Raw genomic sequence first — 69,253 nt, 5'->3', positions numbered from 1 at the left:
GTTTGGTTTCCTGCCTTAACTATTGTGAACAAGGCTGTAATAAACTTGAGAACGCAGGTCTCTCTTTGACAGACTGATTTTAGTTTTTGGATATATACCAGTAGTGGAATTGCTGGGTCATGTGCTAATTTTATTTTTAATTTCTGTGGATTCTCCACACTGTTTTCCATAATGGCTGTGTGAATTTACATTCTCAACCACAGGCATAAGAATTCCCTTTTCTCTGCACTCTTACCAACAGTTGCTATCTTTCATCTTTTTGCTAACTGCCACTAGAACAGGTGTGTGATGCTATCTCATTGTGGTTTTAATTTGCATTTCTCTGGTGATTAGTGGTGGTGCGAATTTTTTCATACATCGGTTGGCCATTTGGATGTCTTGTTTTGATAAATGCCTATTTAGTTCCTTTGCCCATTTCAAGATTGGATTATTTGTTTTCAGGCTATAGAGTTGATTGAGTTCCTTACGTACTTTGGATAGTAACCCTCTATCAGATGTGTAGTTCGCATGTATCTTCTGCAAGCCTGTGGCTTGTCTCTTCACTCTATTAATTGCTTCCTTTGTAGCACAGATGCCCTTTAGTTTAATGCAATCCCATTTGCTTATTGTTGCTTTTGTTGCCATATCCCAAAAAAACCTTTCCCAAATTATTATGGAGCTTTCTCCTTGTGTTCCAGCTGTAGGTCTTACTTCTGTCTTTAACCCCCTTTGTCTGACTTGTGTACATGAAGCACCACAAGGTTTTTTTTTTTGTTTTTTTTTTGTTTGTTTTGTTTTGTTTTTTTTTTGACAGGCAGAGTGGACAGTGAGAGAGAGAGAGAGACAGAGAGAAAGCTCTTCCTTTACCGTTGGTTCACCCTCCAATGGCCACCGCGGCTGGCGCACCGCACTGACCCGATGGCAGGAGCCAGGTACTTCTCCTGGTCTCCCATGGGGTGGGTGCAGGGCCCAAGCACTTAGGCCATCCTCCACTGCACTCCCGGGCCACAGCAGAGAGCTGGCCTGGAAGAGGGGCAACCGGGACAGAATCCGGCGCCCTGACCAGGACTAGAATCTGGTGTGCCAGCGCCGCAAGGCGGAGGATTAGCCTAGTGAGCTGCGGCGCCGGCCACCACAAGGTTTTCAAACAGCTTACTTCCTAGCAGGGCTCCAGCTTCTCAGTATCAGTTCAAACTTGTCCTAACTGAAGCAGTATGCTAATTTATTTTTTAGTTTGGGTTTTTTTTTTTTTTTGAGGATCTGTGCTTCACAATTCACAATTTTTAATTTTGAAGTTTCTCAGGTAGTAAAATAAAAAATTAACCAAGTCCTGTTATACAGGACTTTTAGCATACATAGCTTTGTCAGTAAAAATGGTGACTTTCTGGAGCAACTTCTCCTGCTTCCAGCAGATGGCACTGGAGATCACGCACAGTAATTTAATCTACGCGGCCGCTTTCCATCTCCTCAATGTCATAGCATAGCCAGAAAATAGGGGCATTTTTAAGGGGCCAAAACATAAGAATGCTTATCTGAGGATGGCGTAAGGACCCCTTCCTTCAGCTGTCCTGAGGCCCAAAGGAGCTTGCCAGTTTGCCACGTCTTCCAGAGAATTATCTACACCGTGCCCTGGGAGGGTGCTGCCCCAATCTCGGGCACTTCTGATTCACTTGGAGCCTATTGTAAATGTACATTTTGAAAATATATTTCACAAACATTGGTCCCAACATCTGTGTCAGTGAAAGAGCATCGAGAACGTTTGTGGCAACAAGAACAGTGATTTGAAGAAGATGAAAAAAGCAGAGATTTCAACACAGAAATTTATACTAAATATGCAGTAAAATGAGATACACCACCCAGGGTGAGGTAGCAACAATTCTGAAGGCATAGAGGGAATCATGCTCTTTGTGAAAATGTTTTGGACTGAACTGCTCCCCCTCCCCCTGAAATTCAAATGGAAAAGTCCTAAGTCCCCAAGTAACTCTATTGGAGGAGATAAGGCCTTTGAGGAGCTGATTAAGGACAAACGGAGACAGAAGAGTGAAGACCTGATCCAACAGCATGGACTCCCTTACACAAACGACACCAGAAACCTTGCTGTCTCTTTTGCCCTGCCATATGAGGACTGTCTGCAAGCTCTCACGAGAACCCCAACCATCCTGAAACTCTAACCTTGGGCTTCCAGCCTCTCGAATTGTGGGAAAATCCATTTCTACGGTTTATGCCACCCAGTCTATAGCAGTCCTAGCAGATGAATTTACCATTTTCCTATAGCACATCATAATAGGCAGAAAAGTAACTGACAAAGTGGAAGCACTGTAAAATATGTGACTAGAAGATCAATGTTAATACCAGGCACCCATTAACCCTTAGGACAAGTTCAAGTATATTAAAGGCATATGAAAATACTGTTGCGTAAAAAGCCAGGGAAATGGTAGGTACATTTTTTTTTCTTTTTGACAGGCAGAGTTGGACAGTGAGAGAGAGACAGAGAGAAAGGACAGGTCTTCCTTCTGTTGGTTCACCACCCCCCCCAAATGGCCTCCAGAGCCAGCATGCTGCGCGGATCCGAAGCCAGGAGCCAGGCACTTCACCCTGGTCTGCCATGCGGGTGCAGGGCTCAAGCACCTGGGCCATCCTCCACTGCCTTCCCAGGCCACAGCAGAGAGCTGGACTGGAAGAGGAGCAACCGGGACAGAATCCGGCGCCCCGACCAGGACTAGAACCCAGGGTGCCGGTGCTGCAGGCGGAGGATTAGCCCAGCGAGCTGCGGCACCGGCTGGGAAGTACATTTTATTTATTTGAGAGGCAGTGTGACAGAGAAAAGGGGGAGGTGACATCTCCCGTCCTCTGGTTCACTCTCCAAATGCCTGTGACAACTGGGGTGGGGCAGGCTGAAATTAGCAGCAAGGAACTCATCTAGGTCTCCTAAAGGTGTCAGGAATCCAAGTACTTACGCTATCACCTGCTGCCTCCCACGGTGCAGATCAACAGGAAATGGAATAAGGAACAGAACCAGGGCTTGAATTTAGGTGTGTGTGTGTGTGTGTTGCTTACTCTCTGTACATAACTGTGCCTTTCAAATAGAAAAATCAATCTTTTTTAAAAAGAGATAATCTAAATTCACTTCTCCCAAATAACCTCAGAAGCCAGAGAAAACACACAAAACCTGAAGAATACAGGAAACATATTTGCTCTTTATGATGTCACTGGTGCTCAGGTGCACAAATATGTATCTGCGTGCTTAAACAACACTGCTGATCACCACTCCTACTCGCCAGTGTATGGAGCTTAGAAGAAGCTCTTATTCATGCTAACAATCCGCTTTTCCGGAATGTGTGGTCCAACACTGTTACCATGATTATATTCATTTTACAAAGTGAAAATATGTTGCTGTGGGTGCTTTATTTTACATTTGGTTTCAAGATGATTTTCCATCTTGATTCCCTCATTTTTTATTATTAAGTATTTTATTATTAAGCATTGAGTATTAAGTATTAAGTATTATATTATTAAGTATTAAGTAGTTTATTATTACGTATTTTACTATTAAGTATTAGGTATTTATTATTAAGTAATCACATACTTGTATTTCACATACAGTATATCAAACAACGTATAATTCACTTTACCAAATGTAAGATTTATTTCTATAAGCAATTCATGCAACATGTTAAAATGAGACACTGTTTAAAAATCAAACCAAATTCACTTTGTTAGATGTATTCATACTGAAGTTTTGACAATAGAAAAATTTCAGCTTATGTCTGTATTTAAATTAAGGAAATTATCTAAGTAAGACATATTTATAATCTGAAATCATGTTTAAAGCACAATGAAAATAAAACAAGAAAAAACAGTCTCACCATGGGAAAAACTGCATGTGACAGCAGCTGCTATCTGTGAGGACACCACCCACCCTGTCAGACGTCTTTCTCACAAAACAGTGTATGTTCTTCATCTCCACAGCAATGGAAAGTGCTCCAATGAATGGGAATGGGGCACAGCCCAGAAACTGTCATGTTTTGTTATTCCTTTTGCTCAGAATTTTGGTGATATAGATTATATTTATTAGGCAAAGTTTCACATCAAAACAATTGCACCTTGAAAGATGAAATAATAAAGACGAATGTGAAAAAGCAGCACAGAGGACCACCTGAGTTTCAAGAAAATCAAACATCGGTTCAGAACTCGAGTTTACTTGTGGCAATCATTTTATCCCTGACATACCTTTAAAAGTTGTCGCTGATTTGAAGAAAATGGACATGTACCACAGACATAAAAGTGCGTCTGTGTGGACTTGAGCAACAAAATGTTATGAGGCCCAGCGAACCTGAGATTCTGATTTGGACTCAGCTAGAAGTCTCTCTGAGCTACAAGTCTCTGAAAGTTTCTGCCTTCTAATGTGGGAACCAAGAAGTTTAGATACTTAAAGATTCTTCCAATGCCAATTTTCTGGACTAGCATATTCAATATTATTGTTTTTCCAATTTGTGTGCAATGTCAAAAGAGCCAGCTCATTTAAAATTCTTAAATCTAGCATTTGCTAACAAGATCCGGAAACCAATTAGTAAAATCACCTGCAGATGGGCTCTGCTTTTAGCTCATCTAAGGTCATAATTTTAGAGATAAGCTTTGATGTATACAAACTGGTAGTGAATTTTAAAAAGATTCAGCACTCATCTGATTAGCATGGTAATCTCTACAGTTGTCTCCACGGCTACAGCTACCATCAAGCAAATCGTGAACAGCTGGAATGTATCTAAAATATGAAGTCCTTACACAATAAAGCTGCGTGGCTCTGCTTTACTGTGTAATATTTTAATGGACTATTGAGAGATGATATAAGCAGTATCACTGACTTACCTGATTTTCATCTACAGAATAGTAGTGCACATTCCCTCATCAATCAAGATTAGCAAACACACTGTAGTTCACAGGTCTACTTGAGTATGCTTGCTCTCTTTATGTATCATAGCAAGTGTTATTTTTCATTTTTTAAACTTTTATTTAATAACTAAATTTTGAAAGTACAACTTCTGGATTACAGCGGACCCTCCCCTCACAACCTCCCTCCCACCCACAACCACCCCATCTCCCACTCCCTCTCCCATCCCATTCTTCATCAAGATTCATTTTCCATTATCTTTATATACAGGAGATCAACTTGGTATATACTAAGTACAGGTAGGTATGGATGTAAAGGGAGACACTTTCCCCACATCCAAAGATTTTACACTTCCTATTCCTCAAAGGAAAATCATCAAATCAGCATTCTTTATGATCTGCCCACCTGCTAATGCCTAAAAGTCAATTCAACATTGATGGGGCCAGCGCTGTGGTGCAGTGGCTAAAGCCTCCACCTGCAGTGCTGGCATCCCATATGGGTGCTGGTTCACTTCTGATCTGGCTCCGCTTTGGCCTAGGAAAGCAGTAGAAGATGGCCCAAGTCCTTGGTCCCCTGCACCAGCATGGGAGACCCAGAAGAAGCTCCTGGCTTCAGATCGGTGAGGCTCTGGCCATTGCGGCCATCTGGGGAGTGAACCAGAGGATAGAAGATCTCTCTATACCTCTGTCAGTCTCTCTCTTTCTCTCTCTCTCTCTCTGCCTCTGCCTCTCTGTAACTCTGCCTTTCAAATAAATAATAAATCTTTTAAAAAACATACATTGATAATATCAGTAATTAGGACTGGCATTGTGACACATGGATAAAGCTGCCACCTGTGATGCTGGCATCCCATATGGGCACCAGCTTGAGTCCCAGCTGTTCCACTTCCAACCCTGCTCCCTGCTGATGGGCCTATGGAAACCTATGGCACAAGGCATAAAGATGCTCAAAATGGTGGGAGTCAGTAGACACTAAATCATTGTTCTTTTTTTTTTTTAAATTTATTTGACAGGTGGTGTTATAGACAGAGAGAGACAGAGAGAAAGGTCTTCCTTCCATTGGTTCACTCCCCAAATGGCCACTACGGCCGGTGCTATGCTGATCCGAAGCCAGGAGCCAGGTGCTTCCTCCTGGTCTCCCATGCGGGTGCAGGAGCCCAAGCACTTGGGCCACCCTCCACTGCATACACTCCATACACTCTTAGTGACCAGAGAAAAACCATATCCTGGAATCCAGAGCCCAGCACCTTGCATAGAAACTGTCACCTGACAACTCCACAATCAAGCAGCTGTGCTAACTGAAATCACAGTACCCATACAGTTTACTCATAACTCTTTGGCAGCCCCATCACACCCCTCAGGGCAAATCCAAGCCCCTCATCTGTCCCTCTCCAAGACACCCCCACGCCCACCCATGACAGGCTGGCCTCCCGGCAGCCCCAACCTGCCGCCACCGCTGACCGGAGGCCCTCACCTTGTCGGCAGTCTCAGCAGCCTTGGTCAACGTTGCAGGGGCATCCCCATGGAGAACACAGTCCAGGCTCCATTAAAAATTGTGGCAGTGTCCTCCCAGTGCCGGGGGCGTGACCACTCTAGGCAAGGTGTTCTCTCTGTTCAGCACAGACATGGGGTGCAGATGCCCATCAAGTTGAACCCTGGGGATGACAGGGCAGACCCTGGGATGCAGCCAAGATGTGTGGCCAGCCGGGGTGGGGGGGAGACATGTAGGTACAGGACAGGAGGGAGCGGCCACCATCATGAGGGAAGGGTCGACCAGGGGTGGCAGAGGCGCCCTCTGTTGCTGCTGCAGGTCAAGAAGACAATATTGATCCTGTGGCTCCAGAGAGGGCTGATGGCAGTGGCAGCAGTGGAGGGGTTACCTGAGGACCAAAGCTGGTCACAGCCGGGAAGAGCACTAAAACCTATTGTCCAGGCTATCGTCCAGGTGCCAGCGCTGCAAGGTTTCAGCCGTGCTCCACAGACCCTTGGGCTCGGGAGAAGGGGGGTGGTGGATTCTGGACTGCAGCCTCAACTGGGGCTCAACTGGCATGCACAGCTCTCCCTGCCTCACTGTGCCTCCGCCCTGCTTGCCCAGGTGGCCAGGTCATTGCAATCCTGTTTGGCCAAGATCCAGGTCGCAGAGTGGACCCAAAAGAGTGTGCTGCCCAGGCCAGAGTGTTGGCCCAACCTGGGGCATGGCACTGCAACTCTGCCCTCTGGTGGTGGGTGCCAGGCATGCAGTGCCCTAATGGGACCTGGGCTCTGTCCCTGCAAGGCTCCTGGCTCCCAACCTCCCCCTGTAAGGCACGGGATTGCCCTGGCTCCGGATGCAAGAGGCAATCCCTATGGTGCCAGTGCAGGGGCCTGGCTTGGCAGCCTCTTGCCCACAGGCAGCACCACTACTGCCCGAGGTCTGGCTACTCCCACGTCTTCACAGGTCCCGCGTCATCCCTCCTGCATCACCAACCCATGCCTTTTTTTCTGTGTTGCACCCTTCAAGACTCATGAAAGGATTACCAATTTCAGTCTCTGCTAATTTCTTCCTACCATCACTCGGGCTGCAGACAAGTAAAACACAAAACAAAAATTAGAAAAGAGGGTCACTATCTACTACAGATCTTCAGAATACTGGCTCATTTGCCTAGCATGGAAGGAGCTGAAGAAAAATATCCAAGACATTGTCCACTGCTCTGTAAAGATGTTGTTTTTTCACTAACATATCATCCATTCCCCAAATTCTAACACGGTGCTTGTGTGGAGCAGGAAGTGAATGAATGTGCTTGTGTAAATACAAGGGTACTTCAAAAAGCTCATGGAAATGAATTCCTTGGGGCAAATAATTTTGAAATCCATGCACAGTTTTTTTTTTTTAAAGATATATGTTCATGAGTAAACCTTGTATACATGGATTCAGAATTTCGGTGCTGGTAGCATGGGTGTGTTTTCTTTCCGGAATAGCATAATTCATCCCAAGGGCCTTTATTTTGCTGATGGAAATGTTTAATCTTATCACATCACTAAGCATAGACTGCTGATTATACTATCTTTCTCACAGCTACCATAAAGATGATAAACTGAAAAACTCATTGCCTTCTAGTCATTATAAGTCAGTACAAGAGTTGTGCTCTTTTACAGTTGTTCAGGCCCTAGGATCTTTCTCCAAAATGAAGATGTAAGTTACTTTCCTCAAGTCTCTACTGTGTGAGTGCTGAGAGAAAACTATTAACTGTTTCCCTATAGCAAGAATCGTGCCCATGAGTTGCAATTGACAAATTCCTTGAATCTCAGATTTTCTTTACCTCCTTTTCTGTCCCTTCTTTTGCAACTGGAAGGATTGACTTTAGGGTATTTCTTTCCTGATTCAAAACCTAGATGCATTGTGAAGGCATATATTTTTGTCCCTTTTATCCTGCAATTGTTGATGTCTCAGATTTTTCACACAACCATGCAGTCATCTCTAATGAGAAGAGATCCCATTAGTATCCTCCACTTTAGCATCATGAATGGAAATGCTTCATGTATTTCAGAACTTCAAAATAATGCTGCAATTAATCTAAAACATCATGCATCAAATGGATGTCTTACTGCTACCCTCTGAAATCCCATATGTGCTCTCTTATCTCTCCAACTTTCAAATGTAAAGATATTACCAACACATATGAAATCCTTTTATTCCAAGGACTATGCACATCTTCATTCCCCCATAGATAGCTGTCCCTCAGCATCTGTGGGGAATTGATTCCATGATCCCAAAAGATAACAAAATCCACAGATGCTCCTACCCCAATATCAAGTAGAACTGTATTTGCATATAATTTATGCCACCCTCACATATCCTTTTAAGTGACCTCTACATCTCCTACACTACCTCCTACAAATTAACTGTTCTGTAAGGAATGGAACTTATACTTCAGAGAATAATGATAATGAGAAACTTTGCATCTTATATTCTCTTTCTGGATTTGGCTGAAACCACAGGATATGAAGAGCTGCCTGTACATTTTAGTGGGCATTAAGCAGAATAGAACTACCACAAAACATGATCATTTACCACAGAATTTAAAATTTTCCAGAGAATACTGAAAGCTCCAGTGTAATTCCTGGTAGTGGAAAAAATATAGGAGCCAAGGTCTAGTGAGTCCAAGTGTCTATCTGTAATAGGGAATAATCAGATGGAGCTGCAATATAGGAAAACTTTATGAAATTTGTGTGAGAAAAGATTTCCAATCTCCCCCCTGGTGTATGGCTATGTAGCAATCAAAGGAAGCTGAGAAATACACAGTTGTCTTCTGGCCCCCGAGTGACCCAGTGAGACCAGAAGAATGACCCAACTGAGCTGGGCCTCCCTCAAAGCCTTAATCATGTACAAATGACTATCGAAGCCAAGAAGTCACAGCGTAATTCTTTAGGTGAACAAAGATAGAAGTGCACAGATCACTGGGTATGTCTTCTATAAACTAAGCAAAGTAATGTGCTCTGCGTGTGAGAACAAGATTTTACATCATTCACTGGATTTACAGATTCACTAATATGGGCCATCAGTAAAATATGTTTAAAACAATAGAGATTTCCAATGAGAGACCTGAGCCTGGATCAAGGTGCAGCTAGTTTAGAGTAGGCCTCCATCTCGTAACTCGGGCCTGAACCCTAAGCCAAAAGCTCCTGAAAAGAGAATAAACTTCCCCTGCGATAAACTCCCCTAGCAACAGCCAATCAGCAGATAGCAGGGAAATGCCTAAAGTTCCAGGTGTCTTTTCAGGCAGTTAAGGTGCTTGATGACATCCTGAAACCCTGCGGTTTGCCACCTACACCCAAGCGGCTCAGACCCTATACTTTAGCCAATCATTTTAAAAAGCATCAACCCCAAAGCCATCTTACCACCTTTACTAGGTCCATTCCCACCCTTGGATGCACTAATCAATCAGAGAATTTATGGTGACTTAAGAATATTTCAGATGATTTTGCTTACAAAATTGTTGATGGAGCTCAGATGTTCTGAAAATTCCCATTGAGTCCTGGAATGTGATTTGGATATTGAAGGTTTATGGGCATCATTGAAGGACTGTATTACTGAATTTTTCCTAAATGACTTCTCATTGATGAAAATAAGATAGGAATTAAAATCGAGAAGACATATATGGAAAGATGCTATGATTCACGTTTTGCTCTGGACACAGTATAATGCCAAATTTTCCTACATAACAAATTAGTGGAGTGTGATCATGGCACTCTACAGTCAGGTAACTGAGCTTACTCTCTTTTAAAAGTGGGTGGGAACTGAGAATCACTTATGTTCTTTATGTCTTCAAGTTATAATATTTCATTATTAATGTATGATTTTCTGAAGATTCTTATAAAAGTAATATATGGTATAATGAACATCATCTTCAGGATATCCAGAATATTGAAAATAGTTATTTGTCCAGGAGACATCAACCATTTCATAAACGGTATAAAAACATAAATGTCAAAATAGGAAAAAAATGAATAATTACAAAACAAAAAATAAAAAGATAAAAAAAGAACAAAAGCCCCTCAAAATGAAAAATGAGAACATAAAACTCAAAAAACATAGGGACTGGCACTGTGATCCAATGGGTTAACGCCCTGGCCTGAAGTGCCAGCATCCCAAATGGGCACCAGTTCAAGACCTGGCTGCTCCACTTTTGATCCAGCTCTCCACCATGGCCTGGGAAAGCAGTAGAAGATGGCCCAAGTGCTTGGGCCCTGCACCTGTGTGGGAGACACAGGAAAAGCTCCTGGCTTCAGATCAGCACAGCTCCGGCCATTGCAGCCAATTGGGGAGCGAACCACCAGATGGAAGACCTCTCTCTGCCTCTCCTCTCTCTGTGTAACTCTGACTTTCAAGTAAATAAATAAATCTTTAAAAAACTCAAAAAAAATAGAATTAAAATGTGATTTGGTATGAACACGATTTTAAATCCATTCAAAGGATTTTATGGTATGCATCTTTATCAAATTTTGATGAGATTTTAGAATATGAGCTTTCATGAACTTTCTGTGACTTCATGATGAAAAAAAAATGTATGAAAATGCTACCATGAAAAAAACTATGTGTGGGTTTAAATTTTTTGTGCCAATATCAGCTCATATTTTCATTCTGTTTTTATATATTTCACTGTATTCTTAAATACTGATTTTATAGTAACTGTTGCATGTCCCCTTGAACAATGGAATTGGAAATTCAAGACTGAAATGGGTTGAGCTGAAATTTTGGAATCAGATCATTCCATATTCCTTTTTGAATAAGTCTGTGAAGTGTGAAGTGTACAACATGATTTCCGCACAGTCAGAAAACATGACTCCTTTGAAGTCAGTTGCAAGCCAATTTGTTTATTTCTGGACAGAAAGAAAAATCTGTCAATTTTTTTTCTAAAAACACTCTTAGCTTCATGGTAGAGTGTAGGGAAATTGGTGATGTCCAGCTGTGAATATGCTACCATTGAATGAAATAAAATGATTCATTTTGGAGAGTTGGGCGGCCCCCTACTAGATGTGAGTTTTGCAGCTTGCTTTATAGGGTCGATTACTGTTGTTCCAAAGCACCAGATATGATGAGATGGTTCCATTTCTGTTGAAATAAAAAGTGAAATAATATTCTCAGATTCGGGAGATATCCCAATTCCTGATTAAAGAACTGCCCTCAAGATTTCCCCTAAGAAATGAGGTAAACATCATTAAACCAAAAGACACACATGAGAAGGAACTGATAATACATGTCTCCAGGTTATGAACCAAACTTCACCCTGTAAAAAAATTGCCTTTTGCCAATAATAACCTAGGTTTGCAGAGTGCTTGCTGGCACTACTGAGGAGAAGTTAAGAGGAAGCCCTGAGATACCATGCCAATGGAGCTCTTGAGTAACAGCGGACAGAGGACACAGCTGTGCCCTGGAATCCTCTTCCAATGCAGGATTCCGGTCAATCGCCCTACTTGACATGGGGTCAGATTCCAGGAGTGGCATTATTTATTTCACTGAAGATAAAACCTAAGTTTTCTTAGGACATATTCATAAAGTAAACTCAGTATGAGAGAGAGAGTGGCAAAAAAAGTACTTTAAAGCCAAGTGTCACACACTCATAAAGGAGTGTTTTCATGAGGTTTCTGAGACTTCATGCAGACAATTTAAGGAAAATATGTGTTATGAAAAAACCATAGATATTATACTTTCTGAACCCAACAAATCCCCACTCTTCATTTTTAGAAGATTTACCTTTATCTTTGAATACTCTTTGTGTACAAAGCATTGCAATTAACCCCTGATGAAGCAAAAGAATAAGGGCAGGTAAACTGAAAGGACCTGGTAGCTTGGAAAGTGTCCATTCAGTGTGCAACTACGAACACACATGGAACCACTTGATGCACAATGGTTGTCTTGGTGTAGGTGCCTCTTGGGCAATTTTCTACTCAGGAATTCCATCCATTCTTGGACAGAAACTGAATGTGTCAAGCAAAAATAGAAAACTTGTGCAAGCAGTCCTTCCTGTGAGGTTAAATGAAGTGCATGGGGAAAAAAATCCTAAGCAGTCATGGTAACTGTGCTCTTCTGTAACTCAGAAGTCAGAGGACAGTGCACTGGGTGGGCCCATACCAAGCGCAGGCTTGGCATCCTCTCCGGCTGGAGAATTCACTTGGTCATTATAGTGGACACTGGTCTGGTCTGCAGTAGCAGGGTAATTTGTTCTGCTGAAGAAACACCAGGGAGCAGGAAAAATAATGTTAGGTGAGAGCATGATACACTCATGGTGTGGATTTCAGGAGGTTTGAGACAGCTTAGAGATAAGCTTATGAGAAGATACAACTGATGAGCAAATTGATACCTAGAGTAATTGCTTTGTTGGACCAAAACAACTTCCTATTGTACCTTGATTCTTATATTTTAGTTTTTGTCTTTGAATACCAAATTGTCTTGCAGCATTAGAACTACTTTTAATGAAGGCAAAGAAAAAAATGAAACAAACTTGTAGCTTGGAAAATGTGAATTCAGTGTTGTACTGCCAACAAGTGTGAAGAAAACATGAAGACTATGTGGTCTTAGTTTATGGGCTTCATGGGCAATTCTCTACCAAGGAACTTCACCCACCAGGGGAAGAAACTGAAGATATTTCAAGCAAAGTTTAAAAACAAACATTTTGAAACAGTAGTCCTTAGTCTTATGTTAAGTAAAATACAGAGAAAAGAAAAGAAAATCTTAAGGAAAAGAGATCCTAACTCAGCTTTCCAGCCACTTGGAATGCAGAGGACAGAAGACATAGGTGGGCCCATCTAGGCTCAGGCGTGGCATCCTGTGCCATTTCGAGATTTTGGCCATTCACCCTACCTGGTATTGTGTCAACAGCAGCGGTAGCATCAAAGCACCTGTAGAATGACAAACAAAAGTTGTCAAGATATTTCAGACAACAGACCCATCTCAACATCTGATGGCAGCAAAAAAATTTGAAATCCAAGCAAATTGGCTCCTATTGTGGACTTGAATGAGTTTTCTGATACATCATTAAAATCAGTTTCTTAAAGTATGGATAATGAAAAAAAGCTCATAGTTTAATAATTTTAGAACAAAATTCTTGTTTAAATTCATTTTTAGTTTTTTTCCCCTTTTATCCTTGACTATTATTTGTATCTTAACAATCGCAACTACTCTTTCAGAAGACAAAAAGATTATGATAAAAATCAAAGGTCTGGTAACTTGGAAAGTGCCCATTTGGTGTTTCTCTAGGAGTCAAGGATAGAATAGGAGGAATACAAAATGGAGTAGATGAGGTTAAGTGCCCCACGGGAAATTCCCTGGCAAGGAACTCCATGCTTCCTGCACAGGATCTGAAGAGTCCAAGCCAAGTTAGAAAACTTCTACAAACATTTCTGCACAATAGTTCTTAGTGTAAAGTTTAAAGATTTGTACAGAAAGATAAAATCCTGGTGCTTTGGCACAGTAGGTTAACCCTCCACCTGCGGCACCAGCATCTCATATAGGTACCGGTCCTAGTCCCAGTTGCTTCTCTTCTGGTCCAGCCCTCCACCATGGCCTGGGAAAGCAGTAGAAGTTGGCCCAAGTGCTCTAGCCCCTGCACCCATGTGGAAGGCCTGGAAGAAGCTCTTGTCTGCTGGCTTTGGACCGGTGCAGCTCTGGCTAGTGTGGTCATTTGGGGAGTGAACCAACAGATGGAAGACCTTTCTCTGTCTGTCACTGTCTGTAATTCTACCTCTCAAATAAATTTAAAAAATCTTTAAAATAAAGAGAGAAAACCCCAAGGAATCAGGCCAGCTGTCCTCATAAGTAAGAAAAAGAGGAGAGAAAACATCAGTAGGCCCACTGCAAGGTTAGGCCTGATATCCTCTCCCAGTGGAAGATTTTTGTCAGTCACCATATTTGACACTGGGTGGGCTTCCCCTGGAGTGTCATTCATTCCGTTGCAGAAAAAAATAAAGCTCTCTTAAAACATTTTCATAAGACAGACTCATCTCAGTACCAGATAGTAATAACAAATTACTTTAAATACCAGCATCCTACACTTACAGTGGGGATTTTCATGAGGTTTCTGAGATTTCATGTAGAAAAGCTAAGGAAAATATATGTTCTGGATTCATTTTTAGGTGTCTAATTTTACCTTTGAACACTATTTGTGTAGAAAGCACTGAAATTACCCTGCATTATGGCAAAGGCATAAGGAGATACTGATACTATCTGGTAACACGAAAAGTGTCCATGCAGCGTGCAACTGTGAGGCAACGATAGAATAACAATGCAAAACACTTTTCTTATTTTAGGTGCCTCTTGGGCAGTTCTCTACCCAGGAATTCCATCCATTCTTCATGCACAGAAACTGAGGATGTCAAACAACATTAGAAAACATGCGCAAACATTCTAAAAATGTAGTTCATACTGTGAGGTGAAATGAAGTTTATCGGGAAAAAATATCCTAAGGGATCATGTCAACTGTGCTCTCCAGTAACTCAGAAGACAGAGTACAGTAGACACAGGTGGTCCCATAGAAGGTCAGACTTCTCACCTTCTACCACTGGAGGATTTTGGTCAGTGAATATACGTGACACTGTTCTGGTTTGGAGTGGTGGGGGAAATTTCTTATGTTGAAGAAAAACCAGGAGTTATCTTAGTATATTTGAAGACAACATATTCATTTCAACATGGAGCAACAGTAAAAGAAAAAATATACTGAAACATAATACACCCATGATGTGGACTTCATGAGGCTTCTAAGAGGTAAGTTTATGTAAATACAATGAATGAAAACTTGATGCACAGGTTTAACAATCTGGGGGAGCAAAACAAGTCCTCATGCTAACTTCCTTCTTACATTGTTTAATTTTTGCCTTTGAATGCATTGTGTACTGACCGTTACACTACCCCTTGGTAAAGCCAAAGGAAAAGGATGGAAAAAAATGAAAGCAACTGGCAAGTTGGAACATTCCCACTCAGTGTACTCCAGCAAACAAATGATAGAAAAACAAGAAGCAAAACACTAGTCTTAGTTTAGATACCTCAATGACAATTCTCTACTAAAGTACTCCTTCCTGTGAGGAAACTAAGGTTTTCAAGCAAAGTGAGAAAACTCAAAGATATTTTTGAAAAGTAGTCCCTAGTGTTAGGTTAAAGGAAGTGCATAGAAATGAAGAAAAATACTAAGGAATGATGCTAACTCAACTCTCAGTAACTCAGAATGCAGAGGACAGAAGGCTTCAGCTGCCATTGAAAATTTTTTTTACTCTGTCATCATACCTTACACTGATTCGTACTCCAGGGTAGCATTAAATCACCTGTGGAAGGTAAATCAAAAGTTTTCTTAGGATATTTTCAGAACACAATCATTTTATCAACTGACAACAGGAAAACATTATTTGAACCCATAGAAATACATGCTCAAAATGTGGATTTTCATGAGTTTTCTGACACAAGATAAACATAGGTTTATTTTTGTTTATTTATTTATATATTTTTGACAGGCAGAGTGGACAGTGAGAGAGAGGCAGAGAAAGGTCTTCCCTTGCCGTTGGTTCACCCTCCAACGGCTGCTGCGGCCGGCGCACCTCAGTGATCCTATGGCAGGAGCCAGGTACTTCTCCTGGTCTCCCAAGGAGTGCAGGGCCCAAGCACTTGGGCCATCCTCCACTGCACTCCCTTCCCTAGCCACAGCAGAGAGCTGGCCTGGAAGAGGGGCAACCGGGACAGAATCCGGCACCCTGACCAGGACTAGAACCCGGTGTGCCGGCGCTGCAAGGGGGAGGATTAGCCTAGGGAGCCGCGGCGCCGGCCAGACATAGGTTTATAAAGATAGGTACAATGAGAAAGCGGCTCATAGATTTAATAATTCAGCGACAAAAATGCCAATTTCAAATATATCCTTAGATTCCTTATTTTTATCCTTAAATATCGTTTGTGACTTACCAATTGCAAACACCCCTCAATAAAGAAAAAGCCAGGTATAGACAAAAGGAAAGGATACGGTAACTTGGAAAGTGCCCATTCCGTGTTCTGCTGGGAGCCACACAGAGAACAACATGAAACAAAAGCTTTGCCTTAGATTAGAGCCCTCAAGGACAATCTCTGCTGAGCAATTCCATCCTTCCTGGAGAACCACCGAAGAGACCGAGTCAAGTTAGTGGTCACATGAACATTTTGAAAATGGATTCTTTGTGTAAACTTAAAGAAACTGTATGGAAGTAAGAAGAAATCCTAAGGAAATACACCAAAGTGCTTTTCAGTAACTAAGAAGATAAAGTGCAAAAGGAAAGTGTGGTCCCACTCTAGATTCGGGCTGAATATTCACACAGTGAAGATCATGGTCAGTCACACACCTTGACACTGATTGGATTTCCATTGTGGTGTTACTTATTCTGTTGATGGAAAGAACTAAGGCTGTCTAATGATGTTTTCAGAAAACAGACCCATATCAATATGCACATGGTGTAACATAAATTATTTTACATCCCACCATGTTTAATTCATAATGATGATTCTCATGAACTTTATGGTACCCCAAAACAGAAGTAAAGGAAAATGCATGAGAACAAAACAGATAGATAGGAGAGTTGTTAAACAATTCCTATTTTAAATTTCTTCAAGATGTTTTATTTGTATTTGAACAGCAGCTGAGAACAAAGCATCAGATGACCTTAGGCTATAGCAAAGGGGTAAAGATAGACAATCGCCAAGTTTCTGGTAACTTGCAAAGTGCCCATAGAATGTGCAGCTGTTGGCCAGTGAGAGATGATGCGCTTCCACATGACGGTCTTGTACAGGTGTCACGTGGGCAAATCTCTATCGAGGAAATACGTCCTTCCGTGGCAGAAACTAAAGGTTTCAGGAACATTAAGAAAACATAGCCAAACGTTCTGGGAAAAGCAGCTCTCAGTATTATCTTGAAAGCATGGCAGACATACTGAAGAGGAGTTCTCAGAACTTATGCCACGTGAAATCTTCAGCATCTCATAGATCAGAGGACATAAAACATATGGACCCCTACTGAGCTGAGGCATGGTATCATTTGCCACTGGAAGGCTCTGCTCAGTCACCATGCCTGATTCTGGGTTTGACTCCAGTGAGACTATCATACTTCCTGTGGAAGAAAAAACAAAAGTTGCCTAAGCAGATTTTCAGATGCAGATCCAACTCCATGTCAGAAAGCAGGAACAGAAGTGATCTCCAACCCAAACAACACATTCTCATAATGTGGATGTGCACAAGTTTTCTGAGACATAATAAGGGTAAGTCTACAAAAATCCAAATTAGGAGAAAATGGGGAGATGTTGTCATGTTTTGAGAGAAAAACAACTGGCAAGTTGAAAATCATTCTTAGAGGTTTATGTCCTTGGCAATCATTTGAGTTTAAAGAATTTCCCTTCCACTTGGAGAAAATGAGACAACAGTCATAGATGAAAAGAAAGGATCCAGTAATTCAGAAAGTGCTCTCTCCATGTCCCAGTGGGAGCCACGAAAGAACAATATGATGCACAACCCACTGTCCTAGTACAGGAGCCACATGGATAACTCCATCAGGAATCCGGTCCCTCCTGGACAGCAACTGAAGACTTAAATTCAACATGACAAAGTCATGCAAATATTTAGGCAAGTTTATCCTTCATGGAGGGCTCCAGAAATGTAGATAGGATGCGACAAGCTACTAAGCAACCATGCCGACTCTTCAGTAAAGCAATAGACAGAATACAAATGACACGGTTGACACATGCCAAGCTCAGGCATGCCCTTCTCTTCGCATGGAGGATTTGGACCAGGTATATGTGTGGCAATGGTTAGGATTTCCAAGTTGGTTAGATTGACTCCGCTGCAGATATACCTAAAAGTGTCTTCGGATAGGTTGAGAAAACACACTCAACCTGCTATTACAAGCAAATCAATGATTTGACATCCCAGCAAATGGCACTCAAAATCAACACTTTCTGGAGGTTTCTGAGACATCATAAACTAAGAATCAACTACATATCAGAAGTACCAAATGCAAAGCTAGAATACTACAAGGAAAAAAGTGTGTGGCACGTGGTGGTATAGAACTTGTGTACCAAGCATTGCAGTGACCATAAACAGCTGCAAAAGCATAAGGAGAGAGAAACTGAACATCTTTGTGATCTTGGGAAGCGCATACTGAGTGTAGAGCCACAGGAAGCAAACTGGCTGTCTCAGTAAATGTGCCCCAGGGGCAATGTTGTACCTAGGAACTCTATCCTTCCAGGCCAGAACATCAAAGGTTTCCAGCAACCTAAGAAACACAAAGGAAAAATTGAAAAAGCAACCCCTAGTGTTCAGAGAAAGGATCAGCAGAGAATATCAAAGGAACTTGTAAGGCATTCTGGTATTTGAGCACATCAAGTGCTCAAGAGAACAGAGGTTAGAACAGAAGTGTACCCAAAGGGAGACTGGTGCTAGCATCATTGGACACATTTGGAGTTTGATCAGTTATCAGACCATCCTAAATGTCAGATTCCCATGTAATCATCAGGTCTTTCGGTAAGGGAAAGAAAATAAGTCCTCGGTGATTTTTCACATCAGAGAGGAATAAAATCAGTATTTCTGAAACACAGAGATGAACACACTCACAATCGATGTTCCTGACAATTCTGACTCATGTTCCTGTACATGCAAACATGCATTATGGGAAATGGCTCATGGATTTCAAACAGCTAGAGTAAAATCATTTCCTGCGCTCCACTCATTCTTAAAGGTTTTCTTTCTGTCCAGGGACATATCTTGATACTCCTAATTGCAAAGACAATTCCAGACAGCCAAAGAATAGAGAAAGATGTAATGAGAGATCTGGTAACATACAAATGGCACAAATGGTGTCTACCTGGGAGACAAGTAAAGTGACAGGTAGTCCAAGAGTGTTTTTTAGTTTGGTACCATCTCAGACAATATCTGAAAAATTTTCTACTATATTTACAAATGTTCGAATGGGGAACACAGGAATGGAACAACATGCAAATATAGGTGCAGGTTGGCTCCACTGCACACTGGAGCATTAGGTTCAGCGAGAAGACTTGACACTTGATTAGAGTTCTGCTATTATTTCATCCATGGAAGGATCCAGGCATACTGAACTGAGTGACTGAGAAGACAGATTTCATTCAGCATTAGTATAGAGTAACAAAAAATAACTTCCTAACTAAAGAGTAAGGAAGAAAAACTAAAAGGCTCTGCGAACATTCAAAAATGCCGAGTCGTTATGCAGCAGTGTTCAGCCAATGATAGGACTCACGAGGACAAAAGGCAGTCATGGAGGACACGACTTGCACACGAGCACTTCTACACTGAAGAAACGCATCCATGTTAAGCAGAAGGATGAAGATTCCAAAACAGGTAGAAAACACAGACATATTTTCAGAAAAGGAGACACTTAGCAATAACATTCCACCACAAAAATGTCACGTCAAAAAGGAACAACAGCAGTAACTCTAAAGCACAAACCACACATGAGCCAAACAGATTGTTCCTAAGTTCAAATGGGGGCGCTACAAGTTTGGGGACAACGATCTGTAACAAGATTACAGAGACCACAGAACCTACAAAAAACCAGAATGAAACAGAAAATCTTGGATTCACAGAAAGAGGTCACTGAGAAAAATGTCCTGAATCATGGCAAATTACAGGAAACAAAGTACATATTACAGTGCAAAGGCAAAATGGGCACAGAGAGACAGAGAAAACTGTACTACTCAGAGACAAAAAAAAAACAAAAGGGAAACCTTTAAAGAAGGTGAAGAAAATCGAAGCAAAACAGACTGAAAAAGCAGCGTTAAAGGCAGTACAAACACTGGAGGAAAAAATGAAAGATCTATGTAAGCAAAAGACAGAGAAATCCTAGGTCACAGGACACCTTCTGGTAACAAGGAAACACTTTGCAGAAGCTTCCCAGTCCCGGAGGCAATAGGAAAGCCCGTTCTCGCTCAAGGAGCCCCGGCAACCCAGCGGGCTCCCAGGGGCAGAGGACACAAGGCACACGGGGCCCCTACCGTGGTCGTGGTCGTGGTCGTGGTCGTGGTCGTGGTCAGCCTCCTCCGTGCTGGGAGTCATGGTTGGGAGCGGCACGTCCGGAACAGGTTCCCGGGTGCCGGGCTCGGCGTCTGCGGAAGAAGAAGAGACATCACGCACTTGGCCTGAGTGAGGGTCTCTGCCGACAACACACCTGCCTCCGCCTAGGAAACAGGGCAGAGCAATGTTCTCCCGGCCCCACACCTCCCGACGCCTCATGTGGGTGGGTGCCTAGGTCAGTGCGGAGACAGCACGGGCGCCTGCCTGCCTAGGCCACAAAGAATCCCGGCCAAGGGAAACGGGTGGCACCGGGGCCAGGGCGAGGGGCCGCAGCAGGGCGCGCCGTCCCCCCTTGTGCGTTGGGCCGCGCAAGGCCTTGGTGCCACCCCACCCTCCGAGTGGGTTCCCCTCCTTGGCCAGGGCTGGCGGGCTAAGAGCGGCCTTTCCCTTCCACACGGCAAGGCGACGAGGAAGGGGAAGTGAAAGGATCCAGGAACCAGGCAAGGGCCACCTCCGGGTTCCAGGGGCAGCCAAGAAAGAACCTGACAGCACCCAGCCCCCTGTCTCAGGGGAGGGGCCTGGTGGGCACACCTCGAGCAATCCTCTGGGCCCTCCAGGACGGCAACGGAGCACCGTGTCCGGCACGGGCTCAGTCCAGCCAGGCCTCGCTGGACGGCTCCCCGCATGGGGGCGAGAGGGGAGAAAAGCGGACGGAGCAACCGCGCCCTCTCTCATCTGCGCCCACTCAGGGCACGCAGGACAGACGGGCCCGCGTGGCTGGCTCCACACACCAGCCCGGGTCTGGTCTGGGCCACGAGCGCACGACTGGGAACTGGCCCATCCAGGACACTGGGTCAGATTCTCCTGGTGGCCCGCCGCACTACAAGGCAGACAACTCCCCAGCTGCCTGGGGGCACGGCACGGGTCCAGAACACGCTCGTGCCAGCGTCAGAGGGCACATCGAGGACTTGTCCTCAGGCAGCGGCCACGCCTCCTGGACGCTGTCCCGGGAGCTCGGAGACCAGCCAACGCCAAGAGGAAGGCAAGGACGTCTCAGGAGAGGCAGAGGCACAGAGCACCACCCTCGCGGAGCCCAGCGTGCCCGCGCCTAAGTCCGCTGCGCACACTGGGCCACCAGGGGCAGTGGGGCACTCCACGCCGGGTCCCATGAGGCTTCTGCACTCGCAGCCTCCGTGGCGACGCCAGGCATGCGGGCTGGGAGTGCTGCACCAGACCCCCGGGGTGGGTCATGGCGGGAGCAGACGTGGGGGGCGGGGAAGACTACGCCCCTCCCGCACGGGTCAGCAGACCACCACGCAGAGAAACGGACAACCTGCGGACAGGCCCAGGCAGCGTGCAGCCAACCAGAGCACCCGGGAGGACACACGGCCCCGTCTCGGAGTGCCTGACTCGCACCGCGGCCCCTCTCTCCCCAGGGAGCACATCCTTCCCGGGCAGAGCCCCGAGGACGTCCCCGCAGCTCCAGAGCACAGGCCAGCGTTTCGGGACAAGGAATCGCATGGCGACACCTTCCCGGTCCCGGAGGCAATAGGAAAGCCCGTTCTCGCTCAAGGAGCCCCGGCAACCCAGCGGGCTCCCAGGGGCAGAGGACACAAGGCACACGGGGCCCCTACCGTGGTTGTGGTCGTGGTCGTGGTCGTGGTCAGCCTCCTCGGTGCTGGGAGTCATGGTTGGGAGCGGCACGTCCGGAACAGGTTCCCGGGTGCCGGGCTCGGCGTCTGCGGAAGAAGAAGAGACATCACGCACTTGGCCCGAGTGAGGGTCTCTGCCGACAACACACCTGCCTCCGCCTAGGAAACCAGGCAGAGAAACGTTCTCCCGGCCCCACACCTCCCGACGCCTCATGTGGGTGGGTGCCTAGGTCAGTGCGGAGACAGCACGGGCACCTGCCTGCCTAGGCCACAAAGAGTCCCGACCAAGGGAAACGGGTGGCACCGGGGCCAGGGCGAGGGCCCGCAGCAGGGCGCGCCGTCCCCCCTTGTGCGTTGGGCCGCGCAAGGCCTTGGTGCCACCCCACCCTCCGAGTGGGTTCCCCTCCTTGGCCAGGGCTGGCGGGCTAAGAGCGGCCCTTCCCTTCCACACGGCAAGGTGACGAGGAAGGGGAAGTGAAAGGATCCAGGAACCAGGCAAGGGCCACCTCCGGGTTCCAGGGGCAGCCAAGAAAGAACCTGACGGCACCCAGCCCCCTGTCTCAGGGGAGGGGCCTGGTGGGCACACCTCGAGCAATCCTCTGGGCCCTCCAGGATGGCAACGGAGCACCGTGTCCGGCACGGGCTCAGTCCAGCCAGGTCCCGCTGGACGGCTCCCCGCATGGGGGCGAGAGGGGAGAAAAGCGGACGGAGCAACCGCGCCCTCTCTCATCTGCGCCCACTCAGGGCACGCAGGACAGACGGGCCCGCGTGGCTGGCTCCACACACCAGCCCGGGTCTGGTCTGGGCCACGAGCGCACGACTGGGAACTGGCCCATCCAGGACACTGGGTCAGATTCTCCTGGTGGCCCGCCGCACTACAAGGCAGACAACTCCCCAGCTGCCTGGGGGCACGGCACGGGTCCAGAACACGCTCGTGCCAGCGTCAGAGGGCACATCGAGGACTGGTCCTCAGGCAGCGGCCACGCCTCCTGGACGCTGTCCTGGGAGCTCGGAGACCAGCCAACGCCAAGAGGAAGGCAAGGACGTCTCAGGAGAGGCAGAGGCACAGAGCACCACCCTCGCGGAGCCCAGCGTGCCCGCGCCTAAGTCCGCTGCGCACACTGGGCCACCAGGGGCAGTGGGGCACTCCACGCCGGGTCCCATGAGGCTTCTGCACTCGCAGCCTCCGTGGCAACGCCAGGCATGCGGGCTGGGAGTGCTGCACCAGACCCCCGGGGTGGGTCATGGCGGGAGCAGACGTGGGGGGCGGGGAAGCCTACGCCCCTCCCGCATGGGTTAGCAGACCACCACGCAGAGAAACGGACAACCTGCGGACAGGCCCAGGCAGCGTGCAGCCAACCAGAGAACCCGGGAGGACACACGGCCCCGTCTCGGAGCGCCTGACTCGCACCGCGGCCCCTCTCTCCCCAGGGAGCACATCCTTCCCGGGCAGAGCCCCGAGGACGTCCCCGCAGCTCCAGAGCACAGGCCAGCGTTTCGGGACAAGGAATCGCATGGCGACACCTTCCCGGTCCCGGAGGCAATAGGAAAGCACGTTCTCACTCAAGGAGCCCCGGCAACCCAGCGGGCTCCCAGGGGCAGAGGACACAAGGCACACGGGCCCCTACCGTGGTCGTGGTCGTGGTCGTGGTTGTGGTCGTGGTCGTGGTCAGCCTCCTCGGTGCTGGGAGTCATGGTTGGGAGCGGCACGTCCGGAACAGGTTCCCGGGTGCCGGGCTCGGCGTCTGCGGAAGAAGAAGAGACATCACGCACTTGGCCCGAGTGAGGGTCTCTGCCGACAACACACCTGCCTCCGCCTAGGAAACCAGGCAGAGAAACGTTCTCCCGGCCCCACACCTCCCGACGCCTCATGTGGGTGGGTGCCTAGGTCAGTGCGGAGACAGCACGGGCGCCTGCCTGCCTAGGCCACAAAGAGTCCGGACCAAGGGAAACGGGTGGCACCGGGGCCAGGGCGAGGGCCCGCAGCAGGGCGCGCCGTCCCCCCTTGTGCGTTGGGCCGCGCAAGGCCTTGGTGCCACCCCACCCTCCGAGTGGGTTCCCCTCCTTGGCCAGGGCTGGCGGGCTAAGAGCGGCCCTTCCCTTCCACACGGCAAGGCGACAAGGTGGGGAAGTGAAAGGATCCAGGAACCAGGCAAGGGCCACCTCCGGGTTCCAGGGGCAGCCAAGAAAGAACCTGACGGCACCCAGCCCCCTGTCTCAGGAGAGGGGCCTGGTGGGCACACCTCGAGCAATCCTCTGGGCCCTCCAGGACGGCAGCGGAGCACCGTGTCCGGCACGGGCTCAGTCCAGCCAGGCCCCGCTGGACGGCTCCCCGCGTGGGGGCGAGAGGGGAGAAAAGCGGACGGAGCAACCGCGCCCTCTCTCATCTGCGCCCACTCAGGGCACGCAGGACAGACGGGCCCGCGTGGCTGGCTCCACACACCAGCCCGGGTCTGGTCTGGGCCACGAGCGCACGACTGGGAACTGGCCCATCCAGGACACTGGGTCAGATTCTCCTGGTGGCCCGCCGCACTACAAGGCAGACAACTCCCCAGCTGCCTGGGGGCACGGCACGGGTCCAGAACACGCTCGTGCCAGCGTCAGAGGGCACATCGAGGACTTGTCCTCAGGCAGCGGCCACGCCTCCTGGACGCTGTCCCGGGAGCTCGGAGACCAGCCAACGCCAAGAGGAAGGCAAGGACGTCTCAGGAGAGGCAGAGGCACAGAGCACCACCCTCGCGGAGCCCAGCGTGCCCGCGCCTAAGTCCGCTGCGCACACTGGGCCACCAGGGGCAGTGGGGCACTCCACGCCGGGTCCCATGAGGCTTCTGCACTCGCAGCCTCCGTGGCAACGCCAGGCATGCGGGCTGGGAGTGCTGCACCAGACCCCCGGGGTGGGTCATGGCGGGAGCAGACGTGGGGGGCGGGGAAGCCTACGCCCCTCCCGCATGGGTTAGCAGACCACCACGCAGAGAAACGGACAACCTGCGGACAGGCCCAGGCAGCGTGCAGCCAACCAGAGAACCCGGGAGGACACACGGCCCCGTCTCGGAGTGCCTGACTCGCACCGCGGCCCCTCTCTCCCCAGGGAGCACATCCTTCCCGGGCAGAGCCCCGAGGACGTCCCCGCAGCTCCAGAGCACAGGCCAGCGTTTCGGGACAAGGAATCGCATGGCGACACCTTCCCGGTCCCGGAGGCAATAGGAAAGCACGTTCTCACTCAAGGAGCCCCGGCAACCCAGCGGGCTCCCAGGGGCAGAGGACACAAGGCACACGGGCCCCTACCGTGGTCGTGGTCGTGGTCGTGGTCGTGGTCGTGGTCGTGGTCAGCCTCGGTGCTGGGAGTCATGGTTGGGAGCGGCACGTCCGGAACAGGTTCCCGGGTGCCGGGCTCGGCGTCTGCGGAAGAAGAAGAGACATCACGCACTTGGCCTGAGTGAGGGTCTCTGCCGACAACACACCTGCCTCCGCCTAGGAAACCAGGCAGAGAAACGTTCTCCCGGCCCCACACCTCCCGACGCCTCATGTGGGTGGGTGCCTAGGTCAGTGCGGAGACAGCACGGGCGCCTGCCTGCCTAGGCCACAAAGAGTCCCGACCAAGGAAAACGGGTGGCACCGGGGCCAGGGCGAGGGCCCGCAGCAGGGCGCGCCGTCCCCCCTTGTGCGTTGGGCCGCGCAAGGCCTTGGTGCCACCCCACCCTCCGAGTGGGTTCCCCTCCTTGGCCAGGGCTGGCGGGCTAAGAGCGGCCCTTCCCTTCCACACGGCAAGGCGACGAGGTGGGGAAGTGAAAGGATCCAGGAACCAGGCAAGGGCCACCTCCGGGTTCCAGGGGCAGCCAAGAAAGAACCTGACGGCACCCAGCCCCCTGTCTCAGGGGAGGGGCCTGGTGGGCACACCTCGAGCAATCCTCTGGGCCCTCCAGGACGGCAACGGAGCACCGTGTCCGGCACGGGCTCAGTCCAGCCAGGCCCCGCTGGACGGCTCCCCGCGTGGGGGCGAGAGGGGAGAAAAGCGGACGGAGCAACCGCGCCCTCTCTCATCTGCGCCCACTCAGGGCACGCAGGACAGACGGGCCCGCGTGGCTGGCTCCACACACCAGCCCGGGTCTGGTCTGGGCCACGAGCGCACGACTGGGAACTGGCCCATCCAGGACACTGGGTCAGATTCTCCTGGTGGCCCGCCGCACTACAAGGCAGACAACTCCCCAGCTGCCTGGGGGCACGGCCCGGGTCCAGAACACGCTCGTGCCAGCGTCAGAGGGCACATCGAGGACTTGTCCTCAGGCAGCGGCCACGCCACCTGGACGCTTTCCCGGGAGCTCGGAGACCAGCCAACGCCAAGAGGAAGGCAAGGACGTCTCAGGAGAGGCAGAGGCACAGAGCACCACCCTCGCGGAGCCCAGCGTGCCCGCGCCTAAGTCCGCTGCGCACACTGGGCCACCAGGGGCAGTGGGGCACTCCACGCCGGGTCCCATGAGGCTTCTGCACTCGCAGCCTCCGTGGCAACGCCAGGCATGCGGGCTGGGAGTGCTGCACCAGACCCCCGGGGTGGGTCATGGCGGGAGCAGACGTGGGGGGCGGGGAAGCCTACGCCCCTCCCGCATGGGTTAGCAGACCACCACGCAGAGAAACGGACAACCTGCGGACAGGCCCAGGCAGCGTGCAGCCAACCAGAGAACCCGGGAGGACACACGGCCCCGTCTCGGAGCGCCTGACTCGCACCGCGGCCCCTCTCTCCCCAGGGAGCACATCCTTCCCGGGCAGAGCCCCGAGGACGTCCCCGCAGCTCCAGAGCACAGGCCAGCGTTTCGGGACAAGGAATCGCATGGCGACACCTTCCCGGTCCCGGAGGCAATAGGAAAGCCCGTTCTCGCTCAAGGAGCCCCGGCAACCCATCGGGCTCCCAGGGGCAGAGGACACAAGGCACACGGGCCCCTACCGTGGTCGTGGTCATGGTCGTGGTCGTGGTCGTGGTCGTGGTCAGCCTCCTCGGTGCTGGGAGTCATGGTTGGGAGCGGCACGTCCGGAACAGGTTCCCGGGTGCCGGGCTCGGCGTCTGCGGAAGAAGAAGAGACATCACGCACTTGGCCCGAGTGAGGGTCTCTGCCGACAACACACCTGCCTCCGCCTAGGAAACCAGGCAGAGAAACGTTCTCCCGGCCCCACACCTCCCGACGCCTCATGTGGGTGGGTGCCTAGGTCAGTGCGGAGACAGCACGGGCGCCTGCCTGCCTAGGCCACAAAGAGTCCCGACCAAGGGAAACGGGTGGCACCGGGGCCAGGGCGAGGGCCCGCAGCAGGGCGCGCCGTCCCCCCTTGTGCGTTGGGCCGCGCAAGGCCTTGGTGCCACCCCACCCTCCGAGTGGGTTCCCCTCCTTGGCCAGGGCTGGCGGGCTAAGAGCGGCCCTTCCCTTCCACACGGCAAGGCGACGAGGAAGGGGAAGTGAAAGGATCCAGGAACCAGGCAAGGGCCACCTCCGGGTTCCAGGGGCAGCCAAGAAAGAACCTGACGGCACCCAGCCCCCTGTCTCAGGGGAGGGGCCTGGTGGGCACACCTCGAGCAATCCTCTGGGCCCTCCAGGACGGCAGCGGAGCACCGTGTCCGGCACGGGCTCAGTCCAGCCAGGCCCCGCTGGACGGCTCCCCGCGTGGGGGCGAGAGGGGAGAAAAGCGGACGGAGCAACCGCGCCCTCTCTCATCTGCGCCCACTCAGGGCACGCAGGACAGACGGGCCCGCGTGGCTGGCTCCACACACCAGCCCGGGTCTGGTCTGGGCCACGAGCGCACGACTGGGAACTGGCCCATCCAGGACACTGGGTCAGATTCTCCTGGTGGCCCGCCGCACTACAAGGCAGACAACTCCCCAGCTGCCTGGGGGCACGGCATGGGTCCAGAACACGCTCGTGCCAGCGTCAGAGGGCACATCGAGGACTGGTCCTCAGGCAGCGGCCACGCCTCCTGGACGCTGTCCCGGGAGCTCGGAGACCAGCCAACGCCAAGAGGAAGGCAAGGACGTCTCAGGAGAGGCAGAGGCACAGAGCACCACCCTCGCGGAGCCCAGCGTGCCCGCGCCTAAGTCCGCTGCGCACACTGGGCCACCAGGGGCAGTGGGGCACTCCACGCCGGGTCCCATGAGGCTTCTGCACTCGCAGCCTCCGTGGCAACGCCAGGCATGCGGGCTGGGAGTGCTGCACCAGACCCCTGGGGTGGGTCATGGCGGGAGCAGACGTGGGGGGCGGGGAAGCCTACGCCCCTCCCGCACGGGTTAGCAGACCACCACGCAGAGAAACGCACAACCTGCGGACAGGCCCAGGCAGCGTGCAGCCAACCAGAGAACCCGGGAGGACACACGGCCCCGTCTCGGAGCGCCTGACTCGCACCGCGGCCCCTCTCTCCCCAGGGAGCACATCCTTCCCGGGCAGAGCCCCGAGGACGTCCCCGCAGCTCCAGAGCACAGGCCAGCGTTTCGGGACAAGGAATCGCATGGCGACACCTTCCCGGTCCCGGAGGCAATAGGAAAGCCCGTTCTCGCTCAAGGAGCCCCGGCAACCCAGCGGGCTCCCAGGGGCAGAGGACACAAGGCACACGGGGCCCCTACCGTGGTTGTGGTCGTGGTCGTGGTCGTGGTCGTGGTCAGCCTCCTCGGTGCTGGGAGTCATGGTTGGGAGCGGCACGTCCGGAACAGGTTCCCGGGTGCCGGGCTCGGCGTCTGCGGAAGAAGAAGAGACATCACGCACTTGGCCTGAGTGAGGGTCTCTGCCGACAACACACCTGCCTCCGCCTAGGAAACCAGGCAGAGAAACGTTCTCCCGGCCCCACACCTCCCGACGCCTCATGTGGGTGGGTGCCTAGGTCAGTGCGGAGACAGCACGGGCGCCTGCCTGCCTAGGCCACAAAGAGTCCCGACCAAGGGAAACGGGTGGCACCGGGGCCAGGGCGAGGGCCCGCAGCAGGGCGCGCCGTCCCCCCTTGTGCGTTGGGCCGCGCAAGGCCTTGGTGCCACCCCACCCTCCGAGTGGGTTCCCCTCCTTGGCCAGGGCTGGCGGGCTAAGAGCGGCCCTTCCCTTCCACACGGCAAGGCGACGAGGAAGGGGAAGTGAAAGGATCCAGGAACCAGGCAAGGGCCACCTCCGGGTTCCAGGGGCAGCCAAGAAAGAACCTGACGGCACCCAGCCCCCTGTCTCAGGGGAGGGGCCTGGTGGGCACACCTCGAGCAATCCTCTGGGCCCTCCAGGACGGCAACGGAGCACCGTGTCCGGCACGGGCTCAGTCCAGCCAGGCCCCGCTGGACGGCTCCCCGCGTGGGGGCGAGAGGGGAGAAAAGCGGACGGAGCAACCGCGCCCTCTCTCATCTGCGCCCACTCAGGGCACGCAGGACAGACGGGCCCGCGTGGCTGGCTCCACACACCAGCCCGGGTCTGGTCTGGGCCACGAGCGCACGACTGGGAACTGGCCCATCCAGGACACTGGGTCAGATTCTCCTGGTGGCCCGCCGCACTACAAGGCAGACAACTCCCCAGCTGCCTGGGGGCACGGCACGGGTCCAGAACACGCTCGTGCCAGCGTCAGAGGGCACATCGAGGACTTGTCCTCAGGCAGCGGCCACGCCTCCTGGACGCTGTCCCGGGAGCTCGGAGACCAGCCAACGCCAAGAGGAAGGCAAGGACGTCTCAGGAGAGGCAGAGGCACAGAGCACCACCCTCGCGGAGCCCAGCGTGCCCGCGCCTAAGTCCGCTGCGCACACTGGGCCACCAGGGGCAGTGGGGCACTCCACGCCGGGTCCCATGAGGCTTCTGCACTCGCAGCCTCCGTGGCAACGCCAGGCATGCGGGCTGGGAGTGCTGCACCAGACCCCCGGGGTGGGTCATGGCGGGAGCAGACGTGGGGGGCGGGGAAGCCTACGCCCCTCCCGCATGGGTTAGCAGACCACCACGCAGAGAAACGGACAACCTGCGGACAGGCCCAGGCAGCGTGCAGCCAACCAGAGAACCCGGGAGGACACACGGCCCCGTCTCGGAGCGCCTGACTCGCACCGCGGCCCCTCTCTCCCCAGGGAGCACATCCTTCCCGGGCAGAGCCCCGAGGACGTCCCCGCAGCTCCAGAGCACAGGCCAGCGTTTCGGGACAAGGAATCGCATGGCGACACCTTCCCGGTCCCGGAGGCAATAGGAAAGCACGTTCTCACTCAAGGAGCCCCGGCAACCCAGCGGGCTCCCAGGGGCAGAGGACACAAGGCACACGGGCCCCTACCGTGGTCGTGGTCGTGGTCGTGGTTGTGGTCGTGGTCGTGGTCAGCCTCCTCGGTGCTGGGAGTCATGGTTGGGAGCGGCACGTCCGGAACAGGTTCCCGGGTGCCGGGCTCGGCGTCTGCGGAAGAAGAAGAGACATCACGCACTTGGCCCGAGTGAGGGTCTCTGCCGACAACACACCTGCCTCCGCCTAGGAAACCAGGCAGAGAAACGTTCTCCCGGCCCCACACCTCCCGACGCCTCATGTGGGTGGGTGCCTAGGTCAGTGCGGAGACAGCACGGGCGCCTGCCTGCCTAGGCCACAAAGAGTCCGGACCAAGGGAAACGGGTGGCACCGGGGCCAGGGCGAGGGCCCGCAGCAGGGCGCGCCGTCCCCCCTTGTGCGTTGGGCCGCGCAAGGCCTTGGTGCCACCCCACCCTCCGAGTGGGTTCCCCTCCTTGGCCAGGGCTGGCGGGCTAAGAGCGGCCCTTCCCTTCCACACGGCAAGGCGACAAGGTGGGGAAGTGAAAGGATCCAGGAACCAGGCAAGGGCCACCTCCGGGTTCCAGGGGCAGCCAAGAAAGAACCTGACGGCACCCAGCCCCCTGTCTCAGGAGAGGGGCCTGGTGGGCACACCTCGAGCAATCCTCTGGGCCCTCCAGGACGGCAGCGGAGCACCGTGTCCGGCACGGGCTCAGTCCAGCCAGGCCCCGCTGGACGGCTCCCCGCGTGGGGGCGAGAGGGGAGAAAAGCGGACGGAGCAACCGCGCCCTCTCTCATCTGCGCCCACTCAGGGCACGCAGGACAGACGGGCCCGCGTGGCTGGCTCCACACACCAGCCCGGGTCTGGTCTGGGCCACGAGCGCACGACTGGGAACTGGCCCATCCAGGACACTGGGTCAGATTCTCCTGGTGGCCCGCCGCACTACAAGGCAGACAACTCCCCAGCTGCCTGGGGGCACGGCACGGGTCCAGAACACGCTCGTGCCAGCGTCAGAGGGCACATCGAGGACTTGTCCTCAGGCAGCGGCCACGCCTCCTGGACGCTGTCCCGGGAGCTCGGAGACCAGCCAACGCCAAGAGGAAGGCAAGGACGTCTCAGGAGAGGCAGAGGCACAGAGCACCACCCTCGCGGAGCCCAGCGTGCCCGCGCCTAAGTCCGCTGCGCACACTGGGCCACCAGGGGCAGTGGGGCACTCCACGCCGGGTCCCATGAGGCTTCTGCACTCGCAGCCTCCGTGGCAACGCCAGGCATGCGGGCTGGGAGTGCTGCACCAGACCCCCGGGGTGGGTCATGGCGGGAGCAGACGTGGGGGGCGGGGAAGCCTACGCCCCTCCCGCACGGGTTAGCAGACCACCACGCAGAGAAACGCACTACCTGCGGACAGGCCCAGGCAGCGTGCAGCCAACCAGAGAACCCGGGAGGACACACGGCCCCGTCTCGGAGTGCCTGACTCGCACCGCGGCCCCTCTCTCCCCAGGGAGCACATCCTTCCCGGGCAGAGCCCCGAGGACGTCCCCGCAGCTCCAGAGCACAGGCCAGCGTTTCGGGACAAGGAATCGCATGGCGACACCTTCCCGGTCCCGGAGGCAATAGGAAAGCACGTTCTCACTCAAGGAGCCCCGGCAACCCAGCGGGCTCCCAGGGGCAGAGGACACAAGGCACACGGGGCCCCTACCGTGGTTGTGGTCGTGGTCGTGGTCGTGGTCGTGGTCAGCCTCCTCGGTGCTGGGAGTCATGGTTGGGAGCGGCACGTCCGGAACAGGTTCCCGGGTGCCGGGCTCGGCGTCTGCGGAAGAAGAAGAGACATCACGCACTTGGCCCGAGTGAGGGTCTCTGCCGACAACACACCTGCCTCCGCCTAGGAAACCAGGCAGAGAAACGTTCTCCCGGCCCCACACCTCCCGACGCCTCATGTGGGTGGGTGCCTAGGTCAGTGCGGAGACAGCACGGGCGCCTGCCTGCCTAGGCCACAAAGAGTCCCGACCAAGGGAAACGGGTGGCACCGGGGCCAGGGCGAGGGCCCGCAGCAGGGCGCGCCGTCCCCCCTTGTGCGTTGGGCCGCGCAAGGCCTTGGTGCCACCCCACCCTCCGAGTGGGTTCCCCTCCTTGGCCAGGGCTGGCGGGCTAAGAGCGGCCCTTCCCTTCCACACGGCAAGGCGACGAGGTGGGGAAGTGAAAGGATCCAGGAACCAGGCAAGAGCCACCTCCGGGTTCCAGGGGCAGCCAAGAAAGAACCTGACGGCACCCAGCCCCCTGTCTCAGGGGAGGGGCCTGGTGGGCACACCTCGAGCAATCCTCTGGGCCCTCCAGGACGGCAACGGAGCACCGTGTCCGGCACGGGCTCAGTCCAGCCAGGCCCCGCTGGACGGCTCCCCGCGTGGGGGCGAGAGGGGAGAAAAGCGGACGGAGCAACCGCGCCCTCTCTCATCTGCGCCCACTCAGGGCACGCAGGACAGACGGGCCCGCGTGGCTGGCTCCACACACCAGCCCGGGTCTGGTCTGGGCCACGAGCGCACGACTGGGAACTGGCCCATCCAGGACACTGGGTCAGATTCTCCTGGTGGCCCGCCGCACTACAAGGCAGACAACTCCCCAGCTGCCTGGGGGCACGGCCCGGGTCCAGAACACGCTCGTGCCAGCGTCAGAGGGCACATCGAGGACTTGTCCTCAGGCAGCGGCCACGCCACCTGGACGCTTTCCCGGGAGCTCGGAGACCAGCCAACGCCAAGAGGAAGGCAAGGACGTCTCAGGAGAGGCAGAGGCACAGAGCACCACCCTCGCGGAGCCCAGCGTGCCCGCGCCTAAGTCCGCTGCGCACACTGGGCCACCAGGGGCAGTGGGGCACTCCACGCCGGGTCCCATGAGGCTTCTGCACTCGCAGCCTCCGTGGCAACGCCAGGCATGCGGGCTGGGAGTGCTGCACCAGACCCCCGGGGTGGGTCATGGCGGGAGCAGACGTGGGGGGCGGGGAAGCCTACGCCCCTCCCGCATGGGTTAGCAGACCACCACGCAGAGAAACGGACAACCTGCGGACAGGCCCAGGCAGCGTGCAGCCAACCAGAGAACCCGGGAGGACACACGGCCCCGTCTCGGAGCGCCTGACTCGCACCGCGGCCCCTCTCTCCCCAGGGAGCACATCCTTCCCGGGCAGAGCCCCGAGGACGTCCCCGCAGCTCCAGAGCACAGGCCAGCGTTTCGGGACAAGGAATCGCATGGCGACACCTTCCCGGTCCCGGAGGCAATAGGAAAGCCCGTTCTCGCTCAAGGAGCCCCGGCAACCCATCGGGCTCCCAGGGGCAGAGGACACAAGGCACACGGGCCCCTACCGTGGTCGTGGTCATGGTCGTGGTCGTGGTCGTGGTCGTGGTCAGCCTCCTCGGTGCTGGGAGTCATGGTTGGGAGCGGCACGTCCGGAACAGGTTCCCGGGTGCCGGGCTCGGCGTCTGCGGAAGAAGAAGAGACATCACGCACTTGGCCCGAGTGAGGGTCTCTGCCGACAACACACCTGCCTCCGCCTAGGAAACCAGGCAGAGAAACGTTCTCCCGGCCCCACACCTCCCGACGCCTCATGTGGGTGGGTGCCTAGGTCAGTGCGGAGACAGCACGGGCGCCTGCCTGCCTAGGCCACAAAGAGTCCCGACCAAGGGAAACGGGTGGCACCGGGGCCAGGGCGAGGGCCCGCAGCAGGGCGCGCCGTCCCCCCTTGTGCGTTGGGCCGCGCAAGGCCTTGGTGCCACCCCACCCTCCGAGTGGGTTCCCCTCCTTGGCCAGGGCTGGCGGGCTAAGAGCGGCCCTTCCCTTCCACACGGCAAGGCGACGAGGAAGGGGAAGTGAAAGGATCCAGGAACCAGGCAAGGGCCACCTCCGGGTTCCAGGGGCAGCCAAGAAAGAACCTGACGGCACCCAGCCCCCTGTCTCAGGGGAGGGGCCTGGTGGGCACACCTCGAGCAATCCTCTGGGCCCTCCAGGACGGCAGCGGAGCACCGTGTCCGGCACGGGCTCAGTCCAGCCAGGCCCCGCTGGACGGCTCCCCGCGTGGGGGCGAGAGGGGAGAAAAGCGGACGGAGCAACCGCGCCCTCTCTCATCTGCGCCCACTCAGGGCACGCAGGACAGACGGGCCCGCGTGGCTGGCTCCACACACCAGCCCGGGTCTGGTCTGGGCCACGAGCGCACGACTGGGAACTGGCCCATCCAGGACACTGGGTCAGATTCTCCTGGTGGCCCGCCGCACTACAAGGCAGACAACTCCCCAGCTGCCTGGGGGCACGGCATGGGTCCAGAACACGCTCGTGCCAGCGTCAGAGGGCACATCGAGGACTGGTCCTCAGGCAGCGGCCACGCCTCCTGGACGCTGTCCCGGGAGCTCGGAGACCAGCCAACGCCAAGAGGAAGGCAAGGACGTCTCAGGAGAGGCAGAGGCACAGAGCACCACCCTCGCGGAGCCCAGCGTGCCCGCGCCTAAGTCCGCTGCGCACACTGGGCCACCAGGGGCAGTGGGGCACTCCACGCCGGGTCCCATGAGGCTTCTGCACTCGCAGCCTCCGTGGCAACGCCAGGCATGCGGGCTGGGAGTGCTGCACCAGACCCCTGGGGTGGGTCATGGCGGGAGCAGACGTGGGGGGCGGGGAAGCCTACGCCCCTCCCGCACGGGTTAGCAGACCACCACGCAGAGAAACGCACAACCTGCGGACAGGCCCAGGCAGCGTGCAGCCAACCAGAGAACCCGGGAGGACACACGGCCCCGTCTCGGAGCGCCTGACTCGCACCGCGGCCCCTCTCTCCCCAGGGAGCACATCCTTCCCGGGCAGAGCCCCGAGGACGTCCCCGCAGCTCCAGAGCACAGGCCAGCGTTTCGGGACAAGGAATCGCATGGCGACACCTTCCCGGTCCCGGAGGCAATAGGAAAGCCCGTTCTCGCTCAAGGAGCCCCGGCAACCCAGCGGGCTCCCAGGGGCAGAGGACACAAGGCACACGGGCCCCTACCGTGGTCGTGGTCGTGGTGGTGGTCGTGGTCGTGGTCGTGGTCAGCCTCCTCGGTGCTGGGAGTCATGGTTGGGAGCGGCACGTCCGGAACAGGTTCCCGGGTGCCGGGCTCGGCGTCTGCGGAAGAAGAAGAGACATCACACACTTGGCCTGAGTGAGGGTCTCTGCCGACAACACACCTGCCTCCGCCTAGGAAACCAGGCAGAGAAACGTTCTCCCGGCCCCACACCTCCCGACGCCTCATGTGGGTGGGTGCCTAGGTCAGTGCGGAGACAGCACGGGCGCCTGCCTGCCTAGGCCACAAAGAGTCCCGACCAAGGGAAACGGGTGGCACCGGGGCCAGGGCGAGGGCCCGCAGCAGGGCGCGCCGTCCCCCCTTGTGCGTTGGGCCGCGCAAGGCCTTGGTGCCACCCCACCCTCCGAGTGGGTTCCCCTCCTTGGCCAGGGCTGGCGGGCTAAGAGCGGCCCTTCCCTTCCACACGGCAAGGCGACGAGGAAGGGGAAGTGAAAGGATCCAGGAACCAGGCAAGGGCCACCTCCGGGTTCCAGGGGCAGCCAAGAAAGAACCTGACGGCACCCAGCCCCCTGTCTCAGGGGAGGGGCCTGGTGGGCACACCTCGAGCAATCCTCTGGGCCCTCCAGGACGGCAACGGAGCACCGTGTCCGGCACGGGCTCAGTCCAGCCAGGCCCCGCTGGACGGCTCCCCGCGTGGGGGCGAGAGGGGAGAAAAGCGGACGGAGCAACCGCGCCCTCTCTCATCTGCGCCCACTCAGGGCACGCAGGACAGACGGGCCCGCGTGGCTGGCTCCACACACCAGCCCGGGTCTGGTCTGGGCCACGAGCGCACGACTGGGAACTGGCCCATCCAGGACACTGGGTCAGATTCTCCTGGTGGCCCGCCGCACTACAAGGCAGACAACTCCCCAGCTGCCTGGGGGCACGGCACGGGTCCAGAACACGCTCGTGCCAGCGTCAGAGGGCACATCGAGGACTGGTCCTCAGGCAGCGGCCACGCCTCCTGGATGCTGTCCCGGGAGCTCGGAGACCAGCCAACGCCAAGAGGAAGGCAAGGACGTCTCAGGAGAGGCAGAGGCACAGAGCACCACCCTCGCGGAGCCCAGCGTGCCCGCGCCTAAGTCCGCTGCGCACACTGGGCCACCAGGGGCAGTGGGGCACTCCACGCCGGGTCCCATGAGGCTTCTGCACTCGCAGCCTCCGTGGCAACGCCAGGCATGCGGGCTGGGAGTGCTGCACCAGACCCCCGGGGTGGGTCATGGCGGGAGCAGACGTGGGGGGCGGGGAAGCCTACGCCCCTCCCGCACGGGTTAGCAGACCACCACGCAGAGAAACGCACTACCTGCGGACAGGCCCAGGCAGCGTGCAGCCAACCAGAGAACCCGGGAGGACACACGGCCCCGTCTCGGAGCGCCTGACTCGCACCGCGGCCCCTCTCTCCCCAGGGAGCACATCCTTCCCGGGCAGAGCCCCGAGGACGTCCCCGCAGCTCCAGAGCACAGGCCAGCGTTTTGGGACAAGGAATCGCATGGCGACACCTTCCCGGTCCCGGAGGCAATAGGAAAGCCCGTTCTCGCTCAAGGAGCCCCGGCAGCCCAGCGGGCTCCCAGGGGCAGAGGACACAAGGCACACGGGCCCCTACCGTGGTCGTGGTCGTGGTCGTGGTCGTGGTCGTGGTCAGCCTCCTCGGTGCTGGGAGTCATGGTTGGGAGCGGCACGTCCGGAACAGGTTCCCGGGTGCCGGGCTCGGCGTCTGCGGAAGAAGAAGAGACATCACGCACTTGGCCCGAGTGAGGGTCTCTGCCGACAACACACCTGCCTCCGCCTAGGAAACCAGGCAGAGAAACGTTCTCCCGGCCCCACACCTCCCGACGCCTCATGTGGGTGGGTGCCTAGGTCAGTGCGGAGACAGCACGGGCGCCTGCCTGCCTAGGCCACAAAGAGTCCGGACCAAGGGAAACGGGTGGCACCGGGGCCAGGGCGAGGGCCCGCAGCAGGGCGCGCCGTCCCCCCTTGTGCGTTGGGCCGCGCAAGGCCTTGGTGCCACCCCACCCTCCGAGTGGGTTCCCCTCCTTGGCCAGGGCTGGCGGGCTAAGAGCGGCCCTTCCCTTCCACACGGCAAGGCGACGAGGAAGGGGAAGTGAAAGGATCCAGGAACCAGGCAAGGGCCACCTCCGGGTTCCAGGGGCAGCCAAGAAAGAACCTGACGGCACCCAGCCCCCTGTCTCAGGGGAGGGGCCTGGTGGGCACACCTCGAGCAATCCTCTGGGCCCTCCAGGACGGCAACGGAGCACCGTGTCCGGCACGGGCTCAGTCCAGCCAGGTCCCGCTGGACGGCTCCCCGCGTGGGGGCGAGAGGGGAGAAAAGCGGACGGAGCAACCGCGCCCTCTCTCATCTGCGCCCACTCAGGGCACGCAGGACAGACGGGCCCGCGTGGCTGGCTCCACACACCAGCCCGGGTCTGGTCTGGGCCACGAGCGCACGACTGGGAACTGGCCCATCCAGGACACTGGGTCAGATTCTCCTGGTGGCCCGCCGCACTACAAGGCAGACAACTCCCCAGCTGCCTGGGGGCACGGCACGGGTCCAGAACACGCTCGTGCCAGCGTCAGAGGGCACATCGAGGACTGGTCCTCAGGAAGCGGCCACGCCTCCTGGACGCTGTCCCGGGAGCTCGGAGACCAGCCAACGCCAAGAGGAAGGCAAGGACGTCTCAGGAGAGGCAGAGGCACAGAGCACCACCCTCGCGGAGCCCAGCGTGCCCGCGCCTAAGTCCGCTGCGCACACTGGGCCACCAGGGGCAGTGGGGCACTCCACGCCGGGTCCCATGAGGCTTCTGCACTCGCAGCCTCCGTGGCAACGCCAGGCATGCGGGCTGGGAGTGCTGCACCAGACCCCCGGGGTGGGTCATGGCGGGAGCAGACGTGGGGGGCGGGGAAGCCTACGCCCCTCCCGCACGGGTCAGCAGACCACCACGCAGAGAAACGGACAACCTGCGGACAGGCCCAGGCAGCGTGCAGCCAACCAGAGAACCCGGGAGGACACACGGCCCCGTCTCGGAGCGCCTGACTCGCACCGCGGCCCCTCTCTCCCCAGGGAGCACATCCTTCCCGGGCAGAGCCCCGAGGACGTCCCCGCAGCTCCAGAGCACAGGCCAGCGTTTCGGGACAAGGAATCGCATGGCGACACCTTCCCGGTCCCGGAGGCAATAGGAAAGCCCGTTCTCGCTCAAGGAGCCCCGGCAACCCAGCGGGCTCCCAGGGGCAGAGGACACAAGGCACACGGGCCCCTACCGTGGTCGTGGTCGTGCTCGGGGTCGTGGTCGTGGTCAGCCTCCTCGGTGCTGGGAGTCATGGTTGGGAGCGGCACGTCCGGAACAGGTTCCCGGGTGCCGGGCTCGGCGTCTGCGGAAGAAAAGGAGACATCACGCACTTGGCCTGAGTGAGGGTCTCTGCCGACAACACACCTGCCTCCGCCTAGGAAACCAGGCAGAGCAATGTTCTCCCGGCCCCACACCTCCCGACGCCTCATGTGGGTGGGTGCCTAGGTCAGAGTGGAGACAGCACGGGCGCCTGCCTGCCTAGGCCACAAAGAATCCCGGCCAAGGGGAACTGGTGGCACCGGGGCCAGGGCGAGGGCCCGCAGCAGGGCGCGCCGTCCCCCCTTGTGCGTTGGGCCGCGCAAGGCCTTGGTGCCACCCCACCCTCCGAGTGGGTTCCCCTCCTTGGCCAGGGCTGGCGGGCTAAGAGCGGCCCTTCCCTTCCACACGGCAAGGCAACGAGGAAGGGGAAGTGAAAGGATCCAGGAACCAGGCAAGGGCCACCTCCGGGTTCCAGGGGCAGCCAAGAAAGAACCTGACGGCACCCAGCCCCCTGTCTCAGGGGAGGGGCCTGGTGGGCACACCTCGAGCAATCCTCTGGGCCCTCCAGGACGGCAACGGAGCACCGTGTCCGGCACGGGCTCAGTCCAGCCAGGCCCCGCTGGACGGCTCCCCGCGTGGGGGCGAGAGGGGAGAAAAGCGGACGGAGCAACCGCGCCCTCTCTCATCTGCGCCCACTCAGGGCACGCAGGACAGACGGGCCCGCGTGGCTGGCTCCACACACCAGCCCGGGTCTGGTCTGGGCCACGAGCGCACGACTGGGAACTGGCCCATCCAGGACACTGGGTCAGATTCTCCTGGTGGCCCGCCGCACTACAAGGCAGACAACTCCCCAGCTGCCTGGGGGCACGGCACGGGTCCAGAACACGCTCGTGCCAGCGTCAGAGGGCACATCGAGGACTTGTCCTCAGGCAGCGGCCACGCCTCCTGGACGCTGTCCCGGGAGCTCGGAGACCAGCCAACGCCAAGAGGAAGGCAAGGACGTCTCAGGAGAGGCAGAGGCACAGAGCACCACCCTCGTGGAGCCCAGCGTGCCCGCGCCTAAGTCCGCTGCGCACACTGGGCCACCAGGGGCAGTGGGGCACTCCACGCCGGGTCCCATGAGGCTTCTGCACTCGCAGCCTCCGTGGCAACGCCAGGCATGCGGGCTGGGAGTGCTGCACCAGACCCCCGGGGTGGGTCATGGCGGGAGCAGACGTGGGGGGCGGGGAAGCCTACGCCCCTCCCGCATGGGTTAGCAGACCACCACGCAGAGAAACGGACAACCTGCGGACAGGCCCAGGCAGCGTGCAGCCAACCAGAGAACCCGGGAGGACACACGGCCCCGTCTCGGAGCGCCTGACTCGCACCGCGGCCCCTCTCTCCCCAGGGAGCACATCCTTCCCGGGCAGAGCCCCGAGGACGTCCCCGCAGCTCCAGAGCACAGGCCAGCGTTTCGGGACAAGGAATCGCATGGCGACACCTTCCCGGTCCCGGAGGCAATAGGAAAGCCCGTTCTCGCTCAAGGAGCCCCGGCAACCCATCGGGCTCCCAGGGGCAGAGGACACAAGGCACACGGGCCCCTACCGTGGTCGTGGTCATGGTCGTGGTCGTGGTCGTGGTCGTGGTCAGCCTCCTCGGTGCTGGGAGTCATGGTTGGGAGCGGCACGTCCGGAACAGGTTCCCGGGTGCCGGGCTCGGCGTCTGCGGAAGAAGAAGAGACATCACACACTTGGCCTGAGTGAGGGTCTCTGCCGACAACACACCTGCCTCCGCCTAGGAAACCAGGCAGAGAAACGTTCTCCCGGCCCCACACCTCCCGACGCCTCATGTGGGTGGGTGCCTAGGTCAGTGCGGAGACAGCACGGGCGCCTGCCTGCCTAGGCCACAAAGAGTCCGGACCAAGGGAAACGGGTGGCACCGGGGCCAGGGCGAGGGCCCGCAGCAGGGCGCGCCGTCCCCCCTTGTGCGTTGGGCCGCGCAAGGCCTTGGTGCCACCCCACCCTCCGAGTGGGTTCCCCTCCTTGGCCAGGGCTGGCGGGCTAAGAGCGGCCCTTCCCTTCCACACGGCAAGGCGACGAGGAAGGGGAAGTGAAAGGATCCAGGAACCAGGCAAGGGCCACCTCCAGGTTCCAGGGGCAGCCAAGAAAGAACCTGACGGCACCCAGCCCCCTGTCTCAGGGGAGGGGCCTGGTGGGCACACCTCGAGCAATCCTCTGGGCCCTCCAGGACGGCAACGGAGCACCGTGTCCGGCACGGGCTCATTCCAGCCAGGTCCCGCTGGACGGCTCCCCGCGTGGGGGCGAGAGGGGAGAAAAGCGGACGGAGCAACCGCGCCCTCTCTCATCTGCGCCCACTCAGGGCACGCAGGACAGACGGGCCCGCGTGGCTGGCTCCACACACCAGCCCGGGTCTGGTCTGGGCCACGAGCGCACGACTGGGAACTGGCCCATCCAGGACACTGGGTCAGATTCTCCTGGTGGCCCGCCGCACTACAAGGCAGACAACTCCCCAGCTGCCTGGGGGCACGGCACGGGTCCAGAACACGCTCGTGCCAGCGTCAGAGGGCACATCGAGGACTGGTCCTCAGGAAGCGGCCACGCCTCCTGGACGCTGTCCCGGGAGCTCGGAGACCAGCCAACGCCAAGAGGAAGGCAAGGACGTCTCAGGAGAGGCAGAGGCACAGAGCACCACCCTCGCGGAGCCCAGCGTGCCCGCGCCTAAGTCCGCTGCGCACACTGGGCCACCAGGGGCAGTGGGGCACTCCACGCCGGGTCCCATGAGGCTTCTGCACTCGCAGCCTCCGTGGCAACGCCAGGCATGCGGGCTGGGAGTGCTGCACCAGACCCCCGGGGTGGGTCATGGCGGGAGCAGACGTGGGGGGCGGGGAAGCCTACGCCCCTCCCGCACGGGTCAGCAGACCACCACGCAGAGAAACGCACAACCTGCGGACAGGCCCAGGCAGCGTGCAGCCAACCAGAGAACCCGGGAGGACACACGGCCCCGTCTCGGAGCGCCTGACTCGCACCGCGGCCCCTCTCTCCCCAGGGAGCACATCCTTCCCGGGCAGAGCCCCGAGGACGTCCCCGCAGCTCCAGAGCACAGGCCAGCGTTTCGGGACAAGGAATCGCATGGCGACACCTTCCCGGTCCCGGAGGCAATAGGAAAGCCCGTTCTCGCTCAAGGAGCCCCGGCAACCCAGCGGGCTCCCAGGGGCAGAGGACACAAGGCACACGGGCCCCTACCGTGGTCGTGGTCGTGCTCGGGGTCGTGGTCGTGGTCAGCCTCCTCGGTGCTGGGAGTCATGGTTGGGAGCGGCACGTCCGGAACAGGTTCCCGGGTGCCGGGCTCGGCGTCTGCGGAAGAAAAGGAGACATCACGCACTTGGCCTGAGTGAGGGTCTCTGCCGACAACACACCTGCCTCCGCCTAGGAAACCAGGCAGAGCAATGTTCTCCCGGCCCCACACCTCCCGACGCCTCATGTGGGTGGGTGCCTAGGTCAGAGTGGAGACAGCACGGGCGCCTGCCTGCCTAGGCCACAAAGAATCCCGGCCAAGGGGAACGGGTGGCACCGGGGCCAGGGCGAGGGCCCGCAGCAGGGCGCGCCGTCCCCCCTTGTGCGTTGGGCCGCGCAAGGCCTTGGTGCCACCCCACCCTCCGAGTGGGTTCCCCTCCTTGGCCAGGGCTGGCGGGCTAAGAGCGGCCCTTCCCTTCCACACGGCAAGGCGACGAGGAAGGGGAAGTGAAAGGATCCAGGAACCAGGCAAGGGCCACCTCTGGGTTCCAGGGGCAGCCAAGAAAGAACCTGACGGCACCCAGCCCCCTGTCTCAGGGGAGGGGCCTGGTGGGCACACCTCGAGCAATCCTCTGGGCCCTCCAGGACGGCAACGGAGCACCGTGTCCGGCACGGGCTCAGTCCAGCCAGGCCCCGCTGGACGGCTCCCCGCGTGGGGGCGAGAGGGGAGAAAAGCGGACGGAGCAACCGCGCCCTCTCTCATCTGCGCCCACTCAGGGCACGCAGGACAGACGGGCCCGCGTGGCTGGCTCCACACACCAGCCCGGGTCTGGTCTGGGCCACGAGCGCACGACTGGGAACTGGCCCATCCAGGACACTGGGTCAGATTCTCCTGGTGGCCCGCCGCACTACAAGGCAGACAACTCCCCAGCTGCCTGGGGGCACGGCCCGGGTCCAGAACACGCTCGTGCCAGCGTCAGAGGGCACATCGAGGACTTGTCCTCAGGCAGCGGCCACGCCTCCTGGACGCTGTCCCGGGAGCTCGGAGACCAGCCAACGCCAAGAGGAAGGCAAGAACGTCTCAGGAGAGGCAGAGGCACAGAGCACCACCCTCGTGGAGCCCAGCGTGCCCGCGCCTAAGTCCGCTGCGCACACTGGGCCACCAGGGGCAGTGGGGCACTCCACGCCGGGTCCCATGAGGCTTCTGCACTCGCAGCCTCCGTGGCAACGCCAGGCATGCGGGCTGGGAGTGCTGCACCAGACCCCCGGGGTGGGTCATGGCGGGAGCAGACGTGGGGGGCGGGGAAGCCTACGCCCCTCCCGCACGGGTCAGCAGACCACCACGCAGAGAAACGCACAACCTGCGGACAGGCCCAGGCAGCGTGCAGCCAACCAGAGCACCCGGGAGGACACACGGCCCCGTCTCGGAGCGCCTGACTCGCACCGCGGCCCCTCTCTCCCCAGGGAGCACATCCTTCCCGGGCAGAGCCCCGAGGACGTCCCCGCAGCTCCAGAGCACAGGCCAGCGTTTCGGGACAAGGAATCGCATGGCGACACCTTCCCGGTCCCGGAGGCAATAGGAAAGCCCGTTCTCGCTCAAGGAGCCCCGGCAACCCAGCGGGCTCCCAGGGGCAGAGGACACAAGGCACACGGGCCCCTACCGTGGTCGTGGTGGTGGTCGTGGTCGTGGTCGTGGTCAGCCTCCTCGGTGCTGGGAGTCATGGTTGGGAGCGGCACGTCCGGAACAGGTTCCCGGGTGCCGGGCTCGGCGTCTGCGGAAGAAAAGGAGACATCACACACTTGGCCTGAGTGAGGGTCTCTGCCAACAACACACCTGCCTCCGCCTAGGAAACCAGGCAGAGCAATGTTCTCCCGGCCCCACACCTCCCGACGCCTCATGTGGGTGGGTGCCTAGGTCAGAGTGGAGACAGCACGGGCGCCTGCCTGCCTAGGCCACAAAGAGTCCCGACCAAGGGAAACGGGTGGCACCGGGGCCAGGGCGAGGGCCCGCAGCAGGGCGCGCCGTCCCCCCTTGTGCGTTGGGCCGCGCAAGGCCTTGGTGCCACCCCACCCTCCGAGTGGGTTCCCCTCCTTGGCCAGGGCTGGCGGGCTAAGAGCGGCCCTTCCCTTCCACACGGCAAGGCGACGAGGAAGGGGAAGTGAAAGGATCCAGGAACCAGGCAAGGGCCACCTCCGGGTTCCAGGGGCAGCCAAGAAAGAACCTGACGGCACCCAGCCCCCTGTCTCAGGGGAGGGGCCTGGTGGGCACACCTCGAGCAATCCTCTGGGCCCTCCAGGACGGCAACGGAGCACCGTGTCCGGCACGGCCTCAGTCCAGCCAGGCCCCGCTGGACGGCTCCCCGCGTGGGGGCGAGAGGGGAGAAAAGCGGACGGAGCAACCGCGCCCTCTCTCATCTGCGCCCACTCAGGGCACGCAGGACAGACGGGCCCGCGTGGCTGGCTCCACACACCAGCCCGGGTCTGGTCTGGGCCACGAGCGCACGACTGGGAACTGGCCCATCCAGGACACTGGGTCAGATTCTCCTGGTGGCCCGCCGCACTACAAGGCAGACAACTCCCCAGCTGCCTGGGGGCACGGCCCGGGTCCAGAACACGCTCGTGCCAGCGTCAGAGGGCACATCGAGGACTTGTCCTCAGGCAGCGGCCACGCCTCCTGGACGCTGTCCCGGGAGCTCGGAGACCAGCCAACGCCAAGAGGAAGGCAAGAACGTCTCAGGAGAGGCAGAGGCACAGAGCACCACCCTCGTGGAGCCCAGCGTGCCCGCGCCTAAGTCCGCTGCGCACACTGGGCCACCAGGGGCAGTGGGGCACTCCACGCCGGGTCCCATGAGGCTTCTGCACTCGCAGCCTCCGTGGCAACGCCAGGCATGCGGGCTGGGAGTGCTGCACCAGACCCCCGGGGTGGGTCATGGCGGGAGCAGACGTGGGGGGCGGGGAAGCCTACGCCCCTCCCGCACGGGTCAGCAGACCACCACGCAGAGAAACGCACAACCTGCGGACAGGCCCAGGCAGCGTGCAGCCAACCAGAGCACCCGGGAGGACACACGGCCCCGTCTCGGAGCGCCTGACTCGCACCGCGGCCCCTCTCTCCCCAGGGAGCACATCCTTCCCGGGCAGAGCCCCGAGGACGTCCCCGCAGCTCCAGAGCACAGGCCAGCGTTTCGGGACAAGGAATCGCATGGCGACACCTTCCCGGTCCCGGAGGCAATAGGAAAGCCCGTTCTCGCTCAAGGAGCCCCGGCAACCCAGCGGGCTCCCAGGGGCAGAGGACACAAGGCACACGGGCCCCTACCGTGGTCGTGGTGGTGGTCGTGGTCGTGGTCGTGGTCAGCCTCCTCGGTGCTGGGAGTCATGGTTGGGAGCGGCACGTCCGGAACAGGTTCCCGGGTGCCGGGCTCGGCGTCTGCGGAAGAAAAGGAGACATCACACACTTGGCCTGAGTGAGGGTCTCTGCCAACAACACACCTGCCTCCGCCTAGGAAACCAGGCAGAGCAATGTTCTCCCGGCCCCACACCTCCCGACGCCTCATGTGGGTGGGTGCCTAGGTCAGAGTGGAGACAGCACGGGCGCCTGCCTGCCTAGGCCACAAAGAGTCCCGACCAAGGGAAACGGGTGGCACCGGGGCCAGGGCGAGGGCCCGCAGCAGGGCGCGCCGTCCCCCCTTGTGCGTTGGGCCGCGCAAGGCCTTGGTGCCACCCCACCCTCCGAGTGGGTTCCCCTCCTTGGCCAGGGCTGGCGGGCTAAGAGCGGCCCTTCCCTTCCACACGGCAAGGCGACGAGGAAGGGGAAGTGAAAGGATCCAGGAACCAGGCAAGGGCCACCTCCGGGTTCCAGGGGCAGCCAAGAAAGAACCTGACGGCACCCAGCCCCCTGTCTCAGGGGAGGGGCCTGGTGGGCACACCTCGAGCAATCCTCTGGGCCCTCCAGGACGGCAACGGAGCACCGTGTCCGGCACGGCCTCAGTCCAGCCAGGCCCCGCTGGACGGCTCCCCGCGTGGGGGCGAGAGGGGAGAAAAGCGGACGGAGCAACCGCGCCCTCTCTCATCTGCGCCCACTCAGGGCACGCAGGACAGACGGGCCCGTGTGGCTGGCTCCACACACCAGCCCGGGTCTGGTCTGGGCCACGAGCGCACGACTGGGAACTGGCCCATCCAGGACACTGGGTCAGATTCTCCTGGTGGCCCGCCGCACTACAAGGCAGACAACTCCCCAGCTGCCTGGGGGCACGGCCCGGGTCCAGAACACGCTCGTGCCAGCGTCAGAGGGCACATCGAGGACTTGTCCTCAGGCAGCGGCCACGCCTCCTGGACGCTGTCCCGGGAGCTCGGGAGACCAGCCAACGCCAAGAGGAAGGCAAGGACGTCTCAGGAGAGGCAGAGGCACAGAGCACCACCCTCGCGGAGCCCAGCGTGCCCGCGCCTAAGTCCGCTGCGCACACTGGGCCACCAGGGACAGTGGGGCACTCCACGCCGGGTCCCATGAGGCTTCTGCACTCGCAGCCTCCGTGGCAACGCCAGGCATGCGGGCTGGGAGTGCTGCACCAGACCCCCGGGGTGGGTCATGGCGGGAGCAGACGTGGGGGGCGGGGAAGCCTACGCCCCTCCCGCACGGGTTAGCAGACCACCACGCAGAGAAACGCACAACCTGCGGACAGGCCCAGGCAGCGTGCAGCCAACCAGAGCACCCGGGAGGACACACGGCCCCGTCTCGGAGCGCCTGACTCGCACCGCGGCCCCTCTCTCCCCAGGGAGCACATCCTTCCCGGGCAGAGCCCCGAGGACGTCCCCGCAGCTCCAGAGCACAGGCCAGCGTTTCGGGACAAGGAATCGCATGGCGACACCTTCCCGGTCCCGGAGGCAATAGGAAAGCCCGTTCTCGCTCAAGGAGCCCCGGCAACCCAGCGGGCTCCCAGGGGCAGAGGACACAAGGCACACGGGCCCCTACCGTGGTCGTGGTCGTGGTCTAGGTCGTGGTCGTGGTCAGCCTCCTCGGTGCTGGGAGTCATGGTTGGGAGCGGCACGTCCGGAACAGGTTCCCGGGTGCCGGGCTCGGCGTCTGCGGAAGAAAAGGAGACATCACGCACTTGGCCTGAGTGAGGGTCTCTGCCGACAACACACCTGCCTCCGCCTAGGAAACCAGGCAGAGCAATGTTCTCCCGGCCCCACACCTCCCGACGCCTCATGTGGGTGGGTGCCTAGGTCAGAGTGGAGACAGCACGGGCGCCTGCCTGCCTAGGCCACAAAGAATCCCGGCCAAGGGGAACTGGTGGCACCGGGGCCAGGGCGAGGGCCCGCAGCAGGGCGCGCCGTCCCCCCTTGTGCGTTGGGCCGCGCAAGGCCTTGGTGCCACCCCACCCTCCGAGTGGGTTCCCCTCCTTGGCCAGGGCTGGCGGGCTAAGAGCGGCCCTTCCCTTCCACACGGCAAGGCGACGAGGAAGGGGAAGTGAAAGGATCCAGGAACCAGGCAAGGGCCACCTCCGGGTTCCAGGGGCAGCCAAGAAAGAACCTGACGGCACCCAGCCCCCTGTCTCAGGGGAGGGGCCTGGTGGGCACACCTCGAGCAATCCTCTGGGCCCTCCAGGACGGCAACGGAGCACCGTGTCCGGCACGGGCTCAGTCCAGCCAGGCCTCGCTGGACGGCTCCCCGCGTGGGGGCGAGAGGGGAGAAAAGCGGACGGAGCAACCGCGCCCTCTCTCATCTGCGCCCACTCAGGGCACGCAGGACAGACGGGCCCGCGTGGCTGGCTCCACACACCAGCCCGGGTCTGGTCTGGGCCACGAGCGCACGACTGGGAACTGGCCCATCCAGGACACTGGGTCAGATTCTCCTGGTGGCCCGCCGCACTACAAGGCAGACAACTCCCCAGCTGCCTGGGGGCACGGCACGGGTCCAGAACACGCTCGTGCCAGCGTCAGAGGGCACATCGAGGACTTGTCCTCAGGCAGCGGCCACGCCTCCTGGACGCTGTCCCGGGAGCTCGGAGACCAGCCAACGCCAAGAGGAAGGCAAGGACGTCTCAGGAGAGGCAGAGGCACAGAGCACCACCCTCGCGGAGCCCAGCGTGCCCGTGCCTAAGTCCGCTGCGCACACTGGGCCACCAGGGGCAGTGGGGCACTCCACGCCGGGTCCCATGAGGCTTCTGCACTCGCAGCCTCCGTGGCAATGCCAGGCATGCGGGCTGGGAGTGCTGCACCAGACCCCCGGGGTGGGTCATGGCGGGAGCAGACGTGGGGGGCGGGGAAGCCTACGCCCCTCCCGCACGGGTTAGCAGACCACCACGCAGAGAAACGCACAACCTGCGGACAGGCCCAGGCAGCGTGCAGCCAACCAGAGCACCCGGGAGGACACACGGCCCCGTCTCGGAGCGCCTGACTCGCACCGCGGCCCCTCTCTCCCCAGGGAGCACATCCTTCCCGGGCAGAGCCCCGAGGACGTCCCCGCAGCTCCAGAGCACAGGCCAGCGTTTCGGGACAAGGAATCGCATGGCGACACCTTCCCGGTCCCGGAGGCAATAGGAAAGCCCATTCTCGCTCAAGGAGCCCCGGCAACCCAGCGGGCTCCCAGGGGCAGAGGACACAAGGCACAAGGGCCCCTACCGTGGTCGTGGTCGTGGTCGTGGTCGTGGTCGTGGTCGTGGTCAGCCTCCTCGGTGCTGCGAGTCATGGTTGGGAGCGGCACGTCCGGAACAGGTTCCCGGGTGCCGGGCTCGGCGTCTGCGGAAGAAAAGGAGACATCACGCACTTGGCCTGAGTGAGGGTCTCTGCCGACAACACACCTGCCTCCGCCTAGGAAACCAGGCAGAGCAATGTTCTCCCGGCCCCACACCTCCCGACGCCTCATGTGGGTGGGTGCCTAGGTCAGAGTGGAGACAGCACGGGCGCCTGCCTGCCTAGGCCACAAAGAATCCCGGCCAAGGGAAACTGGTGGCACCGGGGCCAGGGCGAGGGCCCGCAGCAGAGCGCGCCGTCCCCCCTTGTGCGTTGGGCCGCGCAAGGCCTTGGTGCCACCCCACCCTCTGAGTGGGTTCCCCTCCTTGGCCAGGGCTGGCGGGCTAAGAGCGGCCCTTGCCTTCCACACGGCAAGGCGACGAGGAAGGGGAAGTGAAAGGATCCAGGAACCAGGCAAGGGCCACCTCCGGGTTCCAGGGGCAGCCAAGAAAGAACCTGACGGCACCCAGCCCCCTGTCTCAGGGGAGGGGCCTGGTGGGCACACCTCGAGCAATCCTCTGGGCCCTCCAGGACGGCAACGGAGCACCGTGTCCGGCACGGGCTCAGTCCAGCCAGGCCTCGCTGGACGGCTCCCCGCGTGGGGGCGAGAGGGGAGAAAAGCGGACGGAGCAACCGCGCCCTCTCTCATCTGCGCCCACTCAGGGCACGCAGGACAGACGGGCCCGCGTGGCTGGCTCCACACACCAGCCCGGGTCTGGTCTGGGCCACGAGCGCACGACTGGGAACTGGCCCATCCAGGACACTGGGTCAGATTCTCCTGGTGGCCCGCCGCACTACAAGGCAGACAACTCCCCAGCTGCCTGGGGGCACGGCCCGGGTCCAGAACACGCTCGTGCCAGCGTCAGAGGGCACATCGAGGACTTGTCCTCAGGCAGCGGCCACGCCTCCTGGACGCTGTCCCGGGAGCTCGGAGACCAGCCAACGCCAAGAGGAAGGCAAGGACGTCTCAGGAGAGGCAGAGGCACAGAGCACCACCCTCGCGGAGCCCAGCGTGCCCGCGCCTAAGTCCGCTGCGCACACTGGGCCACCAGGGGCAGTGGGGCACTCCACGCCGGGTCCCATGAGGCTTCTGCACTCGCGGCCTCCGTGGCAACGCCAGGCATGCGGGCTGGGAGTGCTGCACCAGACCCCCGGGGTGGGTCATGGCGGGAGCAGACATGGGGGGCGGGGAAGCCTACGCCCCTCCCGCACGGGTTAGCAGACCACCACGCAGAGAAACGGACAACCTGCGGACAGCCCCAGGCAGCGTGCAGCCAACCAGAGCACCCGGGAGGACACACGGCCCCGTCTCGGAGTGCCTGACTCGCACCGCGGCCCCTCTCTCCCCAGGGAGCACATCCTTCCCGGGTAGAGCCCCGAGGACTTCCCCGCAGCTCCAGAGCACAGGCCAGCGTTTTGGGACAAGGAATCGCATGGCGACACCTTCCCGGTCCCGGAGGCAATAGGAAAGCCCGTTCTCGCTCAAGGAGCCCCGGCAACCCAGCGGGCTCCCAGGGGCAGAGGACACAAGGCACACGGGCCCCTACCGTGGTCGTGGTCGTGGTGGTGGTCGTGGTCGTGGTCGTGGTCAGCCTCCTCGGTGCTGGGAGTCATGGTTGGGAGCGGCACGTCCGGAACAGGTTCCCGGGTGCCGGGCTCGGCGTCTGCGGAAGAAGAAGAGACATCACGCACTTGGCCTGAGTGAGGGTCTCTGCCGACAACACACCTGCCTCCGCCAAGGAAACCAGGCAGAGCAATGTTCTCCCGGCCCCACACCTCCCGACACCTCATGTGGGTGGGTGCCTAGGTCAGAGTGGAGACAGCACGGGCGCCTGCCTGCCTAGGCCACAAAGAATCCCGGCCAAGGGAAACTGGTGGCACCGGGGCCAGGGCGAGGGCCTGCAGCAGAGCGCGCCGTCCCCCCTTGTGTGTTGGGCCGCGCAAGGCCTTGGTGCCACCCCACCCTCCGAGTGGGTTCCCCTCCTTGGCCAGGGCTGGCGGGCTAAGAGCGGCCCTTCCCTTCCACACGGCAAGGCGACGAGGAAGGGGAAGTGAAAGGATCCAGGAACCAGGCAAGGGCCACCTCCGGGTTCCAGGGGCAGCCAAGAAAGAACCTGACGGCACCCAGCCAGCCCCCTGTCTCAGGGGAGGGGCCTGGTGGGCACACCTCGAGCAATCCTCTGGGCCCTCCAGGACGGCAACGGAGCACCGTGTCCGGCACGGGCTCAGTCCAGCCAGGCCCCGCTGGACGGCTCCCCGCGTGGGGGCGAGAGGGGAGAAAAGCGGACGGAGCAACCGCGCCCTCTCTCATCTGCGCCCACTCAGGGCACGCAGGACAGACGGGCCCGCGTGGCTGGCTCCACACACCAGCCCGGGTCTGGTCTGGGCCACGAGCGCACGACTGGGAACTGGCCCATCCAGGACACTGGGTCAGATTCTCCTGGTGGCCCGCCGCACTACAAGGCAGACAACTCCCCAGCTGCCTGGGGGCACGGCACGGGTCCAGAACACGCTCGTGCCAGCGTCAGAGGGCACATCGAGGACTGGTCCTCAGGCAGCGGCCACGCCTCCTGGACGCTGTCCCGGGAGCTCGGAGACCAGCCAACGCCAAGAGGAAGGCAAGGACGTCTCAGGAGAGGCAGAGGCACAGAGCACCACCCTCGCGGAGCCCAGCGTGCCCGCGCCTAAGTCCGCTGCGCACACTGGGCCACCAGGGGCAGTGGGGCACTCCACGCCGGGTCCCATGAGGCTTCTGCACTCGCGGCCTCCGTGGCAACTCCAGGCATGCGGGCTGGGAGTGCTGCACCAGACCCCCGGGGTGGGTCATGGCGGGAGCAGACGTGGGGGGCGGGGAAGCCTACGCCCCTCCCGCACGGGTCAGCAGACCACCACGCAGAGAAACGCACAACCTGCGGACAGGCCCAGGCAGCGTGCAGCCAACCAGAGCACCCGGGAGGACACACGGCCCCGTCTCGGAGCGCCTGACTCGCACCGCGGCCCCTCTCTCCCCAGGGAGCACATCCTTCCCGGGCAGAGCCCCGAGGACGTCCCCGCAGCTCCAGAGCACAGGCCAGCGTTTCGGGACAAGGAATCGCATGGCGACACCTTCCCGGTCCCGGAGGCAATAGGAAAGCCCGTTCTCGCTCAAGGAGCCCCGGCAACCCAGCGGGCTCCCAGGGGCAGAGGACACAAGGCACACGGGGCCCCTACCGTGGTTGTGGTCGTGGTCGTGGTCGTGGTGGTGGTCGTGGTCGTGGTCGTGGTCAGCCTCCTCGGTGCTGGGAGTCATGGTTGGGAGCGGCACGTCCGGAACAGGTTCCCGGGTGCCGGGCTCGGCGTCTGCGGAAGAAGAAGAGACATCACGCACTTGGCCTGAGTGAGGGTCTCTGCCGACAACACACCTGCCTCCGCCTAGGAAACCAGGCAGAGAAACGTTCTCCCGGCCCCACACCTCCCGACGCCTCATGTGGGTGGGTGCCTAGGTCAGTGCGGAGACAGCACGGGCGCCTGCCTGCCTAGGCCACAAAGAGTCCCGACCAAGGGAAACGGGTGGCACCGGGGCCAGGGCGAGGGCCCGCAGCAGGGCGCGCCGTCCCCCCTTGTGCGTTGGGCCGCGCAAGGCCTTGGTGCCACCCCACCCTCCGAGTGGGTTCCCCTCCTTGGCCAGGGCTGGCGGGCTAAGAGCGGCCCTTGCCTTCCACACGGCAAGGCGACGAGGAAGGGCAAGTGAAAGGATCCAGGAACCAGGCAAGGGCCACCTCCGGGTTCCAGGGGCAGCCAAGAAAGAACCTGACGGCACCCAGCCCCCTGTCTCAGGGGAGGGGCCTGGTGGGCACACCTCGAGCAATCCTCTGGGCCCTCCAGGACGGCAACGGAGCACCGTGTCCGGCACGGGCTCAGTCCAGCCAGGCCCCGCTGGACGGCTCCCCGCGTGGGGGCGAGAGGGGAGAAAAGCGGACGGAGCAACCGCGCCCTCTCTCATCTGCGCCCACTCAGGGCACGCAGGACAGACGGGCCCGCGTGGCTGGCTCCACACACCAGCCCGGGTCTGGTCTGGGCCACGAGCGCACGACTGGGAACTGGCCCATCCAGGACACTGGGTCAGATTCTCCTGGTGGCCCGCCGCACTACAAGGCAGACAACTCCCCAGCTGCCTGGGGGCACGGCACGGGTCCAGAACACGCTCGTGCCAGCGTCAGAGGGCACATCGAGGACTGGTCCTCAGGCAGCGGCCACGCCTCCTGGACGCTGTCCCGGGAGCTCGGAGACCAGCCAACGCCAAGAGGAAGGCAAGGACGTCTCAGGAGAGGCAGAGGCACAGAGCACCACCCTCGCGGAGCCCAGCGTGCCCGCGCCTAAGTCCGCTGCGCACACTGGGCCACCAGGGGCAGTGGGGCACTCCACGCCGGGTCCCATGAGGCTTCTGCACTCGCGGCCTCCGTGGCAACTCCAGGCATGCGGGCTGGGAGTGCTGCACCAGACCCCCGGGGTGGGTCATGGCGGGAGCAGACGTGGGGGGCGGGGAAGCCTACGCCCCTCCCGCACGGGTCAGCAGACCACCACGCAGAGAAACGCACAACCTGCGGACAGGCCCAGGCAGCGTGCAGCCAACCAGAGCACCCGGGAGGACACACGGCCCCGTCTCGGAGCGCCTGACTCGCACCGCGGCCCCTCTCTCCCCAGGGAGCACATCCTTCCCGGGCAGAGCCCCGAGGACGTCCCCGCAGCTCCAGAGCACAGGCCAGCGTTTCGGGACAAGGAATCGCATGGCGACACCTTCCCGGTCCCGGAGGCAATAGGAAAGCCCGTTCTCGCTCAAGGAGCCCCGGCAACCCAGCGGGCTCCCAGGGGCAGAGGACACAAGGCACACGGGGCCCCTACCGTGGTTGTGGTCGTGGTCGTGGTCGTGGTGGTGGTCGTGGTCGTGGTCGTGGTCAGCCTCCTCGGTGCTGGGAGTCATGGTTGGGAGCGGCACGTCCGGAACAGGTTCCCGGGTGCCGGGCTCGGCGTCTGCGGAAGAAGAAGAGACATCACGCACTTGGCCTGAGTGAGGGTCTCTGCCGACAACACACCTGCCTCCGCCTAGGAAACCAGGCAGAGAAACGTTCTCCCGGCCCCACACCTCCCGACGCCTCATGTGGGTGGGTGCCTAGGTCAGTGCGGAGACAGCACGGGCGCCTGCCTGCCTAGGCCACAAAGAGTCCCGACCAAGGGAAACGGGTGGCACCGGGGCCAGGGCGAGGGCCCGCAGCAGGGCGCGCCGTCCCCCCTTGTGCGTTGGGCCGCGCAAGGCCTTGGTGCCACCCCACCCTCCGAGTGGGTTCCCCTCCTTGGCCAGGGCTGGCGGGCTAAGAGCGGCCCTTCCCTTCCACACGGCAAGGCGACGAGGAAGGGGAAGTGAAAGGATCCAGGAACCAGGCAAGGGCCACCTCCGGGTTCCAGGGGCAGCCAAGAAAGAACCTGACGGCACCCAGCCCCCTGTCTCAGGGGAGGGGCCTGGTGGGCACACCTCGAGCAATCCTCTGGGCCCTCCAGGACGGCAACGGAGCACCGTGTCCGGCACGGGCTCAGTCCAGCCAGGCCCCGCTGGACGGCTCCCCGCGTGGGGGCGAGAGGGGAGAAAAGCGGACGGAGCAACCGCGCCCTCTCTCATCTGCGCCCACTCAGGGCACGCAGGACAGACGGGCCCGCGTGGCTGGCTCCACACACCAGCCCGGGTCTGGTCTGGGCCACGAGCGCACGACTGGGAACTGGCCCATCCAGGACACTGGGTCAGATTCTCCTGGTGGCCCGCCGCACTACAAGGCAGACAACTCCCCAGCTGCCTGGGGGCACGGCACGGGTCCAGAACACGCTCGTGCCAGCGTCAGAGGGCACATCGAGGACTGGTACTCAGGCAGCGGCCACGCCTCCTGGACGCTGTCCCGGGAGCTCGGAGACCAGCCAACGCCAAGAGGAAGGCAAGGACGTCTCAGGAGAGGCAGAGGCACAGAGCACCACCCTCGCGGAGCCCAGCGTGCCCGCGCCTAAGTCCGCTGCGCACACTGGGCCACCAGGGGCAGTGGGGCACTCCACGCCGGGTCCCATGAGGCTTCTGCACTCGCAGCCTCCGTGGCAACGCCAGGCATGCGGGCTGGGAGTGCTGCACCAGACCCCCGGGGTGGGTCATGGCGGGAGCAGACGTGGGGGGCGGGGAAGCCTACGCCCCTCCCGCACGGGTCAGCAGACCACCACGCAGAGAAACGGACAACCTGCGGACAGGCCCAGGCAGCGTGCAGCCAACCAGAGCACCCGGGAGGACACACGGCCCCGTCTCGGAGCGCCTGACTCGCACCGCGGCCCCTCTCTCCCCAGGGAGCACATCCTTCCCGGGCAGAGCCCCGAGGACGTCCCCGCAGCTCCAGAGCACAGGCCAGCGTTTCGGGACAAGGAATCGCATGGCGACACCTTCCCGGTCCCGGAGGCAATAGGAAAGCCCGTTCTCGCTCAAGGAGCCCCGGCAACCCAGCGGGCTCCCAGGGGCAGAGGACACAAGGCACACGGGGCCCCTACCGTGGTTGTGGTCGTGGTCGTGGTCGTGGTCAGCCTCCTCGGTGCTGGGAGTCATGGTTGGGAGCGGCACGTCCGGAACAGGTTCCCGGGTGCCGGGCTCGGCGTCTGCGGAAGAAGAAGAGACATCACGCACTTGGCCTGAGTGAGGGTCTCTGCCGACAACACACCTGCCTCCGCCTAGGAAACCAGGCAGAGAAACGTTCTCCCGGCCCCACACCTCCCGACGCCTCATGTGGGTGGGTGCCTAGGTCAGTGCGGAGACAGCACAGGCGCCTGCCTGCCTAGGCCACAAAGAGTCCCGACCAAGGGAAACGGGTGGCACCGGGGCCAGGGCGAGGGCCCGCAGCAGGGCGCGCCGTCCCCCCTTGTGCGTTGGGCCGCGCAAGGCCTTGGTGCCACCCCACCCTCCGAGTGGGTTCCCCTCCTTGGCCAGGGCTGGCGGGCTAAGAGCGGCCCTTCCCTTCCACACGGCAAGGCGACGAGGAAGGGGAAGTGAAAGGATCCAGGAACCAGGCAAGGGCCACCTCCGGGTTCCAGGGGCAGCCAAGAAAGAACCTGACGGCACCCAGCCCCCTGTCTCAGGGGAGGGGCCTGGTGGGCACACCTCGAGCAATCCTCTGGGCCCTCCAGGACGGCAACGGAGCACCGTGTCCGGCACGGGCTCAGTCCAGCCAGGCCCCGCTGGACGGCTCCCCGCGTGGGGGCGAGAGGGGAGAAAAGCGGACGGAGCAACCGCGCCCTCTCTCATCTGCGCCCACTCAGGGCACGCAGGACAGACGGGCCCGCGTGGCTGGCTCCACACACCAGCCCGGGTCTGGTCTGGGCCACGAGCGCACGACTGGGAACTGGCCCATCCAGGACACTGGGTCAGATTCTCCTGGTGGCCCGCCGCACTACAAGGCAGACAACTCCCCAGCTGCCTGGGGGCACGGCACGGGTCCAGAACACGCTCGTGCCAGCGTCAGAGGGCACATCGAGGACTGGTCCTCAGGCAGCGGCCACGCCTCCTGGACGCTGTCCCGGGAGCTCGGAGACCAGCCAACGCCAAGAGGAAGGCAAGGACGTCTCAGGAGAGGCAGAGGCACAGAGCACCACCCTCGCGGAGCCCAGCGTGCCCGCGCCTAAGTCCGCTGCGCACACTGGGCCACCAGGGGCAGTGGGGCACTCCACGCCGGGTCCCATGAGGCTTCTGCACTCGCGGCCTCCGTGGCAACGCCAGGCATGCGGGCTGGGAGTGCTGCACCAGACCCCCGGGGTGGGTCATGGCGGGAGCAGACATGGGGGGCGGGGAAGCCTACGCCCCTCCCGCACGGGTTAGCAGACCACCACGCAGAGAAACGGACAACCTGCGGACAGGCCCAGGCAGCGTGCAGCCAACCAGAGCACCCGGGAGGACACACGGCCCCGTCTCGGAGTGCCTGACTCGCACCGCGGCCCCTCTCTCCCCAGGGAGCACATCCTTCCCGGGCAGAGCCCCGAGGACTTCCCCGCAGCTCCAGAGCACAGGCCAGCGTTTTGGGACAAGGAATCGCATGGCGACACCTTCCCGGTCCCGGAGGCAATAGGAAAGCCCGTTCTCGCTCAAGGAGCCCTGGCAACCCAGCGGGCTCCCAGGGGCAGAGGACACAACGCACACGGGCCCCTACCGTGGTCGTGGTCGTGGTGGTGGTCGTGGTCGTGGTCGTGGTCAGCCTCCTCGGTGCTGGGAGTCATGGTTGGGAGCGGCACGTCCGGAACAGGTTCCCGGGTGCCGGGCTCGGCGTCTGCGGAAGAAGAAGAGACATCACGCACTTGGCCTGAGTGAGGGTCTCTGCCGACAACACACCTGCCTCCGCCTAGGAAACCAGGCAGAGAAATGTTCTCCCGGCCCCACACCTCCCGACGCCTCATGTGGGTGGGTGCCTAGGTCAGTGCGGAGACAGCACGGGCGCCTGCCTGCCTAGGCCACAAAGAATCCCGGCCAAGGGAAACTGGTGGCACCGGGGCCAGGGCGAGGGCCTGCAGCAGAGCGCGCCGTCCCCCCTTGTGTGTTGGGCCGCGCAAGGCCTTGGTGCCACCCCACCCTCCGAGTGGGTTCCCCTCCTTGGCCAGGGCTGGCGGGCTAAGAGCGGCCCTTCCCTTCCACACGGCAAGGCGACGAGGAAGGGGAAGTGAAAGGATCCAGGAACCAGGCAAGGGCCACCTCCGGGTTCCAGGGGCAGCCAAGAAAGAACCTGACGGCACCCAGCCAGCCCCCTGTCTCAGGGGAGGGGCCTGGTGGGCACACCTCGAGCAATCCTCTGGGCCCTCCAGGACGGCAACGGAGCACCGTGTCCGGCACGGGCTCAGTCCAGCCAGGCCTCGCTGGACGGCTCCCCACATGGGGGCGAGAGGGGAGAAAAGCGGACGGAGCAACCGCGCCCTCTCTCATCTGCGCCCACTCAGGGCACGCAGGACAGACGGGCCCGCGTGGCTGGCTCCACACACCAGCCCGGGTCTGGTCTGGGCCACGAGCGCACGACTGGGAACTGGCCCATCCAGGACACTGGGTCAGATTCTCCTGGTGGCCCGCCGCACTACAAGGCAGACAACTCCCCAGCTGCCTGGGGGCACGGCACGGGTCCAGAACACGCTCGTGCCAGCGTCAGAGGGCACATCGAGGACTTGTCCTCAGGCAGCGGCCACGCCTCCTGGACGCTGTCCCGGGAGCTCGGAGACCAGCCAACGCCAAGAGGAAGGCAAGGACGTCTCAGGAGAGGCAGAGGCACAGAGCACCACCCTCGCGGAGCCCAGCGTGCCCGCGCCTAAGTCCGCTGCGCACACTGGGCCACCAGGGGCAGTGGGGCACTCCACGCCGGGTCCCATGAGGCTTCTGCACTCGCAGCCTCCGTGGCAACGCCAGGCATGCGGGCTGGGAGTGCTGCACCAGACCCCCGGGGTGGGTCATGGCGGGAGCAGACGTGGGGGGCGGGGAAGCCTACGCCCGTCCCGCACGGGTCAGCAGACCACCACGCAGAGAAACGGACAACCTGCGGACAGGCCCAGGCAGCGTGCAGCCAACCAGAGAACCCGGGAGGACACACGGCCCCGTCTCGGAGCGCCTGACTCGCACCGCGGCCCCTCTCTCCCCAGGGAGCACATCCTTCCCGGGCAGAGCCCCGAGGACGTCCCCGCAGCTCCAGAGCACAGGCCAGCGTTTCGGGACAAGGAATCGCATGGCGACACCTTCCCGGTCCCGGAGGCAATAGGAAAGCCCGTTCTCGCTCAAGGAGCCCCGGCAACCCAGCGGGCTCCCAGGGGCAGAGGACACAAGGCACACGGGGCCCCTACCGTGGTTGTGGTCGTGGTCGTGGTCGTGGTGGTGGTCGTGGTCGTGGTCGTGGTCAGCCTCCTCGGTGCTGGGAGTCATGGTTGGGAGCGGCACGTCCGGAACAGGTTCCCGGGTGCCGGGCTCGGCGTCTGCGGAAGAAGAAGAGACATCACGCACTTGGCCTGAGTGAGGGTCTCTGCCGACAACACACCTGCCTCCGCCTAGGAAACCAGGCAGAGAAACGTTCTCCCGGCCCCACACCTCCCGACGCCTCATGTGGGTGGGTGCCTAGGTCAGTGCGGAGACAGCACGGGCGCCTGCCTGCCTAGGCCACAAAGAGTCCCGGCCAAGGGAAACGGGTGGCACCGGGGCCAGGGCGAGGGCCCGCAGCAGGGCGCGCCGTCCCCCCTTGTGCGTTGGGCCGCGCAAGGCCTTGGTGCCACCCCACCCTCCGAGTGGGTTCCCCTCCTTGGCCAGGGCTGGCGGGCTAAGAGCGGCCCTTGCCTTCCACACGGCAAGGCGACGAGGAAGGGCAAGTGAAAGGATCCAGGAACCAGGCAAGGGCCACCTCCGGGTTCCAGGGGCAGCCAAGAAAGAACCTGACGGCACCCAGCCCCCTGTCTCAGGGGAGGGGCCTGGTGGGCACACCTCGAGCAATCCTCTGGGCCCTCCAGGACGGCAACGGAGCACCGTGTCCGGCACGGGCTCAGTCCAGCCAGGCCTCGCTGGACGGCTCCCCGCATGGGGGCGAGAGGGGAGAAAAGCGGACGGAGCAACCGCGCCCTCTCTCATCTGCGCCCACTCAGGGCACGCAGGACAGACGGGCCCACGTGGCTGGCTCCACACACCAGCCCGGGTCTGGTCTGGGCCACGAGCGCACGACTGGGAACTGGCCCATCCAGGACACTGGGTCAGATTCTCCTGGTGGCCCGCCGCACTACAAGGCAGACAACTCCCCAGCTGCCTGGGGGCACGGCACGGGTCCAGAACACGCTCGTGCCAGCGTCAGAGGGCACATCGAGGACTGGTCCTCAGGCAGCGGCCACGCCTCCTGGACGCTGTCCTGGGAGCTCGGAGACCAGCCAACGCCAAGAGGAAGGCAAGGACGTCTCAGGAGAGGCAGAGGCACAGAGCACCACCCTCGCGGAGCCCAGCGTGCCCGCGCCTAAGTCCGCTGCGCACACTGGGCCACCAGGGGCAGTGGGGCACTCCACGCCGGGTCCCATGAGGCTTCTGCACTCGCAGCCTCCGTGGCAACGCCAGGCATGCGGGCTGGGAGTGCTGCACCAGACCCCCGGGGTGGGTCATGGCGGGAGCAGACGTGGGGGGCGGGGAAGCCTACGCCCCTCCCGCACGGGTTAGCAGACCACCACGCAGAGCAACGCACAACCTGCGGACAGGCCCAGGCAGCGTGCAGCCAACCAGAGAACCCGGGAGGACACACGGCCCCGTCTCGGAGCGCCTGACTCGCACCGCGGCCCCTCTCTCCCCAGGGAGCACATCCTTCCCGGGCAGAGCCCCGAGGACGTCCCCGCAGCTCCAGAGCACAGGCCAGCGTTTCGGGACAAGGAATCGCATGGCGACACCTTCCCGGTCCCGGAGGCAATAGGAAAGCCCGTTCTCGCTCAAGGAGCCCCGGCAACCCAGCGGGCTCCCAGGGGCAGAGGACACAAGGCACACGGGCCCCTACCGTGGTCGTGGTCGTGGTCGTGGTCGTGGTCGTGGTCGTGGTTGTGGTCAGCCTCCTCGGTGCTGGGAGTCATGGTTGGGAGCGGCACGTCCGGAACAGGTTCCCGGGTGCCGGGCTCGGCGTCTGCGGAAGAAGAAGAGACATCACGCACTTGGCCTGAGTGAGGGTCTCCGCCGACAACACACCTGCCTCCGCCTAGGAAACCAGGCAGAGCAATGTTCTCCCGGCCCCACACCTCCCGACGCCTCATGTGGGTGGGTGCCTAGGTCAGAGCGGAGACAGCACGGGCGCCTGCCTGCCTAGGCCACAAAGAATCCCGGCCAAGGGAAACTGGTGGCACCGGGGCCAGGGCGAGGGCCCGCAGCAGGGCGCGCCGTCCCCCCTTGTGCGTTGGGCCGCGCAAGGCCTTGGTGCCACCCCACCCTCCGAGTGGGTTCCCCTCCTTGGCCAGGGCTGGCGGGCTAAGAGCGGCCCTTCCCTTCCACACGGCAAGGCGACGAGGAAGGGGAAGTGAAAGGATCCAGGAACCAGGCAAGGGCCACCTCCGGGTTCCAGGGGCAGCCAAGAAAGAACCTGACGGCACCCAGCCCCCTGTCTCAGGGGAGGGGCCTGGTGGGCACACCTCGAGCAATCCTCTGGGCCCTCCAGGACGGCAACGGAGCACCGTGTCCGGCACGGGCTCAGTCCAGCCAGGCCCCGCTGGACGGCTCCCCGCGTGGGGGCGAGAGGGGAGAAAAGCGGACGGAGCAACCGCGCCCTCTCTCATCTGCGCCCACTCAGGGCACGCAGGACAGACGGGCCCGCGTGGCTGGCTCCACACACCAGCCCGGGTCTGGTCTGGGCCACGAGCGCACGACTGGGAACTGGCCCATCCAGGACACTGGGTCAGATTCTCCTGGTGGCCCGCCGCACTACAAGGCAGACAACTCCCCAGCTGCCTGGGGGCACGGCCCGGGTCCAGAACACGCTCGTGCCAGCGTCAGAGGGCACATCGAGGACTGGTCCTCAGGCAGCGGCCACGCCTCCTGGATGCTGTCCCGGGAGCTCGGAGACCAGCCAACGCCAAGAGGAAGGCAAGGACGTCTCAGGAGAGGCAGAGGCACAGAGCACCACCCTCGCGGAGCCCAGCGTGCCCGCGCCTAAGTCCGCTGCGCACACTGGGCCACCAGGGGCAGTGGGGCACTCCACGCCGGGTCCCATGAGGCTTCTGCACTCGCAGCCTCCGTGGCAACGCCAGGCATGCGGGCTGGGAGTGCTGCACCAGACCCCCGGGGTGGGTCATGGCGGGAGCAGACGTGGGGGGCGGGGAAGCCTACGCCCCTCCCGCACGGGTCAGCAGACCACCACGCAGAGAAACGGACAACCTGCGGACAGGCCCAGGCAGCGTGCAGCCAACCAGAGCACCCGGGAGGACACACGGCCCCGTCTCGGAGCGCCTGACTCGCACCGCGGCCCCTCTCTCCCCAGGGAGCACATCCTTCCCGGGCAGAGCCCCGAGGACGTCCCCGCAGCTCCAGAGCACAGGCCAGCGTTTCGGGACAAGGAATCGCATGGCGACACCTTCCCGGTCCCGGAGGCAATAGGAAAGCCCGTTCTCGCTCAAGGAGCCCCGGCAACCCAGCGGGCTCCCAGGGGCAGAGGACACAAGGCACACGGGGCCCCTACCGTGGTTGTGGTCGTGGTCGTGGTCGTGGTCAGCCTCCTCGGTGCTGCGAGTCATGGTTGGGAGCGGCACGTCCGGAACAGGTTCCCGGGTGCCGGGCTCGGCGTCTGCGGAAGAAAAGGAGACATCACGCACTTGGCCTGAGTGAGGGTCTCTGCCGACAACACACCTGCCTCCGCCTAGGAAACCAGGCAGAGCAATGTTCTCCCGGCCCCACACCTCCCGACGCCTCATGTGGGTGGGTGCCTAGGTCAGAGTGGAGACAGCACGGGCGCCTGCCTGCCTAGGCCACAAAGAATCCCGGCCAAGGGAAACTGGTGGCACCGGGGCCAGGGCGAGGGCCCGCAGCAGAGCGCGCCGTCCCCCCTTGTGCGTTGGGCCGCGCAAGGCCTTGGTGCCACCCCACCCTCTGAGTGGGTTCCCCTCCTTGGCCAGGGCTGGCGGGCTAAGAGCGGCCCTTGCCTTCCACACGGCAAGGCGACGAGGAAGGGGAAGTGAAAGGATCCAGGAACCAGGCAAGGGCCACCTCCGGGTTCCAGGGGCAGCCAAGAAAGAACCTGACGGCACCCAGCCCCCTGTCTCAGGGGAGGGGCCTGGTGGGCACACCTCGAGCAATCCTCTGGGCCCTCCAGGACGGCAACGGAGCACCGTGTCCGGCACGGGCTCAGTCCAGCCAGGCCTCGCTGGACGGCTCCCCGCGTGGGGGCGAGAGGGGAGAAAAGCGGACGGAGCAACCGCGCCCTCTCTCATCTGCGCCCACTCAGGGCACGCAGGACAGACGGGCCCGCGTGGCTGGCTCCACACACCAGCCCGGGTCTGGTCTGGGCCACGAGCGCACGACTGGGAACTGGCCCATCCAGGACACTGGGTCAGATTCTCCTGGTGGCCCGCCGCACTACAAGGCAGACAACTCCCCAGCTGCCTGGGGGCACGGCCCGGGTCCAGAACACGCTCGTGCCAGCGTCAGAGGGCACATCGAGGACTTGTCCTCAGGCAGCGGCCACGCCTCCTGGACGCTGTCCCGGGAGCTCGGAGACCAGCCAACGCCAAGAGGAAGGCAAGGACGTCTCAGGAGAGGCAGAGGCACAGAGCACCACCCTCGCGGAGCCCAGCGTGCCCGCGCCTAAGTCCGCTGCGCACACTGGGCCACCAGGGGCAGTGGGGCACTCCACGCCGGGTCCCATGAGGCTTCTGCACTCGCGGCCTCCGTGGCAACGCCAGGCATGCGGGCTGGGAGTGCTGCACCAGACCCCCGGGGTGGGTCATGGCGGGAGCAGACATGGGGGGCGGGGAAGCCTACGCCCCTCCCGCACGGGTTAGCAGACCACCACGCAGAGAAACGGACAACCTGCGGACAGCCCCAGGCAGCGTGCAGCCAACCAGAGCACCCGGGAGGACACACGGCCCCGTCTCGGAGTGCCTGACTCGCACCGCGGCCCCTCTCTCCCCAGGGAGCACATCCTTCCCGGGTAGAGCCCCGAGGACTTCCCCGCAGCTCCAGAGCACAGGCCAGCGTTTCGGGACAAGGAATCGCATGGCGACACCTTCCCGGTCCCGGAGGCAATAGGAAAGCCCGTTCTCGCTCAAGGAGCCCCGGCAACCCAGCGGGCTCCCAGGGGCAGAGGACACAAGGCACACGGGCCCCTACCGTGGTCGTGGTCGTGGTGGTGGTCGTGGTCGTGGTCGTGGTCAGCCTCCTCGGTGCTGGGAGTCATGGTTGGGAGCGGCACGTCCGGAACAGGTTCCCGGGTGCCGGGCTCGGCGTCTGCGGAAGAAGAAGAGACATCACGCACTTGGCCTGAGTGAGGGTCTCTGCCGACAACACACCTGCCTCCGCCAAGGAAACCAGGCAGAGCAATGTTCTCCCGGCCCCACACCTCCCGACACCTCATGTGGGTGGGTGCCTAGGTCAGAGTGGAGACAGCACGGGCGCCTGCCTGCCTAGGCCACAAAGAATCCCGGCCAAGGGAAACTGGTGGCACCGGGGCCAGGGCGAGGGCCTGCAGCAGAGCGCGCCGTCCCCCCTTGTGTGTTGGGCCGCGCAAGGCCTTGGTGCCACCCCACCCTCCGAGTGGGTTCCCCTCCTTGGCCAGGGCTGGCGGGCTAAGAGCGGCCCTTCCCTTCCACACGGCAAGGCGACGAGGAAGGGGAAGTGAAAGGATCCAGGAACCAGGCAAGGGCCACCTCCGGGTTCCAGGGGCAGCCAAGAAAGAACCTGACGGCACCCAGCCAGCCCCCTGTCTCAGGGGAGGGGCCTGGTGGGCACACCTCGAGCAATCCTCTGGGCCCTCCAGGACGGCAACGGAGCACCGTGTCCGGCACGGGCTCAGTCCAGCCAGGCCCCGCTGGACGGCTCCCCGCGTGGGGGCGAGAGGGGAGAAAAGCGGACGGAGCAACCGCGCCCTCTCTCATCTGCGCCCACTCAGGGCACGCAGGACAGACGGGCCCGCGTGGCTGGCTCCACACACCAGCCCGGGTCTGGTCTGGGCCACGAGCGCACGACTGGGAACTGGCCCATCCAGGACACTGGGTCAGATTCTCCTGGTGGCCCGCCGCACTACAAGGCAGACAACTCCCCAGCTGCCTGGGGGCACGGCACGGGTCCAGAACACGCTCGTGCCAGCGTCAGAGGGCACATCGAGGACTGGTCCTCAGGCAGCGGCCACGCCTCCTGGACGCTGTCCCGGGAGCTCGGAGACCAGCCAACGCCAAGAGGAAGGCAAGGACGTCTCAGGAGAGGCAGAGGCACAGAGCACCACCCTCGCGGAGCCCAGCGTGCCCGCGCCTAAGTCCGCTGCGCACACTGGGCCACCAGGGGCAGTGGGGCACTCCACGCCGGGTCCCATGAGGCTTCTGCACTCGCGGCCTCCGTGGCAACTCCAGGCATGCGGGCTGGGAGTGCTGCACCAGACCCCCGGGGTGGGTCATGGCGGGAGCAGACGTGGGGGGCGGGGAAGCCTACGCCCCTCCCGCACGGGTCAGCAGACCACCACGCAGAGAAACGCACAACCTGCGGACAGGCCCAGGCAGCGTGCAGCCAACCAGAGCACCCGGGAGGACACACGGCCCCGTCTCGGAGCGCCTGACTCGCACCGCGGCCCCTCTCTCCCCAGGGAGCACATCCTTCCCGGGCAGAGCCCCGAGGACGTCCCCGCAGCTCCAGAGCACAGGCCAGCGTTTCGGGACAAGGAATCGCATGGCGACACCTTCCCGGTCCCGGAGGCAATAGGAAAGCCCGTTCTCGCTCAAGGAGCCCCGGCAACCCAGCGGGCTCCCAGGGGCAGAGGACACAAGGCACACGGGGCCCCTACCGTGGTTGTGGTCGTGGTCGTGGTCGTGGTGGTGGTCGTGGTCGTGGTCGTGGTCAGCCTCCTCGGTGCTGGGAGTCATGGTTGGGAGCGGCACGTCCGGAACAGGTTCCCGGGTGCCGGGCTCGGCGTCTGCGGAAGAAGAAGAGACATCACGCACTTGGCCTGAGTGAGGGTCTCTGCCGACAACACACCTGCCTCCGCCTAGGAAACCAGGCAGAGAAACGTTCTCCCGGCCCCACACCTCCCGACGCCTCATGTGGGTGGGTGCCTAGGTCAGTGCGGAGACAGCACGGGCGCCTGCCTGCCTAGGCCACAAAGAGTCCCGACCAAGGGAAACGGGTGGCACCGGGGCCAGGGCGAGGGCCCGCAGCAGGGCGCGCCGTCCCCCCTTGTGCGTTGGGCCGCGCAAGGCCTTGGTGCCACCCCACCCTCCGAGTGGGTTCCCCTCCTTGGCCAGGGCTGGCGGGCTAAGAGCGGCCCTTGCCTTCCACACGGCAAGGCGACGAGGAAGGGCAAGTGAAAGGATCCAGGAACCAGGCAAGGGCCACCTCCGGGTTCCAGGGGCAGCCAAGAAAGAACCTGACGGCACCCAGCCCCCTGTCTCAGGGGAGGGGCCTGGTGGGCACACCTCGAGCAATCCTCTGGGCCCTCCAGGACGGCAACGGAGCACCGTGTCCGGCACGGGCTCAGTCCAGCCAGGCCCCGCTGGACGGCTCCCCGCGTGGGGGCGAGAGGGGAGAAAAGCGGACGGAGCAACCGCGCCCTCTCTCATCTGCGCCCACTCAGGGCACGCAGGACAGACGGGCCCGCGTGGCTGGCTCCACACACCAGCCCGGGTCTGGTCTGGGCCACGAGCGCACGACTGGGAACTGGCCCATCCAGGACACTGGGTCAGATTCTCCTGGTGGCCCGCCGCACTACAAGGCAGACAACTCCCCAGCTGCCTGGGGGCACGGCACGGGTCCAGAACACGCTCGTGCCAGCGTCAGAGGGCACATCGAGGACTGGTCCTCAGGCAGCGGCCACGCCTCCTGGACGCTGTCCCGGGAGCTCGGAGACCAGCCAACGCCAAGAGGAAGGCAAGGACGTCTCAGGAGAGGCAGAGGCACAGAGCACCACCCTCGCGGAGCCCAGCGTGCCCGCGCCTAAGTCCGCTGCGCACACTGGGCCACCAGGGGCAGTGGGGCACTCCACGCCGGGTCCCATGAGGCTTCTGCACTCGCGGCCTCCGTGGCAACTCCAGGCATGCGGGCTGGGAGTGCTGCACCAGACCCCCGGGGTGGGTCATGGCGGGAGCAGACGTGGGGGGCGGGGAAGCCTACGCCCCTCCCGCACGGGTCAGCAGACCACCACGCAGAGAAACGCACAACCTGCGGACAGGCCCAGGCAGCGTGCAGCCAACCAGAGCACCCGGGAGGACACACGGCCCCGTCTCGGAGCGCCTGACTCGCACCGCGGCCCCTCTCTCCCCAGGGAGCACATCCTTCCCGGGCAGAGCCCCGAGGACGTCCCCGCAGCTCCAGAGCACAGGCCAGCGTTTCGGGACAAGGAATCGCATGGCGACACCTTCCCGGTCCCGGAGGCAATAGGAAAGCCCGTTCTCGCTCAAGGAGCCCCGGCAACCCAGCGGGCTCCCAGGGGCAGAGGACACAAGGCACACGGGGCCCCTACCGTGGTTGTGGTCGTGGTCGTGGTCGTGGTGGTGGTCGTGGTCGTGGTCGTGGTCAGCCTCCTCGGTGCTGGGAGTCATGGTTGGGAGCGGCACGTCCGGAACAGGTTCCCGGGTGCCGGGCTCGGCGTCTGCGGAAGAAGAAGAGACATCACGCACTTGGCCTGAGTGAGGGTCTCTGCCGACAACACACCTGCCTCCGCCTAGGAAACCAGGCAGAGAAACGTTCTCCCGGCCCCACACCTCCCGACGCCTCATGTGGGTGGGTGCCTAGGTCAGTGCGGAGACAGCACGGGCGCCTGCCTGCCTAGGCCACAAAGAGTCCCGACCAAGGGAAACGGGTGGCACCGGGGCCAGGGCGAGGGCCCGCAGCAGGGCGCGCCGTCCCCCCTTGTGCGTTGGGCCGCGCAAGGCCTTGGTGCCACCCCACCCTCCGAGTGGGTTCCCCTCCTTGGCCAGGGCTGGCGGGCTAAGAGCGGCCCTTCCCTTCCACACGGCAAGGCGACGAGGAAGGGGAAGTGAAAGGATCCAGGAACCAGGCAAGGGCCACCTCCGGGTTCCAGGGGCAGCCAAGAAAGAACCTGACGGCACCCAGCCCCCTGTCTCAGGGGAGGGGCCTGGTGGGCACACCTCGAGCAATCCTCTGGGCCCTCCAGGACGGCAACGGAGCACCGTGTCCGGCACGGGCTCAGTCCAGCCAGGCCCCGCTGGACGGCTCCCCGCGTGGGGGCGAGAGGGGAGAAAAGCGGACGGAGCAACCGCGCCCTCTCTCATCTGCGCCCACTCAGGGCACGCAGGACAGACGGGCCCGCGTGGCTGGCTCCACACACCAGCCCGGGTCTGGTCTGGGCCACGAGCGCACGACTGGGAACTGGCCCATCCAGGACACTGGGTCAGATTCTCCTGGTGGCCCGCCGCACTACAAGGCAGACAACTCCCCAGCTGCCTGGGGGCACGGCACGGGTCCAGAACACGCTCGTGCCAGCGTCAGAGGGCACATCGAGGACTGGTACTCAGGCAGCGGCCACGCCTCCTGGACGCTGTCCCGGGAGCTCGGAGACCAGCCAACGCCAAGAGGAAGGCAAGGACGTCTCAGGAGAGGCAGAGGCACAGAGCACCACCCTCGCGGAGCCCAGCGTGCCCGCGCCTAAGTCCGCTGCGCACACTGGGCCACCAGGGGCAGTGGGGCACTCCACGCCGGGTCCCATGAGGCTTCTGCACTCGCAGCCTCCGTGGCAACGCCAGGCATGCGGGCTGGGAGTGCTGCACCAGACCCCCGGGGTGGGTCATGGCGGGAGCAGACGTGGGGGGCGGGGAAGCCTACGCCCCTCCCGCACGGGTCAGCAGACCACCACGCAGAGAAACGGACAACCTGCGGACAGGCCCAGGCAGCGTGCAGCCAACCAGAGCACCCGGGAGGACACACGGCCCCGTCTCGGAGCGCCTGACTCGCACCGCGGCCCCTCTCTCCCCAGGGAGCACATCCTTCCCGGGCAGAGCCCCGAGGACGTCCCCGCAGCTCCAGAGCACAGGCCAGCGTTTCGGGACAAGGAATCGCATGGCGACACCTTCCCGGTCCCGGAGGCAATAGGAAAGCCCGTTCTCGCTCAAGGAGCCCCGGCAACCCAGCGGGCTCCCAGGGGCAGAGGACACAAGGCACACGGGGCCCCTACCGTGGTTGTGGTCGTGGTCGTGGTCGTGGTCAGCCTCCTCGGTGCTGGGAGTCATGGTTGGGAGCGGCACGTCCGGAACAGGTTCCCGGGTGCCGGGCTCGGCGTCTGCGGAAGAAGAAGAGACATCACGCACTTGGCCTGAGTGAGGGTCTCTGCCGACAACACACCTGCCTCCGCCTAGGAAACCAGGCAGAGAAACGTTCTCCCGGCCCCACACCTCCCGACGCCTCATGTGGGTGGGTGCCTAGGTCAGTGCGGAGACAGCACAGGCGCCTGCCTGCCTAGGCCACAAAGAGTCCCGACCAAGGGAAACGGGTGGCACCGGGGCCAGGGCGAGGGCCCGCAGCAGGGCGCGCCGTCCCCCCTTGTGCGTTGGGCCGCGCAAGGCCTTGGTGCCACCCCACCCTCCGAGTGGGTTCCCCTCCTTGGCCAGGGCTGGCGGGCTAAGAGCGGCCCTTCCCTTCCACACGGCAAGGCGACGAGGAAGGGGAAGTGAAAGGATCCAGGAACCAGGCAAGGGCCACCTCCGGGTTCCAGGGGCAGCCAAGAAAGAACCTGACGGCACCCAGCCCCCTGTCTCAGGGGAGGGGCCTGGTGGGCACACCTCGAGCAATCCTCTGGGCCCTCCAGGACGGCAACGGAGCACCGTGTCCGGCACGGGCTCAGTCCAGCCAGGCCCCGCTGGACGGCTCCCCGCGTGGGGGCGAGAGGGGAGAAAAGCGGACGGAGCAACCGCGCCCTCTCTCATCTGCGCCCACTCAGGGCACGCAGGACAGACGGGCCCGCGTGGCTGGCTCCACACACCAGCCCG

At 60.8% G+C, this 69,253-nt stretch overlaps 2 protein-coding genes across 4 annotated transcripts; both read right to left on the bottom strand.

The window, feature by feature from the left end:
• Positions 1 to 11,200: 11,200 nt before the first annotated feature.
• Positions 11,201 to 23,404, bottom strand: LOC138843576 (zinc transporter ZIP10-like). Its single transcript, XM_070048179.1, has 5 exons — positions 22,021 to 23,404; positions 20,368 to 20,478; positions 15,623 to 15,660; positions 13,208 to 13,245; positions 11,201 to 11,458 (listed from the first exon to the last, which is right to left on the bottom strand). The coding sequence occupies exons 1-4, from the start codon at positions 22,250 to 22,252 to the stop codon at positions 13,237 to 13,239; spliced, it is 390 nt and encodes a 129-aa protein (XP_069904280.1). The 5' UTR covers positions 22,253 to 23,404; the 3' UTR covers positions 11,201 to 11,458; positions 13,208 to 13,236.
• Positions 23,405 to 33,443: 10,039 nt separating this feature from the next.
• On the bottom strand, positions 33,444 to 51,632 carry LOC138843575 (zinc transporter ZIP10-like). Of its 3 annotated transcripts, XM_070048177.1 has the most exons (6): positions 43,528 to 44,361; positions 41,876 to 41,986; positions 40,218 to 40,334; positions 38,566 to 38,676; positions 35,256 to 37,024; positions 33,587 to 33,714 (listed from the first exon to the last, which is right to left on the bottom strand). In XM_070048177.1, the coding sequence occupies exons 1-5, from the start codon at positions 43,763 to 43,765 to the stop codon at positions 36,849 to 36,851; spliced, it is 753 nt and encodes a 250-aa protein (XP_069904278.1). In that variant the 5' UTR covers positions 43,766 to 44,361; the 3' UTR covers positions 33,587 to 33,714; positions 35,256 to 36,848. The 3 variants fall into 3 exon arrangements, with proteins under 3 accessions (XP_069904277.1, XP_069904279.1, XP_069904278.1); XM_070048176.1 differs by lacking the exon at positions 35,256 to 37,024 and having other exon boundaries at positions 33,444 to 33,714; XM_070048178.1 differs by lacking the exons at positions 35,256 to 37,024; positions 41,876 to 41,986; positions 43,528 to 44,361 and adding an exon at positions 50,143 to 51,632 and having other exon boundaries at positions 33,445 to 33,714.
• Between the last annotated feature and the right edge of the window lie 17,621 nt (positions 51,633 to 69,253).

Source organism: Oryctolagus cuniculus, chromosome 8, assembly GCF_964237555.1.
Source record: "Oryctolagus cuniculus chromosome 8, mOryCun1.1, whole genome shotgun sequence".
Lineage (NCBI taxonomy): Eukaryota > Metazoa > Chordata > Mammalia > Lagomorpha > Leporidae > Oryctolagus > Oryctolagus cuniculus.
The sequence above is the reverse complement of the archived record's forward strand: the minus strand, read 5'-3'. Positions and strand labels throughout refer to the sequence as shown.

What these genes read in the sequence shown, in the direction of transcription:
- LOC138843576 (XM_070048179.1), bottom strand. Translation starts at nt 22,252, where the DNA reads ATGAGGCGTCGGGAGGTGTGGGGCCGGGAGAACGTTTCTCTGCCTGGT. An exon ending in CGACCACGACCACAACCACG is followed by an intron (nt 20,479 to 22,020) that starts GTAGGGGCCCCG and finishes CTTCTTCCGCAG; the next exon opens with ACGCCGAGCCCGGCACCCGG. An exon ending in CGACCACGACCACGACCACG is followed by an intron (nt 15,661 to 20,367) that starts GTAGGGGCCCCG and finishes TACCTTCCACAG; the next exon opens with GTGATTTAATGCTACCCTGG.
- LOC138843575 (XM_070048176.1), bottom strand. Translation starts at nt 43,765, where the DNA reads ATGAGGCGTCGGGAGGTGTGGGGCCGGGAGAACATTGCTCTGCCTGGT. An exon ending in CGACCACCACCACGACCACG is followed by an intron (nt 41,987 to 43,527) that starts GTAGGGGCCCGT and finishes TTTCTTCCGCAG; the next exon opens with ACGCCGAGCCCGGCACCCGG. An exon ending in CGACCATGACCACGACCACG is followed by an intron (nt 38,677 to 40,217) that starts GTAGGGGCCCGT and finishes TTTCTTCCGCAG; the next exon opens with ACGCCGAGCCCGGCACCCGG.